Source organism: Diabrotica virgifera, chromosome 4 (assembly GCF_917563875.1).
Source record: "Diabrotica virgifera virgifera chromosome 4, PGI_DIABVI_V3a".
Classification (NCBI taxonomy): domain Eukaryota; kingdom Metazoa; phylum Arthropoda; class Insecta; order Coleoptera; family Chrysomelidae; genus Diabrotica; species Diabrotica virgifera.
In genome coordinates this window covers 50,060,191-50,114,206 of record NC_065446.1, presented here as the reverse complement: position 1 = coordinate 50,114,206, position 54,016 = coordinate 50,060,191, and the positions used below count along the sequence as shown (strand labels likewise).

The 54,016-nt window shown below is 34.3% G+C and overlaps 1 protein-coding gene across 2 annotated transcripts; it reads left to right on the top strand.

The window, feature by feature from the left end:
* The first annotated feature begins 785 nt into the window (after positions 1–785).
* LOC114327464 (tigger transposable element-derived protein 4) lies at positions 786–52,282 on the top strand. Of its 2 annotated transcripts, XM_028276095.2 has the most exons (4): positions 36,119–36,299; positions 41,589–41,720; positions 44,031–44,108; positions 50,389–52,282. In XM_028276095.2, exons 1-4 carry the CDS (start codon positions 36,268–36,270, stop codon positions 50,801–50,803), a joined length of 657 nt encoding a protein of 218 aa, XP_028131896.1. In that variant the 5' UTR covers positions 36,119–36,267; the 3' UTR covers positions 50,804–52,282. The 2 variants fall into 2 exon arrangements, with proteins under 2 accessions (XP_028131895.1, XP_028131896.1); XM_028276094.2 differs by lacking the exons at positions 44,031–44,108; positions 50,389–52,282 and adding an exon at positions 786–1,226 and having other exon boundaries at positions 34,695–36,299; positions 41,589–41,713.
* The last annotated feature ends 1,734 nt before the right edge of the window (positions 52,283–54,016 follow it).

The following is a 54,016-nucleotide window of genomic DNA, read 5'->3' as shown; positions in this document are numbered from 1 at the left end:
TTCCAGGTCGGAGAATAATCCAACAAGACATACCCGGTGTGGTAAAAACTGCATTTGAAAAGAATTTCACCTCCCAAACTCCCAAAATATTCTTTCAACTCAAAAATATTCTCTGACCTGGATTTTATCTAGGTATCTGAAGTCCACTTCATCAAAGAAGAAATTCCCTCGGAAACCACTCAGAATAAGGACACCAGTAGCAAAATTTAAGCACTAGTTGCATCCTACTGAAATCTCAGTTTCATCCACAGAAGACACAGAAGAAAATTTACCGCAGCCCTCCTGCAGTAGCGAGATGTTCTAGCAGTATCTCCAATCATGGAAAAAAATAGTCACAGACATGTTGCAGCGGGGAATTTTTTACAGTACTATCTTTTAAGGAAATCTTACCTTTTCGTAAAGCTAAAAGATCTATTTGAAGTTAAACGCCGTACCACATACCAGATGCCAAAAATCAGAAGTACTCACACACCTTTCAAAACGAAACTAAAAAACGAAGGAAATAGGAAAATATCAATATTCATGCAGTCATTCGACAGATTTTTGAGAAATATTGAACTCATATTTTTCAGTTTTTCGATCGGATGTATCGTGCGTGGATCGGATGTTCCGCTACTTTTGGGACACCCTGTAGGTATATGCTCATGCTCCCTGGCGGAAGGATTACAAATATAAACATCCATAGTATTTGCAAATATGTATTATACCCCGAAAATATCTCCCTTCAAATGTTTCTAAAATTTGTCATTTTTGCCAACCACAGGCAAAGGGTGGGAAGTGTTGATATAAACTTAAGTCGATAAACCTTTTGAGCTACAATACTAGAGTTAAAAATACAACATTATATTTACAGAAAAATAGAATTTCTATTATACACAATACACAAGCATATACATGACACACTTTCCATGTTTGGTCTTCGCGAATGCAATAATTTCTCCTCTCTAACTAGAAAATTGGCAACGTGTATGTAACAAATGAAAGTATTCAACAACCTCGCTTTTTAGTTCATTTTTAGTTCCTCTTAAACTTTGTTAAGTAAAGTTAACAATAAGTTAACTGTTATGTTACAGCTGAATTAACTAAAATATGCTTAAAAATGATAATTATGGAAATTAATGAATAGTCTACGATAAACAACGAATATTATAAAAGTGAAATACCGTAACCCATATTATTTATTTCCAGTTTACAGTGAATGGAACTTGTGATGTATTGTTAAAAAGGTAAGATCATGTTTTATTTTGATATCAATCAGTAGGTATAATAAGTACCTACAATATAAGTAAGTAGGTAGATTTAAACCTAACAAAATTTGAGATTCGATAATAACATATAAACAGTAACTCGGGTGTATTAGGTACATGTGTAAGGTGTCTTGTATTTTATAAAACATACCTAATATTTACAATTACCTCAACTTGTTCTCATTGTTCAAAATAAAAATAGTACTTGAGCTAACCTTTATTAAATCACAAGAGTAATTATTGTTTGTTATTTCAATTGCCTGATTATAATGTACCTACCTATATAAAAATGAATTAGGTACTTAAATAATGAGTTTTAAAACCCCATACAAATAAAAGAAGTTTAGGAAAAATAAGTTACAACAAGACTTCAAGATGTATTGTTCCTCTTTTTGAAAATAGAACAGTGTGTAAAGATGTAGCTACAATTCTACAATCTACAATAGTTTGTTTTCTTTTATGTGATGTTAAGTTTGGATTCCTATTAGTTGATCCATGCATTTCCCCGTAAGTTTTTATCTTGGGTCATATCAACATCAATCCTCTTTACCGATATGTCTTGCCTAAGCGTCTCCCACAGGTCTTCTTTGGTCTTCCTCTCCTACTTCTTCCATGATTCCGCAGTTCAACAATTCTTCATATTGGGGGATTAAGGTCTTGACATTGAACATAACTTAACCTATGCTCCCTGATTTTGGCATCAATTAGTGCCACTCCTAAACTTCTACTAATATTCTCATTCCTAATTTTATCCTTTTTTGTTACTCCACTCATTTATCTAAGCACTCTTATTTCTGTCACATGCATTTGTTGTTCCTCTTTCTTTTTAACTGCTAAACATTCAGTTTGGTACATCAGACAGTCTTATGGCTGTTTTATAGAATTTTCCCTTCAGCTTGATTAGAATTCTCCTGTCATACAACACATCACTCGCTTCCTTCCACTTCATCCATTCAACCCTAATTCTATTGCATACATCTCCGTTTACTACCCCATTACTCTGTAATACCTACGCTAAGTACTTAATGCCTTGTAGCACTAACAGATCTTAAGCTTAAGACGTGCTTTAAACTCAGCTTACTAAATATACATGTTGCACCATTGAGGCTTAGATCAATTTTCAGCTTGCCACAATGGAGTGCTAAGTGAAACTTCGTCTCAGTTAAGATGTGCACAGATAAAAATCAAAAATTATGGATCTATAAGCTGAGCTGGGTTAAGCAGAAGCTTAAGATTTGTTGGTGCAACCAGGCATTAAACTCTCACTTTTCACAATCATTTCACCATCCAAAGATATCATTTTATTTGTAGTAACTCCATCTTTAAACGAACATTTCAAATACTCTGTGTTTGTCCTACTAAGTTTTAAACCTTTTTACTTCACTGTTGCATCCAAAGATATCATTTTATTTGTAGCAACTCCATCTTTAAATGAACATTCCAAATACTTTGTGTTTGTCCTACTAAGTTTTAAACCTTTTACTCAAGAGTTTGTCTCCACTGTTCCAGTTTTGTTCTAAGTCGCCTTCACTATTTCCCACTAACACCACATCATCAGAATACATTAAGCACCAAGAAATGTTACCCTGTAGTTTTACGGCTATCTGATCCAAAATGAATGAGAATAAATAAGGACTAAGCACCAATCTTTTGTGCAATCCTACTTTCACATGAAATTTATTAGTCTCTCCCACACTGGTCCTAACACTAGTTGTTATTCCCTTATACATGTCTCTCACAATCTTTACATATTCACTGGGGATTCTTTTCTTATTGAGTGCCCACCACAGAATCTCTCTACGAACTCTATCATAAGATTTCTCAAGATCAATGATATGAGCATTTGCTTCTTTATTCCTGTACTTTATCATTAATGCCCTTATAATGAAAATTGCATGTGTTGTTGATCTGTCCTGCATAAAGCCAAATTGATTATCAGATATTTCGGTTTCTTTACTTATTCGTCTATCAATTACTTTCTGTCACATTTTCGTGATGTGACTAAGTAGTTTGAAGGGCCTGTAGTTTGTGCATTGTTGTATCTCTCTTGTTTTTGTAAACAGGTACTAATATTCTGCTTCTCCATTTGTTTGGCATTTAAAAATATCTGTAGTTTAAAAATTCCATTGTTCTTTTTATATGTTAACATATTCAAATCCTTTTCCTCCTACCAAAATTGGTATTTCCTCTAGAGCTGTGAGGGGCTTCTTCTGCTTGTTGTCCTTTTGTGCTGCGTTATTCTTTTACTCCACTTTTTTCTATATAATCCCTAATCAAGAGGAGTACTAAGCTGTTTGTTTGTTTATGACTTCCAGACATACACCTCCTCCTCCTCTGTCCTTATCCCTCATAAGGATGTGGGACACCATCAAATTTTTATAATTTCTTCTCAAAGTTCTCTGTTCTGTGCTAGTTGTTCATCCTCTTGAATTCCTTGGTTGATAACTGTTTTTTTGTTTGATATACCCAATGGCATGGAGATCTTCCCTCAATCTTTTTTCTTTAACTTAACCCTCGATGTCAAATTTTTTCATCGGGCCTGTTCTTCTGACAATGTGTCCAAAATACTGTATATATCTCTATTGTACGTGTTTATGCAACTTATCTTTTATATTGATTTGTTCTATTATGAATACATTTGTTCGATGTTCAACCCAGGATATTCTCAACATGCAGAGGTATACCCACATCTCAGAAGCCTCTGTTTTGTTCTTATGTGCATTCTTCAGGGTCCACTTTTCAGATGCATACGTAGCTATGGGAAAAATGAGTACTTTACCAGTTTTAATTTTGTGTGCACTGTTATGGTTGAGTTTTTCCAAATTGTTTTAAGCTTCATCATAGCTGTTCTTACGATAGTAAGCCTTCTATGTATCTCTCTATCACATCCTCCTTCGTTTGTTATAATATGAGGCCGCAGGTATATGAAACTATTTACTAAAAAACCTGCAGCTACTAATTTAGTTTGCTATCAGTCTGAGCTTAAGAAGCAAATTGACATTGAATAGGTGGATACTATATTAGGTATATACCGATTTCAGTAAAGTATTTGATTGTGTTGATCATCAAATTCTTCTTGCAAAATTGCTTACTGTGTGATTTCATGTTCAGTTAGTTGAATGGATCAAACATCCGTTGTCAGGTCATAGTCGAAGAGGTAAGGTTTTTCCATTATTATATTTCATGTGGAAATATAATAATATCTATATATCTTCTTCTTCTTCTTCTTCTTCTTCTTCTTCTTTTTTTTTTTGTATAGACATGACTGTCTGTTTTTTCAATGTGCCTCTAGTAAGTTGTCATTCCATCGTTTAAGTGGTCTTCCCACTGATCGTCTTCCTATTGGGGAACCGTCTCTCGCTGTCCTGACTACCCTATTTGTTGTCATTTAGCTTATGTGGTTCCATTCTATTCTTCTGTTTCTTACCCAGTTATTAATGTTGTCCACCTTGCATCTCCGTCGTATATCTGTACTTCTAGCTCTGTCCCATAGAATCTTATTATCAATTTTTCGAAGGGTTTTCATCTCTGCTGTTCCGAGCAATCTTTTTGTCCTCACTGTGTCAGGTCGTGTTTCTGCCGCGTATGTCATTATTGGTCTGATGACTGTTTTGTAAATTCTGCCTTTCATTTCTTTTCCGATATTTTTATTTATCCATATTGTGTCATTCAGGCAACCTGCGGCTCTGTTTGCTCTATTCACTTGATCTTCCACTTCTGTTTCGAGCCTTCCGTAGCTAGATAGTGTGATGCCTAGGTATTTAAACTTATCTGTTCTGAACATCACTTGTTCTCTTATCTGTCATTCCAGCTCCAATTTACATCTTATTGGATGTGCTGTTATAACCATCCATTTTGTCTTTTTGAGGACATTAGCACGTTAAAGTTTCTGGTGGTTATGTTAAATTGGTGCAGCATATGTTGTAAATCATCTTCAGTTTGAGAGATTAGTATTGCATCGTCTGCATAGCAGATTATTTTAAGTTGTTTTTCTCCCATTTGGTATCCTTTTTTAGTTCTTACTCTTTTTTTTTATCTATATAGGGTGAGGCAGATAACTGGCCTATTAGAAATATATCGAGAACTAAAGGCAACAGAATTATGAAAATTGGAGTGAAGGGGTTTGAAGAGTGGTCTATTTAATGAAAATATTTTCACCTATTTGCTACTTCCGGTCATACCGGAAGTTGCTTATAACTTCGTTTTTTAAATGGGACACACTATATATTTTTACATTTTTGGATTCTCCTCGTTGTCTTCTTTCTTAAAATATGAGGTTTTGTAATATTATACAGGGTAGTTTAAATGATAATTACGTTTTTTTCTAAATTTCGTAGCAACATTCACACCCTCTAGAATTGTAGCAGTTTGACAACAAAAGCTCTGTTTATATTTAAATGGTTTTAATATAGTCTACTATTGTTAAGAATTGTTAGTACATATAGCTACTGTTTTAATTTTATTATACAGGGTTGGTCGAAACTGGGAAAGAGTATTCTCTGAGTTTTCTTAAATGGAACATGTTATATTTTAGCATTCCCTATACCTAACTTCTTTTATTTGTGCTTAATTGTTAATTGAACCAACAATCTTAATTACGTAGTTATTTTGATAGCTCAACCATTATTGCTAATTTTAAGGATCAGTCTAGATTAATATGTATTCATTTCCGAAAAATTATTTGTGATTGAATATTTTCACGGGCAACCTAATAAAATTTCACGTATTTTTTTTACAATTAATATTTGGCTTGAATCACCTATAACTCGCAATTTAAAACAGTTAGGTATAGGGAATGCTTAAGAAATAAAAAAGTACCATAAAATATCAATCTCTTACAATTCTAAAATACAGGGTGTTCCATTTAAGAAAACTCAGAAAATACTCATTCCGAGTTTAGACCAACCGTGTATAATAAAATAATTAAAAAATTAGCTATACTAACAATTAATAACAATAATAGACTATATTAAAAACCATTTGAACATAAATAGAGTTTTCGATGTCAAACTAATACAATTCTACAGGGTGTGAATGTTGCTACGAAATTAAGAAAAAGACGTAATTATCTTTTAAACTACCCTGTATAATATTACAAAACCTAATATTTTAAGAAAGAAGACATGGAGGAGAATCCAAAAATGTAAAAATATACAGGGTGTCCCATTTAAAAAAACGAAGTTATAAGCAACTTTCGGTATAACCGGAAGTAGCAAATAGATGAAAATACTTTCATTGAATAGATCACTCTTCAAAACCCCTTTATTCCGAGTTTCATAATCCTGTTGCCTTTGGTTCTTCGAGATATTTCTAATAGGACTTTTATCTGCCTCACCCTGTATATCTATGTGGAAATATTTTTCAGTGCCAATAATGGTCACGTCAGGTATTCCTCAGAGTGAACACAGGACATACTTTTTTAACATATTCGTTAATGATATTGTGAGCTGTTTTTTTAATAGTCATTTAATGTTTGCTGGTGATTTGAAGTTCTGGATGGTTGTTCATGTTTTTAGAGATGTACAAGCTGATCTTGATCGTTTGTAAGTGGAATAGTAGGAATGGTCTTCATTTAAATGTTAATAAGTGTTGTTATATCAGTTTTACCCAAAAGGTGAACAGGATTCTGACCCAGGGAAGAGTTTATAATTATGACTTTGTAACCCCACATACTAGTCGAATATTAGGAATATGGTAGTATTGATAACTAACTCATCTTTGTAAACCGTTTTTCCCATCCATTTCTGAATGTAGGTATCTTCCAATTGCTTTCATCTGTCTATCTTGGGCCAATCTAACCCACTGTTTGGCTAGCACTCCTTTTAAGTCATATACCCATCTCTTTTGAGGTCTTCCCATGTTTCTTGTAGTACTCCTTGGTCTCTGTTCTAGGATTCTCCGTGTTCACCTGCTGTCATCATATCTGGTTGTGTGACTTGCCCAGCACCATTTTATTTTTGTAATATCTTCCACGATATCCCTGATCTTCGTGGTATGTCTTATTTCTGTGTTACTGAGCTTGTCTCTCAGTGGTATTCCAAGCATGATTCGTTCCATTGTTTCTAATTTCTAACAGTCTCTGGTAAGTGCTACGGTCTCCAAGATAAAGTGCAAACATTTACTAGCCCCATTGTTTTCACAAAAGGAATTAATTGATACCGTGGAATGTGAGTTTACACATTTAAAGTAAATTTAACCATAAACTTCGGAAACTTCCAATATTAGGGTAGGTGGGGGCAAAAGTATGCACGGGGCAAAGGTACGCACTTACATTTTTCAGTAACTTCTTATATGTTGGCGACAACATCTTGTGGCATATGTTTGTACTACTCAACAGCATTGGATGAGAAATTTTGGCGCAATCAGGGCGAATACAACAACATAAATGAGGTAAAAATTATTTTTGTACCTTTTGATCTAATTTTTCTTAAAAATTGATTGATTCTAATTCTTAATCTTTCAAACTCAGATTATTATTGGTTAGGCATGTTGAAAGTTTATTGTTAGAAGACTTCTTCTACATGACAGTTTGAAGTTCACATGTGCATAGTTTCATATTGAGGTTAGATATATTATTGGTTGCCGGATGGGGAAAAAGTACTCACACAAATGGGGCAAACGTTCGCAGTGCGTACCTTTGCCCCCAGTGAGGTAGACTTGGCAAATGCATGTTTCAAGTAAATCTTCAAAGTGAATATCAAGTTGATCTTGATAATCTATCAGCTAATTTTGTCTCAATTGCAAAATGTTTAAAATCCGCAAAAGTACGCACATGCGTGCTTTTTTCAAAAAGTTATAAACACTACAAAAATAATATTGAAGAATTTCCGTTTGCCTAATATGATTACAAAATATATCAATTTCACTTTCATCTATACTCTGTGCCAATTAGGAGATTCACTGAGATCACAAAATTTAGAAAATGCGTACCTTTGCCCCCACCTACCCTATGTATATCGCTAAAAAAAATCAGATAGACTATAAGACATTATAGACCTTGGGCCCACACTTAAAAAATTATTACCTCATGAGACTTTTTTTATTCAGTTATTGTTGTCGAGTCGGACTTTTTTATTTCGGAAAATTTTCAGGAGTGGGGCGTTTCGTAAATATCAAGGTTTCTAAACTTTGGTGTGTCCGACAACTGCAGTACCCTTAAGAATTTTTCGGACAATATTATCAGTAAATTGTAAGTATTTTTATCACATAATCGTGCAAAAAATCATCATTTATGACTCATTCATGACATTTATGAAATTTATACCCTTACAGCTGATTTTTGCAGCATTGTTTGATAAAAATATTTACAATTAACTGGTAATATTGTCCAACAAATTTTTAAGGGTACTCGGTGCTCCAGAGAGTACTTTAAGTTATCAGAGGCACCAAAGTTGAGAGACCTCTATATTTACGAAACGCTCAACTCCCGAATATTTTCCGAAATAGAAAAGTTGTCCGACTCGACATCAATAACTGAATAAAATAAGTCTCACGAGGGAGGTAATACATTTTTTTTAAGTATGGGCCCAAGACCTATCAATAGAACTCATCGTCATCATCATTGGCGCTACAACTCTTCGAGAGTCTTTGCTGCGTTTACTATTGCCTTCCATGTTTGTCGGTCCTGTGCCACTAAATCCCATTGTCGCACTCCCATTTTCTCTAGATCTTCTTTGACTGCATCTTTCCACCTTTTTCTAGGCCACCCTACAAACCTTCTTCCATCTGGCCTTTCCCAGAACACATTGTTTATAAGGCGATTGTCGTTACTGCGTATCACATGCCCTGCCCATCTGAGTCTATTAGCCTTTATACACTGACCGGCACAAAAAACGGCCACCCAAAAAAATGGGTCACTTTTGATGTCTTGAATTTCCTAAACATGTTGTTCGATTTAAGTGAATTTTTTAATATGTTATAGCCTTATTCTTTAACAAAATCGTTGTAATAATATTCTTGCTGGACAGGTAAACTATCATTGTATACCGGGTGTACCAATCAAACTGTGTTTTATTCTCAAAGTTCACGATACCCTATGGAATATTCTACCATTTATAAAATACTGAAATTAAAACTCAACCATAACCTCAGGTTGTCTTAACATTATATTTTTTGATTCATTCGCTTATGTTGGATAATAAAAAAGTTAGGTACTTTAACAACTAGCCATGTGCTTCATTAATACAGGGTGTTTCTAAATAAGTGCGGCAAACTTTAAGGGGTAAATCTGCATAAAAAATAATGGCCGTTTGCTTTATAAACACATGCCCGCAAATGCTTCGTTTCCGAGATACTGGATGTTGAATTTTTTTCTTACAAACTGACGATTTATTTATTTCTCTAAAACCGGTTGAGATATGAAAATGAAATTTGGTAGGTTTTAAGAGACAGTTATTGCACATTTTTTGACATGCAATTAAGAATTTTATATTCTTCATTGGCGCGCTTACGGGTAGTATGACGGGTAATATTACCCGCATGCACGCCAATGGAGAATATAAAATTCTTAATTGCATGTCAAAAAATGTGCAATAACTGTCTCTTAAAACCTACCAAAGGGCCTAGCCGGGTAAGATGGTGAAAAGTGCCCCCAACTCAATTTAAATTCCATATAGGTCACTTTTTAGCACATATAGAGGAACTCACTTTCTGAAATTTTTAGCCCCATAGGTGGTCACGTGACCCACCTAGAGCCTAATTAGCCTTTTTAAGTTTTTATTTTTTATCTCAGCCGCGTCAAGAGCTAGCCAAAAACTTTATTTAAAATAGTTGTAAGTTTCAAAAAGATCTGTATGAAAATTTTTTTTTAAATTTTTTGGCGGGAAATTCGAATTTTTAGAACAATTTTAAACTTTTAAATAACTCTGAAAAAAAAAACTAAGACACTCGTTTTTACGAAAATCAATTATAATGTGTATTTTTGCACAATCTTTCACTCTGAATTTTTTCAAATTTTTAAAATTGGTGAAACGTACCTTTAAAAATAAAAAACCGCATTTTTTCGGTTTTTTTTTTCGTTTTTTGATACAATTTTATACATATTTTTCAAAAAAGGTCACACCGTCACTAGAATAGGTAAAAAAATGAAAAATAATTGGGGTTTGCTTAATAAATTTTTTTTTGTAACGCCATCCATTTTCAAGATACAGGGCGTTGAAGAAAACAAAATTTAACACATTTTTTACGAAACTACTGGCAACATTGCAATAAAATTTGGCAGGTTTTAAGAGGTAGTTATTGTGCATTTTTTGACATACAATTAAGAATTTTATATTCATCATTGGCGCGCATACGGGTAATGGTCTGAACTTTTTAAAGAAAAAAAGATGGTACGCCACTGACATATTTCAAATTAAGAATCATTTTTGAATTCCTCGTTCCATTTGTGACAAAAAATCTCTTTTCCCATTTTTTCATACGACGCGCCGTTTTGTTGCAAAAAATAAAATATCTTAACGCTTCCAAAGTATTCGAATTAATTTTTATAATGGATGTACGAGTTTATGTATGTAGATGTAGAAACTACTAGAAGTTCGAATGCTTTGTAAGGATTAAGATCTTTTATTTTTTGAATAAAAATGGCGCGTCGTATGAAAAAATAAGAAGATAGATTTTTTGTCACAAATTGAACGAGGAATTTAAAAACGATTGTTATTTGAAATATGTCAGTGGCGTACTATCTTTATTCTTTAAAAAGTTCAGACCATTACCCCTATGCGCGCCAATGATGAATATCAAATCCTTAATTGTATGTCAAAACATGCACAATAAGTACCTCTTAAAACCCGTCAAGTTTTATTACAATGTTGCCAGTAGTTTCAGCAAAATCGTAAAAAATGTGTAAAATTTTGTTTTTTTCAACGCCCTGTATCTTGAAAATAGATGGCGTTACAAAAAAATTTTATAAAGCAAACCCCAATTATTTTTCAGTTTTTTACCTATTATAGTAACGGTGTTAACTTTTTTGAAAAACATGTTTAAAATTGTATCAAAAAACGAAAAAAAAAACGAAAAAATGCGGTTTTTTATTTTTAAAGGTACGTTTCACCAATTTTAAAAATCTAAAAAAATTCAGGGTGAAAGATTGTGCAAAAATACACGTAATTGATTTTCGTAAAAACGAGTGTCTTAGTTTTTTTTTTCAGAGTTATTTAAAAGTTTAAAATTGTTCTAAAAATTCGAATTTCCCGCCAAAAAATAAAAAAAAAATTTTTTCATATAGATCTTTTTGAAACTTACAACTTTTTTAAATAAAGTTTTTGGCTAGCTCTTGATGCGGCTGAGATAAAAAATAAAAACATAAAAAGCCTAATTAGGCTCTAGGGGGGTCACGTGACCACTTAGGGGGCTAAAACTTTCAGAAAGTGAGTTCGTCTATATGTGCTAAAAAGTGGCCTATATGGAATTTGAATTTAAATCGAGTTGGGGGCACTTTTCACCATCTTACCCGGCTAGGCCCTTTCATTCTCATATCTCAACCGGTTTTAGAGCAATAAATAAATCGTCAGTTTGTAAGAAAAAAATTCAACATCCAGTATCTCGGAAGCGAAACATTTGTGGACATATGTTTATAAAGCAAACGGTCATTATTTTTTCATGCAGATTTACCTCTTAAAGTTTGTCGCACTTATTTAGAAACACCCTGTATTAATGAAGAACATGGCTAGTTGTTAAAGTATCTAACTTTTTTATTATCCAACATAAGCGAATGAATAAAAAAACAGAATCTTAAGAAAACCTGAGGCTATAGTTGAGTTTTAATTTCAGTATTTTATAAATGCTAGAATATTCCATAGGTTGTGGTGAACTTTGAGAATAAAACACAGTTTGATTGGTACACCCGCCCCGGTATACAATGAGTCCAGCAAGAATATTATTACTGCGATTTTTGTTAAAGAATAAGGCTACAATATATTAAAAAATCACTTAAATCGGACAACAGGTTTAGGAAATTCAAGACATAAAAAATTATCCATTTTGAGGGGTGGCCGTTTTTTGTGCCGATCAGTGTATATCTGACTAGATTTTCTTTTCCGAATAGAGACTCTAGCTCTAGCTCGTTATTGTATCTGCGCCTCCATTCGTTTGTCACGCTGTCTCTGCAAGGGCCATATATCATTCGAAGGATCTAGAATTCGATCTAGATTCGAAGACCTATTAGACAGAGTATTACGAATCCATGGTTCCCCACAAACTTGAGACTAATTTTTGATGTACAATGCCTAAACTGCAATGTTGTGTACTTTTTAAACTTTGATTCTATGGTATAAATAATAATCTCACATAATCCAGTTATATTCAGACTTGATTTTCACGTTTTAAAACCAAATTAGTTATGATTCATCTTTCTTTGAATTATTGCACTTATTAAAAACCAGTTCAAAACTAAGCTGTTTACATTTAAAATTATATCTATTGGACAAGAAAGTTGCATTTTATGTTATTTTGTACCGATCGTAAGATTGTTGTCAACCTAATAATTAGACCAGTTCAGTGGCGTAGCGTGAGTGTCGGCCGCCCAGGGCGGAAGACAATTTTGCCGCCCTCTTATTTAGGTATTTTAATTTATTGTATACTATACATTATATACATTAATTATAGAGAACTTTTCGGCGAGAACAGTTATCATGATTTTGCATTATACAGGTTGGATTTTAAATAAAAAAGTTTATCTAAGTTTTACAATCACGTTTATTAATACAAAAATTCTTTTATTTTAACCAATTAGATACATTGATATAACTTAGGTACCTATCACTTAATATTAGGTACACTTTGACGATCGACAAAATTAAATAAAATCAATTTTTAATTAGAACTAGAACGATACTATAATGTTAAATTTTTATTTTTATTGAAAAGTAATTATTATGAGTATTTGTTAGAATTAAAAACAAAACTTCCATCTTTAATTAAAAATTTATACGTCTACTGTTTTTAAGAGCAAAGTCTTTTATTGCACCGTCAATGTCTATCGCATCACACACCTCTTGCGCAATAGACAAAATAGCCAAATTAGTTAGTCTGTACTCATTGTCGATCTTAAATAATTTTTAATCAATTTCAATTTTGAAAAACTCCTCTTACAGCTGACATTGCTTATAGCAACTGTGAAAAATATTCGGAACATTATTAAAATATTGGGCAGAGTATCTTCCAGCTTGGATTTAACAATAAATTTAAAGAATTCAAGCGAGTCTGCATTAATCAATTTCGTTGCCTATAGCAGCAACGAAAGTCCGCAGTCGAAGTTTTTCCAGCTTGAAACCCTGCTCGTCAATTTCGTCAGATGCGTAGTCTAGATTACATTCAGTGTTGTCTGGATCTAATAATATAGCCGGCGTTAGATAAACAAACGTATCCGTTAAATTCTATTGCTATTGAAAAGGCTCACGAATTTCTACAATAACTCTATCTAACTAAGAAAACAGCTTTCGTCTCAACTCTCAATTTTCACAAGACAAGTTAGCACCTCTAGTTCCGTCATCAAAAATATGCTTTCTTGTTATGCGCCTCCGAGGTTTTATGGGAACTCCAAGTTCTTCACACATATTTTTGCATAACCTACCTTCAGCGCCATTAGCTCATTCCTCTCTTTTCTCTGTCAATATCATCTGCAAAGCATTTACTTTCTGAGCGCAAAATCTTATGTCAAGTCCCCTTGTTTGCAAATATTTTTGTGCATTATTCACTTCAGATAGCATCGGTTGCTACAGGCCCAAAAAACAAAGAAAGGAAAAGGATGATGCCATGTCACATTTACGGCATCGCCTCTTACACTCCACCGCGTGTCTTGAATCCTTCTTTTGCCTGTAGCTGCTACCAGAACTTCCCAACGATGTGTCGATGAGGAAAAAAAATAGCAACGTTCTAAAGTGCCGAAAAAATTTGTGCTGATTGTTAGTCATAAACAGGGAATTTCCACAAGTCAGTCTAGACGTTCTTGCCAGTCGCTACAAAATATCATTCAAAGAAAAGGAATTCCTCGAATTCGTCAGAAAATAAGTAATGAAAAATTCCGTGTTCCTTTCAATCGGTCCAAATTCGTAGTTGCGATATAAATATAAAATGGTTCAAATATTTACAAAATATTTTTATTATTTATTGTTAAATTTTCCCGCCCCCTAAAAAGTGCCGCCCGGGGCGGGCCGCCCCTGCCGCCCCCACTACGCTACGCCACTGGACCAGTTGGATCTGTGAAAAAAAGTCTATTTTTGGATATGCGAGGTGGCATTCGGATTTTTGCAGATAAAGTTAGGTAACAACTTCAACAATAATAATTGACTTATGCTCCTTCTCAAATATGCCCGGAACGTTAATAAAAAAATTAAAGTATTTAAAAATTTCGAAAAACATCGATTTTTTTCTATTTTCTTTGCTTATAACTTTAAAACGATTCATTTTGGAACAAAGTCGTATGGAAATAAAATAAAGATAATTGAATTTTGTATGATAAACGACTGGTTAAAAATGTCTTAAATTATTACCCTTTCTGCAAAATAGCAATAAATACAAAATAAGTGGGCAAAATAAGCCTGTTTTTATTGAATGTTTTTCAACCAGAACTTTCGTAATTCACTTAAAAAATTCTTACAACATACTTAAATCGTTCAGCATTTCAGTAAAATCGACCTGATAGATTTTGCAGAATAATTTTGCAATCTAATTTTTTTTAAAAAGTTCAATTTTTTTAAAAACTTTCTGAAGAAAATGTAGACTATTTAGAAGTTTGCTATTTTTTTTTTACATATAAAGAGATTCTCTACCTATCTAATACAACAAAAGCAACAAGAGTAAGTGGTTGCCTCCGAGAAACCATATGGAGAAACAAATAACTGACCACGGAAAGCAAAATCAAAGTATACAAGACAACAGTAAGACCTATCCTAACATATGCAGTGGAGACAACGACCGATACAAGAAAGACGAAACAACAAATCAACAATATCGAAATGAAAGTATTAAGATCAATAGCGGGCATATCATTAAGAGACAAACAAAGCAACAGAAGTATACGAGAACGATGCAAAATTCAGAATATTAACAGGTGGATAAAAACAAGAAATAAAAACTGGAACGAACATGTAAACCGAATGGAACCAGATATATTAGCGAACATCTGTAGTAATAACAACAAGCCGTATAGCAAAAGACCCGTTGAAAGGCCGCCGAAAAGGTGGAAGGACAATGTACAGTCAACAACAACGGTAACAGACCCGTGTTGAGCTGCACCCCCCCCCCCCCACTTGCAAAAATCAAAAAACAAATAGCCCTGATTTATGAGCTATTTATGAGCTTTCATATTCCGCAAACTAAACATTTTGAGCTCGTTCCACTGAGCAGGAATTTAATACTTTACACTACTTAAAAATAGGAATATTGAATCTGTTTTTGCGGCAGAATTACGAGCTATTTATGAGCTCTTGAAATTATATAGTCTCGATTTTTGAGCTCATCCCCTTCACCCCCAAATAACCCTTTAATTGATTTAACTTAAGAGAAAAATTCTGAGAAAACTTAAAATATATCGTATTGCGGATATAATTCCTATAGCTTATATACTCTAAGAATAAACTATTAAATCACGTGCATTTCGAGTATTGAGCTACAACCCCTTCGCAAGAAAACCACCCTATCTTCCCGGCTTAAGCGGAAGTTGTACTTAAAATGCATTAAATTAAATATTTGGCGACTACATAATATCATTTAATAATTTATAAACCTCCAAATTACGCGCATTTAGATCAGTAAATTGCAATTTATTTTGTATAGTGTAGTCACTGAAGGTAAAAATCAACGATTACCTTCAATTTCGGTGAACCTTCATCGATTTTCACGAAAATTGGTCAGTGGTTAGAGGATACCTCAAGAAACAAAGGTGACATGGTACCACCTTGCGCCTTTACCCTGAGGGTGGATACCGCCCCTTCTCGGGGGTGGTATTAAACGTGGTATTAAAAGTTATTAAAATAAGTCAATACTTTTTAAGTTATTAAAGATCACAGATTTTAATTATTCGTGAAAAGAATGCATGTTTGAAGCGGTTTTTCGTAAATCACTGAAAAACTAAGTTTTTACAAAAAAGTTAATAGTAGTTTAATTCGTATAGCTTATATTCTAAGAATAAACTCTTAAATTACGCACCTTTCGATTATAGAGCTACAACCCCTTCGCAAGAAAACCATCCCATATTCCCGGCTTAAGAGAGAGTTGTACTTAAAATAATTTAAATTAATTATTTGGCGACTAGATATCGTTTAATAATTTATGAGCTCGCAAAATATACGCATCTCAATTATTAAATTGCCATTTTCTTTCTATAGTGCAGTCACTGAAGGTAAAAAATCAACTACGACTTTCGATTTCGGTAAATCTCCATTAATTTTCACGAATTGACAATAACAACTTGCGGTTTTAGCCTGGGGTATGCCACCCCTTCTCGGGGGTGAAAATTACTTTATTCAAAATAACCCCACAAATCGAGAGAGGGACAAATTCTAAGCAAAATTTGTTATATAATGTTATTAAAATAAGTCAATCATTTTTGAGTTATTAAAGATCAAATATTTTAATTTTTGTGAAAGAAAATGCATGCTTTAAAGCGATTGTTCATAAATAACTCAAAAACTGTAAGTTTTTACAAAAAAGTTTTCATCACTAAAATTGAACCTAATAAAAAATATAATAAATTGCTTACTTGAAAAACCCTTTAATGTTAATTTAAAGTAAGTTATTGGTAATTAAATGTATATTTGTTTCTGCGACTGTTCAAATCTAAGGATTCAAGCTTAAATAACGGGAAAGAGATGCATTTTATAACACTTCGGTACTAAATACTTGTCAAAGTACTTAGAAATACCTATCAAAAATGAGCTCCAGAAAAAGTTGATAGCATCAAAATTTATACTTATAAAGTATACAGCTATAAAACTGTAAAACATTAAATTGAATCTTTCAAATACTTTATTTTTTTAGATCATATTTAAAATAATAACTCCAACAATACTCGATTGACGTAAAAAATGATAGATAACAAAATTTGAGTTTTTTTTTATTAGCAAAGATTTTACTTGTTTTTTGATTTATGTAGGAATCAAAATAACGAAGATAGAAACGTTTAAGAATAAAAATTTTACTACGAGAACAATGTAACTGGAGCCCTTTAACCTATTATCCTAAAAAATAAAGTATTTGAAAGATTAAGCCGGTACTTTATGTCTCAGTTGACAGCCGGTTAGTTAACCGGAGTTTAATCGGGACCTCTTTAGGGTCTCTTGTGTTGTAATAAATGCAATTACAAGTATTATTATGATTATAAATAAGAATAATAACAATACTTAACGCAAGAGACCCTAAAGACCCTACAACTCTCTTAAGCCGGGAATATGGGATGGTTTTCTTGCGAAGGGGTTGTAGCTCAATAATCGAAAGGCGCGTGATTTAAGAGTTTATTCTTAGAATATAAGCTATACGAATTAAACTACTATTAACTTTTTTGTAAAAACTTACAGTTTTTCAGTGATTTACGAAAAACCGCTTCAAAACATGCATTTTTTCACGAATAATTAAAATTTTTGATGTTTATTAACTTAAAAAGTATTGACTTATTTTAATAACTTTATATAATAAATTTTGCTTATAATTTGTTCTTTTATAGATTTGTGCAGTTATTTTTTATAAAATAATTTTCACCCCCGAGAAGGGGCGGTATCCACCCTCAGAGTAAAGGCGCAAGGTGTTACCATTTCACCTTTGTTTCTTGAGGTATCCTCTAACCACTGACCAATTTTCGTGAAAATCGATGAAGGTTCACCGAAATTGAAGGTAATCGTTGATTTTTACCTTCAGTGACTGCGCTATACAATTTAAATTGCAAGTTACTGATCTAAATGAGCGTAATTTGGGAGCTTATAAATTATTAAATGATATGTAGTCGCCAAATAATTAATTTAATGCATTTTAAGTACAACTTTCTCTTAAGCCGGGAAGATAGGGTGGTTTTCTTGCGAAGGGGTTGTAGCTCAATAATCGAAATGCACGTGATTTAATAGTTTATTCTTAGAGTATATAAGCTATAGGAATTATATCCGCAATACGATATATTTTAAGTTTTCTCAGCATTTTTCTCTTAAGTTAAATCAATTAAAGGGTTGTTTGGGGGTGAAGGGGATGAGCTCAAAAATCGAGACTATATAATTTCAAGAGCTCATAAATAGCTCGTAATTCTTCCGCTAAAACCGATTCAATATTCCTATTTTTAAGTAGTGGGGGGGCTGACTCAGCCCCCCCCCCCACTAAAGTATTCAATTCCTGCTCAGTGGAACGAGCTCAAAATTTTTAGTTTGCGGAATATGAAAGCTCATAAATCAGGGCTGTTTGTTTTTTAATTTTTGCAAGTGGGGGGGGGGGGGGTGCCAGCTCAACACGGGTCTGAAACAGAATAAGAGGCAGACAAACAAGAGTAATCCTAGTCGCACGAAGAAGCAGAAGAAGCTTAAGAGTAAAGCACCTTTATTTTTCACAATATTGAAAATTGTTATAATGAAACGTTATTCTGGGAATATTCTTTAATTTAAGGGTAGCCAAAGTCCGAAAATTGAATTTTTAAGGTTTTTTTGGGTTTTGTATGGTTGCTCGATGCAAAAAAAAATAATTTTAGGAAAAAACAAAAAAAACGTTTAAAAAATTTGTTATCCATTTTTGGATGTGGCAACATGCAAATTTGTTAAAAGGGGTCCTGTTTGAGTAAGATTGTGCAAAAAATCCAAATCAGAATATTTTTCCTAGCGAATGCGCAGGCCCAGTGTCTTTCTGGACTAGACGATATACATATTAACCGTTGACATCAATCAACGATATAACACATTATAGTAGAATATATCCATGGTTACAAAATTATTTGTTTTTTGAACGTCTGCAGTCAACTTACCGTGTACCGGTAGCTTTCTAGCCTATTTAGAGTGTTTTATGTTTTTGCGATTTCCCGAATACTAGGTTTTTAACTTTTGATGTCAAATATCTCTGGATGCTTAGATGATAAAGGTCCAGATTTTTACAGTAGTTGTAAACGATAATATCAAGTTCCTGGTAAATTTTTATTGAAAAATGTACACTTCGCGTCATAAAAAACTGGTATAACTCTTATAACCGAAAATCGTGTTTTTCAAGTTGTGTAAGTTGGTCTTGTCAAATGTGTCATTCTAATTTCTAGGGCATCGTTGCCAGTTCAACGAAAATGTTATTGAACTCTTGAGCCAGTTGTCGGAACCATCTTCTATTTTAGAAATTATTCTCGTTTTATCACACTTACTTAATTGACGTGGCATCGTTAAAAATTTACTTTGACCAACTTGTCAAATCTGACTGATGTTATGTAATTAAATAAGTCATAGAGGACTGGACCTATTGCTTTTTATTATGTTTAATCGTTTAATTTTTCAGTTATATGTAAGTGGATTTTTAAGATTAACAACGATCTAACTGGTTATTAAAATTACATAAGGTTTTTTGATGATAAAAATAAAACCTATCTAACAACTTTATACATTTTTGAACGTTATTTTTTTATTTAGATCTAGTGAAATTCCGTTATCTGTAATGGCAACAACGAAGTGATTCACGAACCATTGTGTCAAGTCTGAACACAGGTTTACATTGAGAAAAAAAGTGTACCAGTTTTTTATGACGGGAAGTGTACAAAAACAAGTAAAATAAAAAGTATTTTAAAATTTTTCAAAATAAATGTTTTTTTCAGCATAACTCAACAAAAATCTACGCGGAGCTAAACAAAAAATCTAGTTTCAAATTAAAAAAGAATTAGGTCTCTTGAGATTAGGCTTTGCTTACAAAGATATGTGACATAATGTTAACATTGTCGTTAAATGGGACTTCGGGTGCCCTTAAGGGAACCAAAACATGACTTATTAAAAAAAAATCAGAAGAACAACTAAAATTAGCAAATTCTGAAACTGTCTTTTGTATTGGTGTACAATTTTTAAATTAGTTTGTCTTCATTACTTTTTTGTTATCTGTGTTGAACTCTACGGAACAATCATTATTGTAAACGGCAAGGTTTCCCAAGGATCATTATTCAAATATAATTGCTGATTCTTCAATTTTCCATCACTTTCTAAACCTACTTATTCTGTTTATTACAAAAAATACACTCATATAAATCTATTGTGTTTGAATGGTTTTGACTATACTAAATTTACAATCAAGATGCAGTAGAAATATACAAACCAAGACACGTTAAATGCTACTGGGAGCACTCCCGAATCAGAATTTACAATGTATAAATTCTGGAAATCATGATTTGGGATTTATAATGTATATGTTATTTGGCCTAGGCCAAACTAGTTTGTCCTAGGCCAAACTAGTTTATCCTGATATAAATACACACACTTCAGGCCAAACTAGTTTATCCTGATACTTGATAGAATAAAGACTCACACTTCAGGATAAACTAGTACGGCCTAGTCTAAACCAATTTAGCCGAGTTGAAAGTAATTTAGCGAACATGTAAGGACTTTTACATGCGGAGAATTCTCAAATCACGTCCCAACAGGGATGGCAAAAAAAATTATACATCGATATATTGGATCACATGATACATCGAATGAAGATATTGATACATGCTATAAATCAATATATTCTTGTATAATTAAATAATATAAAAAATAATAAATAAAAGGATGAAGTTTTCTTCAAATATTAAAAGAAAAGATACACTTACGAATAAAATCGAGTACGAATTAATATTGTTTTCACCAATTTTGAAAAAATGTGAAAACGTTGAATTATCCACGTCCGTCTGTCCGTCTGTCTGTCTGTCCGCCCGTGAATTCAACTCCTCCGTCATTATCAGAGACATGTAAGAGAATAGACTTGGCTAGGGATATGCCACTCAATGCATCGGGCTGTAACGTCGACGTAGGATTGAGTGGTCTAGCCATCTTTGTCAGTCACATGCGCGGGATCTTTTGGTTAAAAGAGATAGATAGACCACCGATCGACAGTTTCCATGCTGTTTCCGCGTTACGCTATTTTGGTGAGTATGCCGAGTCTACGCTTAATATGTCAATGGTCATTATACCAGGTAGAATGACAAATGAGGTGCCAAATGAAAGCTTATAATCCAAGGATAGTACTAAAGGTGAGAAATTTGACCCAGACTGTCTGTCCGTCCGACCGCGAATATAACTCAATATTATTGTTTGTTTGTTACGAGTAATTACAATTTTAATAAACATGATTTATTTTCCAAGAACAAAGTATATTTTATTCAATTTAATATTTATATTAAGCCGTACTAGGTCGCTGAATTACTTTCTTCTTTTTGGCTTTTTCCCATTATGAGTTTGCCGTTTTCATCTTCCATATAGCACTCTATTCTTCCAGTCGCCATCTCTGAGGTCTCTATCTATCATAGCATTCCCTATGTGAGTTTTCCATCTCACAGCAGGTCTTCCTCTCCGTGTTCTTCCCCGCGGGTCCCAGTCGAGTAATCTTTTCGGCCACCTGTGCTCCGGCATTCTTTGTACATGCCCGAACCATTTCAGGGCTCTACTTTTACTACCACATTTGTTTTGCAATTGAGCATTCTACTTCTATTCTCTTTCATATTTCCTCTTTGTAGACACCTTCTCATAAACTGTTCGTATTTTATTTCGTATTATTGTTGTCACTGGCCATTCTTCTGCTCTTGTAGGGTAATATTCAGCACTATGCCCTGAAACATCCTTTTTTGTTTTCTTTAGTTAGAGTGTTCTTCCATATCACTCCATGGAGTTCTTTTGTGGCTTGTTTTCCCCGTACTATTTTCATTTCTATATCTTTCATACAAGTGCCATCTCGGTTTATCATGTACCATAAATACTTGAAAGTCTTACAACTCTTAATAGTGTCTTCTAAACTTACGTTTAAATCAGCAACCACTCTGTAATTAATTATTTTCGACTAGATTAAATTGGTTTAGACTAGGCTAAACTAGTTTATCCTGATATAAAACATACACTTCAGGATAGGGAGCGTTCAAGTATTACGTAACGCAGTTTGGGGGGAGGGGGGTCTTGTAAAACGTTACGGCGCGTTACATGGGGGGAGGGGGGTTCGAACAGCGCGTTACGTAACATTATTTTTTAACTTAAATGAAAAAAAACTACGGAATTTCTTTTATGTTTTACATAGTCCCCTGAATTGTATTATGTTGCACCCTCACGCTCCGCTCATGTTCCGACAACAGGACAATTAATAGTACCTATTCAAGTGAAAAAATCTTAAAATTTGTAACACAGATGAAGCACAGTAACATCTGTTTGCAATAAATAGATGGACCTTTCTCCACAACAAAAGATAAAAAGATACAGATGGGATTTAAGAGGTTGCCGAGGGAACTACATGTTCATAAATCATGTATGTTTTCTGAAATCGTTTTCTGCAGTAGGTATTCATTAATGTTTTAAATACGCAAATTTTCAAATTATTTAAAAATGTCTTTAAATAAAAAGCATTAAATACAGAACCCACTATATTGATACCTACTTAGTTTAGAAAATTGATAGATATTTAAAAAATAATAATACCCTTATTTAAAGTGTAATTCCTGAATTATTAATTTCAAAGTTTTATGTGATTAATATCTTGACGAAAATTATACATAATTTCAAAATTTCACCTTGCATTATTCATAATAGACCCTACATAATACACATTTTTGAGATGAGGTTGTTAAGCAGCTAATTAAAGATAATGGACTATGCTAGAGTGGAGTGAATCACCCTGTATATGTAAATTTATGTTTAAATTGTACATAGTTGAATTTAAAAGTTGACGTATCCTAGCGTTTTTATAATTTTCTAAAATAATGACACATGACAAAAACAATTTTATTCCATAAGTGGTTTCCATACATTATAATTTTAAATGATCACCCTGTATTATTCATAAAGACCATGAAATCAGATTGTTAAGCAGCTTTTAAAAATATAAAAATATACAGGCTGTTAAAAAATAAAGCTTATGGACTACGGTAGGCTTGCATGAATCACCCTGTACATTTAAATTTATGTTTAAAAAGCACACATTTTATATATGAAAATCTACGGGTGTCGGCGTTTTTTAAAATTGATTAAAACAAGGACGGAAATAATTTTATTCCATAAGTGCCTTCTTATATATACAGGGTGTTTCAGAAAAACGTAACACGATCTCTAAGATAGGTGAAAAACTGAAAAATAATTGGGGTTTGCTTAGTATAAAATTTTTGTAACGGCATGCGTTTTCACTATACAGGACGTTGAAGAACAAAAAGTTGTACACATTTTTTCACTATTTTTCCGAAACTACTGGCAACATCGTATATTATTTGAAGCGTATAAAAGCAAAACCAGACATTTGACATGTAAGTTGTTTTGAGTAAAACGCAAAAAACCTACCAAAATCGTAATTTGACACCAATGAACATCGCGTTTGAACCAAAATTTTCTATCTTTGATAGAGATAATTACTACTAAACAAAACATAAATTAGACTTGCTTGTAAATAGTATATTACATACCTAGCGGGAAAGTACTCTATTTCAGCCGAGCGGCAAGGTAGTTTACCGAGGTGCGAAGCACCGAGGTAAACTACAGACGCGAGGCTAGAATGAGTTCCCGCGAGGTTTGTATACTATTTTACTCACAATCGGTTAGTAGTTTCAATAGTAATCATAATTCCAATGTAACTATTAATATTTATAATTCCAAATAGTTTTATTTTTGTTATTGTTGTTGTTTCTTAATTAAATAAATGTTGAGTGGATTCTATGCTTTCTAAACCATCTTTTAATCAAAAATGACATTGACATTTGCAGGTAGAAAAGTGACAGATGCTAGCCGGGAAAGTACTTTCCCGGCTAGCTGGGAAAGTAAAGTAAGTAATAAGTCGCTTCCTGATTACTTCAAAGGTTAGAAATCCATAAATTACTAACCGATTGTGAGTAAAAGATATTTTGCTTTAAAAGTTAGACATGTCTTGTTTTGCACCTAAGAGTTGCACATGTCTGCTTATGCATCTAAATCAGTGGTTCCCAACCGTTTATGCCTGGCGACCCACCTTCTGATATTTTTTCATATTCGCGACCCATCCCTCACCCATGATGATATATTATCTACGTTATTCAGCTACTGTAAGAGCCAAGCCGCGACCCACCTGAAACCTGTCCGCGACCCACTGGTTGGGAAACGCTGATCTAAATGAACCTCAACTGATTTTGTATTATTTCTTATAACATTGATAGCTTCGTGTCTGATACTAACAAAAAAGGGTCGTAATAAAATAAAACTAAATTTAAAAAAAAATGCTTTTAATGAATTTAAAAAAGAATTGTACAAAATTAATACAAAAACTCAATTATCAAGTTAATATCTACGGCATGTTAAACATAACGGCACGTGACTAAGAAGTCGCATCCGGATTGGTTTGAAGGCAAATGTCTGCTTTTGCACGTAAAAAGTGTACACAAATGTCTGCTTTTGCATCTAAAGCTAAATTTAAACTACGAATAATGCCATTCAAATGTGTGTTTATGAATATAAGAGTCAGAAAATCGGATTTATATCAATGTTTACATAAGGAATCCATATATACTCATTTTTTTAAAAAATGTCAAATGTCTGGTTTTGCTTTTATATCTACGCTTCATTTGTTACACAAAAATTTTTACTAAGCAAAATAAAATATTGAAATAATAAATATGTTATTTTAAGTTTTTATTAAAAAAGATAAAATAGAAGAATGCATGAGAGGACCAATAAAGGATGAAGCCAAAAATGTATGTAAGGATGGGGCCAAGTAAGTAAGTAAATGTAAAATTAGTAATAAAAGATTATTTAAGTTTTGGACATATTTCATGTCATGGGACATGAAATTACGATTGGCAGGGATAACCAGACACATAAACTAAAAAGAAGAATCTTTCTTGGGTGGGCAGCATTTGGAAAACTGATCGAAACTTTTAAAAGTGAGTTGCCCACATGCCTAAAGAGAAAGGTATTTGATCAGTGCGTCCTCCCAGTCTTGACGTACGGATCGGAAACACTTACCTTACCTAAAGCCTCGGCTACCAAACTAAGAGAAACTCAGAGAAGAATGGAGCGGTCAATGTTAGGAATAACTCTGCGAGACAAAATTAAAAACGAAGAAACCAGGAGAAGAACAAAGGTGACTGACGTCATCAAAAGGATATAGGTTGAAGTGGAGATGGGCAGGACACATAGCCATAATGACAAATGGGCGATGGACAAAAAGGTTATTGGAATGGAGGCCAAGAGAAGCGTCGGTTGACCGCCTACAAGATAGACAGACGACGTAAGAAAGCTAAATAAAAACTGGATGAGAGCGGCGCAGGATAGACGTGGTTGGAAACGAGGGGAGGAGGCCTATGTTCAGCAGTGGACTTTTGAGGCTGGATGATGATTGTAAGTTTTTATTATTACCTAAAATGCGATTAAAATAATAACAAAGTTCTTTTACCGGGCTTCCGGTACTTTTCGCAACCTAGTTTTCCATTTAGGTTCAAATGGTCACTTGGGTGTTACGTAACGTTTAGGTAGGGGGAGGGGGGTACATGAAAACGTTACGGTGCGTTACATGGGGGGAGGGGGGTCAAAAATCTTCAAAAATTGTGTGTATTTATATCAGGACAAACTAGTTTGGCTTAGGATAAACTAGTTTGGCTTACGCGCGATAGGATTTTGCCTAGGCCATACTAGTTTATCCTAACGCGCTTAGGATAAATTAGTTTTACCTAGTCTAAACCAATTTAGCCTAGTCGAAAGTAATTTAGCGAACATTTAAAATTTAAGGGCTTTTACATGCGGGGAATTCCCAAATCACGTCCCAACAGGGATGGCAAAAAAATTATACATCGATATATTGTATCATATGATACATCGAATGAAGATATTGATACATGCTATAAATCAATATATTCTTGTATAATTAAATAATATAAAAAATAATAAATATAAGGATGAGGTTAACTCCAAAAATTAAAAGAAAATATACACTTACGAATAAAATCGAGTACGAATTAATAATGTTTTCACCAATTTTGAAAAATTGTAAAAACGTTGAATTATCCGCGTCCGTCCTTCCGTCCGTCTGTCTGTCCGTCCGTCCGTCTGTCTGTCCGTGAACTCAGTTCCTCCGTCATTATATCAGGTAGAATGACAAATGAGGTGTCAAATGAAAGCTTATAATCCAAGGATGGTACTAAAAGTGAGAAATTTGACCTAGGCTGTCTGTCCGTCCGACCGCTAATACAATATTATTGTTTAACTCAATATTATTGTTTGTTTGTTACGAATAATTATAATTTTAATAAAGATGATTATTTCTCCAAGCCGTACTAGTTCGGTGAATTACTTTCTTCTTCTTGGCTTTTTCCCATTGTGAGTTTGCTGTTTTCTACTTCCATAGCATTCTATTCTCCCAGTCGCCATCTCTGAGGTCTCTATCTATCCTATGTGAGTTTTCCATCTCATAGCAGGTTTTCTTTCCCGTGGGTCCCAATCCAGTAATCTTTTCAGCCACCTGTGCTCCGGCATTCTTTGTACATGCCCGTACCATTTCAGGGCTCTACTTTTACTACCACAACTTTTTTGTAATTGAGCATTCCACTTCTATTCTGTTTCATATTTCTTCTGTTCTTATTCTATCCTACCTGGTAATTTGTAAACACCTTCTCATAAACTCCAATTCAACTGTTCGTATTTTATTTCGTATTATTGTTGTTACTGGCCATTCTTCCGCTCTTGTAGGGTAATATTCAGCACTATGCCCTGAAAAATCCTTTTTTGTTTTCTTTAGTTAGAATGTTCTTCCATATCACTCCATGGAGCGCTTTCGTGGCTTGTTTTCCCCGTACTATTTTCATTTCTATATCTTTCATACAAGTGCCATTTCGGTTTATCATTTACCCTAAATACTTAAAAGTCTTACAACTCTTAATAGTGTCTTCTAAACTTACATTTAAATCAGCAACCAATCTGTAATATAACCAATACGCTTCAGGATAAACTAGTTTGGCCTGAAAAGTGCGTCTTTATATTAGGATAAACTAGTTTGGCTTAGGCCTGGCCTGAAGTGTGTGCATTTATATCAGGATAAACTAGTTTGGCCTAGGACAAACTAGTTTGGCCTACTCGCGATAGGACAAACTAGTTTGGCCTAGGCCATACTAGTTTATCCTAACGCGCTTAGGACAAACTAAGGCCAAACTAGTTTGTCCTGAAATCGGGTTTGGCGGGTAACATATACATTGTAAATTATGATTTGGGAGTAGCATTTAACGTGCCTTGGTTTGTTTATTTCTACTGCATCTTGATTGTAAATTTAGTATAACTATTTTCGTGCCATTATTAACGTATACCCACAGTTTATATTGAATTTGGATTTTATTCCTTCTGTTGTACTTCGTCATTATTTTTAATTGAAGTGAAAGTAAACAGTGAAATTTTACAGATCATTGAGGTTGTGCTGAATTATTCAGCACGTTGTTTGTTAACGAAATGAGATGACAGGTTTTTATCGTGTGTTTTGTTTTATACAGTGCTAGTCAAAAGTCCGTCCCTCCTCGTATCTTTTGAACGGTTATACGAGTATTTATAATAGTGTAACGTAATAGTAACAGATGACTTTACAGCGCCACTGTGACAGATAATTTTAAATGGGACCTTATGGTAAGTCATACCAGTCATACTAATTTTGTTTGAGTTTAAGCTTATTTTGATGAATAAATGAAATAAATATAAAATTGTAGTTTCGCATTTAATTAATAAAAATTCAAAATTCGACTTTTTTGACAAAAAAAACACCACAGGCGGACATTTGAATTTTTATTAATTAAATGCGAAACAACAATATTATATTTATTTAATTTATTCACCAAAATCAAAATCAACTTAAACCCAAAAAAATTAGTATGACTGAATAGGTATTTTGAATACCTTTCAAACGAGGTATCGCTTGCCATAAGGTACCATTTTAAATTATCGTTCACAGTGGCTCTGTAACGTCATCTGCCACTATTACGTCACCTGTTATGACTAGTTGAGAAGCCTACGTCAGTTTATTTCCTCCCACCAAATTTCACTATTATAAAAGTATAACCGTCCAAAAGATACGAGGGTGGGAACGCACTTTTGACTAGCACTGTATAGCTACTTTCTTTCCAAGGAAATATATACAGAGAGGTTCAAAATTATGGAATAAATTCTCGAGAATAGGCCACTTTGGAGAAAAATCCCGAGTCTGGTCGATTTTTATTTTTAAATTATGATTTTTTGGTATATATATCATACTAGTGACGTCATCCATCTGGGCGTGATGACGTACTCGATGATTATTTTAAATGAGAATAGGGGTCGTGTGCTAGCTCATTTTAAAGGTTATTCAATTCTCTATTCAGTGATAAAAACATAAATAATACATTTATAACAAAAAAATATTTTTTATATAAAAATAATTGACACAAAGAAAAGATTATACAGTAGAACCCTGATTATCCGTGCTCGTCGGGACCGAAGGGTGGCACGGATAATTGAAAAGCACGGATAATCCGAACATGTATTTCTTGTGTATAATACATATCTACGTATAATACACATACATAGTACTTACCATAAAAAATAACAGAAAAAATAAATATTTTATTATGAGTCTCTCTTTCGTCATATAGAGTTTACGTCAAGTGATTTACGATAACTCTATTTTGATAAAACCTCAAAAACGCAACTTGAGTAATAGAAAATCATAGCACGGATAATCCGCAGCACGGATAATCCGCACCCGGATAATCGGGGTTCTACTGTATTTAATTTATTTAATTCAAAATACATTTTACTGTTCTCAGAAAACAGAAAAAAATTATTTGACAAAAAAACAGTGCTTTTCACTTAAATTAAACGTTTTTTTTTTATTTTGGAGGCCCTGTATAAATAATTAGGTTAATGTTTATATTACTGAATAGAGAATTGAATAACCTTTCAAATGAATGAGCACACGACTCCTATTCTTATGGATAGATGACGTCACTAGTATGATATATGCCAAAAAACCATAATTTAAAAATAAAAATCGAAATATCTCGGAATTTTTATCCAAAGTGTCCTATTCTCGAAAAAATGAATTTATTCCATAATTTTGAACCTCTATATACAGGGTGAGGCAGATAAAGGTCCAATTAGAAATATCTCGAGAACTAAAGGTAACAGAATCATGAAAATTATTATTGAGGGGTTTTGAAGAGTGAACTGTTTAATGGAAATATTTTAATCTATTTGCTACTTCCGGTTATACCGGAAGCTGCTTATAACGCCGTTTTTTTAATGGGGCGCCCTGTATATTTTTACATTTTTGGATTCTCCTCGATGTTTTCCTTCTTAAAATATGAGGTTTTGTAATATACAGGGTAGTTTAAAGGGTTTTTTTAATAATTTCGTAGCAACATTTCACAACACCCTGTAAAATTGTACTGATTTGACATAAAAAGCTCTATTTATGTTCAAATACTTTTTAATATAGTTCACTATTGTTAAAAGTTATTAATATATCTAGCGAAATGTTTAATTTTAGTATCTAGTAATAGTAGTATAGGTAGGGTGATAGAAAGCCGGAATGAGTATTTTTTGAAAAAATGAAATGATATTTTATGGTATTTTTTTATTTCTTAAACATTCTCTATATCTAACTGCTTTAATTTGTGAGTTATTCGTGATTCTTTAAGCCAAACATTAATTGCAACAAAAATTACGCGAAATTTTATTAGGTTGGCCGTGAAAATATTTAATCAAAAATAATTTTTAAAAAATCAATGCATATTAATGTAGACTGATCCTTAATTCATTAATATTGGATAAAAAATCAAAATGACTAAGTTGTTAAGATTGTTGCTGCGTAAAATATGAATAAAAACATACCATATTCTATCCAGTTGGCTATAATTTTGACACTTTAAACATTTGACACTGTACTATTTTATAGTTCCAGTTGCTTTATTACCATTACTAATATGAATTTTTCTAATGAGGAACTGATTAATATGATTTTGTGCTAGGAGAATATAACAAAAATGTGCTACTGGCAATAAGAATTTATCATCAGCAATTCCCTGATAGACGACAACCAAGAAGAGAAACTTTTCAAAGTTTACTAGAACCGTTTCAATGGAATGGACACTCAAGCCGCGTCCTCACTGCAAACTTTTCGTGCGTATTGAACTAATAATATAATTCGTCGCAAGAATTTGCGTCGCAAATTTTCACCAGTGAGGACGCGGTGCTCGACCAGCGAAAATGTCCTCGAAAACCGACAACCGATGGAGCGTGTGCGTTGTGTGCGTCGAAAATTCTTGCGTCCGATTTATGCGACGAACACGTTCACATTAGCACAATTTACCTCGAGCACGCAAATATTTGCGACAAACAGCTGGTTCGACGCAAATTTTTACCAGTGAGGACCATAGGCGTAACCAGGGGGTAGGTTTGGGGGTTATAACCCCCCCTTTTAGATGTAATTTGAGCTCTATACGCTTAACATCATTATTATTCCATACCCCAGAGACCATCAAGTAGACGTAACCCCCCCCCCCCCTTAGGATCATCCTGGTTACACCTCTGGTGAGGACGCGGCATTAGATTATGAGAAGTCTGATCGAACAAGAACTATTGTAAATGATTAAAATGAATTGAATGTAATCCTTAGTGTCACTGAGAATCTGCATATTAGTACGAACGTTCTCGTAATCTAGGGGAGAGTTGGACAAAACGGGATACCATTCTTGTTTATGTTTATTACGGAAAAAAATGTTAAAGAAAATATCATATTATTATTTTTTATAGGTATAAGATTTATTGAAGCACACAAAAAACATATTTTTAGCTATTTTTAATGACTGGAAAGTAGTAAAAAAAATATTTATTAAAGTCCTGCACATCCCGTTTTAGCATACCACGGTTGGATAAAACGGGATAGGTTCACAATATTTAAATTTTTGCATAAAATTATCTAAAAAGTATATTTAAGTAGATATAAGACTGCAAAGCAAAATTTACCTTTGAAAAAACAATATCTTCAGTAGTCAGAAACTTAAAAATAGGCATTTTTTATGTTTTATTGCAAAATGGGAAATAAGACTTTTTATTTAGGACTAGGTACGTTCCTATATCAGAACAAAAGTCACATAAAAATATGTTGTTCTTTTCTGCAGTATGAGAACACGCTTTATCGCTATTTAAAAAATTAATAGGCCAACAAATAAATAGGTGGATAAAACGGGACATAAAAAACTGTATCCCATTTTATCCAACTTATAAGTGTCCCGTTTTGTCCAACTCAGACATTTTTCAAATCAAAAATGGCTCCTGCCTAAACGTAAAAGTAAAATTAGATAGACTATACATGAGAATATTCGTTAATGAGTGCTTAATTAAATGTAATAGTCACCGGAATTATATGTTTAGATATGTAGGCAATATAATGTAGAAAACAACGCACTTAAAAGTACAAAGTACCAAAAAAATAGAGTCAAACAATTCTAAACACAACAATTTTTCATCAAATAGTGGCATCGAGGTAAAACGAACTGAGAATGTTAAAATGATGACAGAGAACAAGTTTTCGTCGTTATCCGATTGATAGCAGCACTAGTTGGGTATCTAGGCTAGGTATCCCGTTTTATTCAACTCTCCCCTAAGTGTCTAGTCCTTCGAAAACGTTCTAGTAAACTTTGAAAAGTCTCTTTCTCTTGGTTGTCGTCTATCAGGGAGTTGCTGATGAGAAATTCTTATTGCTAGTAGCACATTTTCGTTATACTCTCATAGAACAAAAACCATACTAATCAATTCTCCGCTAGAAAAATTCATGTAAGTAATGATAACAAAGCAACTGGAACTATAAAAATAATATAATGTCAAATGTTTAAGCAAGTTTAGTGTCAAAGTTATAGCCAACTAAGAAGAATATTGTATGTTTTATTAATAGTTTACGCTCCAACAATCTTAACAACGTAGGCATTTTGATTTCCTATCCAATATTAATAAACTAAGGATAAGTCTACATTAATATGTATTTATTTTCGAAAAATTATTTTTGATTGAATATTTTCACGGCCAACCTAATAAAATTTCACGTAATTTTTGTTAAAATTCACATAATTAATGTTTTGCTTAAAAATCCCGAATAATGAAAAAATTAAAGCAGTTAGGTATAGGGAATACTTAAGGCTTAGAATGCCTTAAAGGCACGTATCCACTAAGGTTCCGCTCCGCTCTCCCTGCAACTGCTCCAATCGATATGGAATGCGCTCCTCCACATACATATACACCGCCACCGATTGGAGCGCCGAGGCGGAGCGCGCACAGTTACACGATCCGGGAGCGCCAACGTATCCACTATATGGAACAGTTGCAGGAGCACGGAGCGCAATCATAGTGGATGCGTGCCTTAAGAGGCATCAAAACATTTCAGTGCTGAAGCATGTAGTCCAGGAACCGAAGCTTTTCACCTCGCAATTTTTACAGAATGGATCGATTTGCTTGAAAATTTGAGAATATGTAGTGGATAGTCCAAGGATCAAAATATATATGATGTCGAAAGGCGCTTTTCCCATGGGGTGGTTGTCACCTCATCTCGGGGGTGGACATTTTTTATTATATTTTGACTACAAGAGTTCATAAAAACATTCATTCTAAGCAAAAAATGTTATATACATTTTTTTGATAAAATTAATACTTTTCGATTTATTCGCTATCGGAAGTGTTAGTTTTATATCGAAAAAATCAATGTTTTTCGATATATACTCATTTACCATTCACTCAATTTTTGCCGTAGAAAAATTTTTTTGAAACCAAGTTCTTGGGAGTTAAATAACCTACAGTTTCATATTAAAATATTTTTTCCTCTATCTGATGCTAATCTTTTTATTCTGAAGAAAATGGCATTTTTTACCAAACTACAAAAAGTCGTTATTCGCTTTTAACTCCAATTTTTTTTAAAAACTAATCATTCTAAGCCAGTCAAACTTCTAAAATATATTAATAGTACATAAATAAAGAAGAGTGAATAAGGCCAATGACTAAAAACACCGCTAACTTACATTATTATGCTTCCAATTGGATTTCTCCTTTTTTTTTATATATTGATTTTTTAACCGTAACTTTTTTAATTTTTATCTTAGAAAGTTTGGTGAAAAAGAATTTTGTAGGTTTTTACAAGGTCTATAAGGCTATTAATATTAAATCGTTTTAAAATCCTCAGTCGTAAAAAGTGATGACTTTGAAAGGTAAAGGTGGTTTTTGCATGTTATTACCAGTTTTAATTGTCAATAGCTCACTCAATTTTTACCGTAGAAAAAATTTTTGCGTAACAGGTTCTTGGGAATTAAATAAGCTACAATTTCATATTGAAATAGTTTTTCGTATCTCTGATGCTAATCTTTCTATTCTGAAGAAAAGGGAATTTTTTACCAAACTCCAAAAAATTCGTTATTAGCTTTTGACTTCATTTTTTTTTAAATTAATTATTCTAAGCCGGTTAAACTTCTAGAACCTATTAATAATACATAAATAAAGAAGACCAAATAAGGTCAATGACTAATTTTAATTAGGGTGGTGATTCGGGGTTTGCGTCCGATCACTTTTTCGCTGAAAAAAAAAAATAGGGACTGACATTGTTTTCATTATAAGCCACTTAATTTTTGACCTAGACTCGTTTTTTATTTCTGGAGATAGATATTTTTAAATACTTCAAATTCGTTTGAACATTTTATCCTCGAAAAATGCATTGTTTTCCCGTCTTTTGACTTTTGATACTACAATATTTAGCATTTGACGAAGAAGAACTGACATATGTATAATAAAGTATAGCTCGATTACTATTGGTCTTAAAGAAAATAAAAAAAACGGTTTTGTTAATTTTTTCACAAGGTACATTTTTGTTAAGCAAAGTTCTTTTGATTAAACAAAAACTTTTTGAGTTATTTGCAGAACACTGATTAAAAACGTTGATTTTTTCGATAAAATAATAAATAATAAATAAAACTTTCGATAGCGAATAAATCGAAAACTATTAATTTTCTCAAAAAAACGTTTTTTGCTTAGAATGAATGTTTTTACCAACTTTTCCGGTCAAAATATAATAAAAAATTTCCACCCCCGACATGTAGTGGCAACCACCCCCATGGTAAAAGCGCCTTTCGGCATCATATAGATTTTGATCTTTGGACTATCCACTATTTATTCTCAAATTTTCAAGCAAATCGATGCATTCTGTAAAAATTGCGAGGTTTTGCCCTATTTTAAGCTTCATTACTTGGACTAATGTCATTTCGTAGTTGTTTTTCGTTGTTGATGTTTATCGTTTGTTTCGTGATTGTGTCTTCGCGTCATGAAAGTTTTGTTGTAGGTTACACAGATACACACTATGACTACTAAAAGAAAGGCATTTACTTTAGAAGAAAAAATTAACATCCTTAAAGATGTTGAGAACGGTAAGAAGAAAGCAGAAGTTTGCCGTGAAAAAGGAATTTCAAGTTCCACTCTATCTACCATGCTGAAAAGTAAGGATAAGATTTTCGAAGCAGGTTCGACTTTTTCCGGTAAATCGAAAAAACTACGTGCCGCAACTAATAAGGAACTCGATACCGCAATGGTGACGTGGCTTTCCTTAAACAGCGCTGCGGACGTTCCAATAACTGGACCACAGCTTCAAGAAACAGCAACACAGATTTCGCAGGCGCTGGGTGGTAATGGGAATTTTAAAGCATCGAGTGGGTGGTTGAGCCGTTTTAAGGCCAGGCATGAAATTACGTGTGGAAAAATTTGCGGTGAAGCGAAGAGTGTTTCCAAAGAAGTCAACGACAACTGGTTGAATTCATGGCCTACGATAAGACAAAATTACAGTGATGACAATATTTTCAATGCCGATGAGCTGGGACTTTTTTTTAAACTTACTCCAGATAAGACCGTCAAATTCAAAAATGAACGTTGTATAGATGGCAAGTTATCAAAAGAAAGGGTAACTGTACTCGCGTGTGCTAACATGTCCGGTTCCGAAAAAAGGAAGTTACTCGTCATCGGGAAATCTCAAAACCCACGATGTTTCAAAAGTGTGAATCAACTTCCTGTCACATATAAATTTAATAAAAAATCGTGGATGACAGCAGATATTTTTAGTGAAGAACTTTTTAAGTGGGACAGAGAGTTGGGACATCGAAAGATTCTTTTAATTGTTGACAATAGTACAGCCCATCCGAAAGTTAACGGTTTAAAAAACATTGAACTTCTTTTTTTACCTCCAAATTGCCCATCTGATCTGCAACCGATGAACCAGGGCATCATAAGGTCCCTTAAACTTCACTACAGAAAACTTTTAGTTAAGCGGATCCTGAACAATGTGGAAAACTGTAGTGAATCCCCTGTTACTTTATTGGATGCTATAAATTTCATCCACAAAGCATGGTCACTCATAGAAAAACAAACAATCAGGAAATGTTTTGGTTATGCGGGGTGGACAGAAACTAAGGTAGAACACGAAGAAGATGAATATTCTTTTGCAGAATGGTTGAGATTACAACAGCAAGGTCAAGGAGAACTAACCCAACTAAACAATGACGACGAGTTTGCTGAATTCATTGCCATTGATGATGACGTCATTGTTTGTGATCTTCCGCCGGATAGTGAAAATGTCGCGGAAGTAATAAAAGAGGAGCTCGTTACCGACAGTGACGAGAGTGATGAAGATGAAGGGGAAAATCGCGGTGAACCTACGCAAGAAGTTCCTAACAGACAAGATGTGGAAAGTGCTTTAAACGTTGTAAGAAACTTTATCCAAGCACAACACGCAAATGAAGAAGTATACGACTGTTTCACATCTTTAGAAAATATGGTAGATAGAATGATACTGAACAATTTAAAGCAGTCAAAAATGACCGACTTCTTCCAATTGCAGCAGCAATAGTTTATGTTATCTTGAAAATATGCTTTGTACATATTGTAGTTGGAAAAAAATGTGAGTACAGTTTTTTTGTTTTAATGTATTTCATTGACAATAAAAGTAACAACTCTTTTTTAACAGCGCCATTCAAACAATATTTAGCATCATTTATTGCTCGGAACGGCTTCACTATTAGTCTAAGATCCAAATATAGGTCGACCTGCATCCATCTGCTTTCCGGATGAAACATTTTTTGAAGTTATACTTCTTTAGGGACGAGGGTCAATTTTTACATTCCCTGGCGCATGCGCACACTGACATTATGGTATTAGTCGCTACATCTTTTAAGTTATGTAGCGCAAATAAGGTGTGCGTGAAAAGAATATATTATTAGTGTTTTTAGTAAATATATTTATTATAATTTTTATGTCTGTGGATTTGTCTTCCTCCTAATAAGTAATATTGAAAATGTTTATTTTCAATTAATGTATCTGTCACCGTGATTGTAATTATGTCCTAGAAATGATCGACTTAATACAAAAGCGGTGGTAGCTGATCGGTAGAGCATTCGCGTAGGGATCGAGAGGTCCTTTGTTCGAATCCGGACAAAGTAATATCCTTTTTTTTTTAATTTTTAGTATTCTTTTTGGTCTTTCTAAAATTAGTTTAATATTTTAATACAATACAAGAATACTGTTTAAAGTAGATAGGTGTATTGATTTCGTTGAAATCATAATAATATGAAGTTACATTATATTATAATAGAAGTATAACTTCTTACGTGCGTACAAAGTACACACACATTCTTTTTTTTGTTTATTAAATTTCATATATAGACAAATACGACTTGCATGGGTTGCCTCTCAATATCGTGTCATAGCTATCCTGAAGGGGGGGCCGCAGGGGTTGAAATCAATATTTCGAGCACATTTTTTTAAAAGGATTGTAGAATTATTTTATTTTTAAATTAAATAAACATATTCAGTATAATTCGTAGATTATTCAAGGAAAAATATTGAAAAATAAGCCAACGCAACGGTAGCAAATTTTTAATGACACTTCAAAAAATAATGAATTTTGCGGTGGACATCAGAACTCATCATTGGATCATGATAAACAAGAAATTCAAAAATATTTTATTAGCTTATGAGTTCTTCGAGGTAACGCTGTCGAGTTTTTTAGTTTTCTCTAATTTTGACTTTTTGATATCACTTTTAAATCAAAACAACGATTTTTTTTTGCAAAACGGGTGAAAATCAATATATTTATTATTGTTAACCAAAAAATAAGCATGAAACAAAAAATATCTCGACAGCGTTACTTCAAGAAATCTCTAAAGAAAATACATGTATACAAAATTCCAGGTGGGTCGGTCAAGTAGTTTTTCAGTTACAATTTCTACAGCCTTTGAAAGAAAGCAGTTTTGAGGAAAACGCGTTCAAAGTATTGTAAACTTTTATTTTCAATTTATTTTTGTCTGTCAATTCGTAAAGTGATGCACACCGGAATATGTTTTTGAATCGCGGAGTATTTTACAAAAGGGAATGAGAACAGGTGTTGACCGTTGTTCACTACGTTCAAGCGCGCTGGCGCGAACCTGCTGCAAAGTGAGTCGAAGGTAGGGATATTCAACAGTATCTCCCTACCTCCATACCTTCGGGTCGCTTTGCAGCAAGTTCGCGCCAGCGCGCTTGAACGTAGTGAGAAACGGTCAACAGCTGTCTTCATTCGCTTTTGTAAATTACTCCTCGATTCAAAAACATATTCCGGTGCGCAATACTTTACGATTTGACAGACAAAAAAGAAATTGAAAATAAAAGTTGACAATACTCTTAAACGCGTTTTCCTAAAAACTGTTTTTTTCAAAGGCTGTAGACATTGTAACTCAAAAACTACTTGACCGACCCACCTGTAATTTTGTGTATACACACACCGGCAAAATTAGCCGAACACCTTATAGTGGAGATAATAATTTTCACCCGCGAGGAGGGGTGGCATCCACCCCCAGGGTAAAAGCTCAAGTTGGCACCATGTCACCTTTGTTCCTTGAAATATCCTCTAAGCACTCACCAATTTTCATGCAAATCGATGAAGGTTCAACGAAATCGGAGGTAATAGCTCATATCCACCTTCAGTGACTGCACTATTAAAAATGGGACATGTTTGATGTCGCGAATTTCCTAAACCTGTTGTCCGATTTGAGTGATTCTTTTAGTATGTTATAGCCTTATTAGTTAAGAATATTGGTGAAATAATATTGTTGCTAGACAGGTAAATGTCATCTTATACCGGGTGTTACAATAATATTGTGTTTTTTTCTTAAAGTTCGGAACACCCTGTGGAATATTCTAGCATATATAAAATATTAAAATTAAAACTCGATTGTAGACTAAGGGCCGGTTGTTCGAACGCTAATCAACAATGATCACTATCAAATATTTGATTACTGTCACCAACTGTCAATGTAAACTTTGAGTGGATTGCTGAAAACATAATTGATTATAATTATGAGATTAGTTAATCAATTAACATAACAATTATTAACATAATTGATTAACTAATTTCATAATTGTAATCCATAATTATGTTTTCAGCAACCCAAACAAAGTTGACATTGACAGTTGGTGACAGTAATTAAATATTTGATAATGATCATTTTTGATTAGCGTTCGAACAACCGGCCCTTAGGCTTTCTTAACATTTTCTTTTTTGATTCATTTGCTTATGTTGGAAAATAAAAAAGTTATGTGCTTTAACAACTAGCCATGCTTTTTATCAATAAATTCTCATAGTAGGAGAGGAAATTATGCTAAATTTGTAGTTACTCGAGCATTATGGGGACATATTGGATTGTGAAAAGTGGGAGCTAAAACCAAAAAAAGTTAAGTTAACTTTTCCATAAAGTGTGGGACTCTCCATTTTTTAATTTAATTTTCCATTTCCACCAATCGTTTTTTCCGATTATAGCGCCTCTATCCATAATTGGAAAAATGTTGTGAATAAAAGTTGCATATTTTTACGCCAAGGATCCAAATCTTCAATAAAAATTGGGGGCTCCTATTTAAGATTTTAAAGTAACCCCCACCCCACCTCGGTAGGGAGTCGTGTTTAGTGCCATTCGGTAGATTTTTGAAAAATATTGAATATGTGTATTTTGCAGTTTTACGATCTGATGTTCATTTCGCGAAATATCGCAGGGTTCGTATTTAAAATTTTTAATTTACCTCCACCCCTCTCCGTGGGTGTCACGAGCCCCCACGGAGGTGGGGTGGGGGATTTAATTTAAAATCTTAAATAGGAGCCCCCAATTTTTATTGCAGATTTGTATTCTTTACGTAAAAATAAGCAACTTTTGTTCGACACATTTTTTCGAATTATGGATAGATAGCGCTATAATTGGAGAAAAATGATGGTTTCAAATGGAAAATTAAATTAAAAAATGAAAAGCCCCCACTTTATGGAAAACTTAACTTATTCTTTTTCTGATTTAAGCACACTCTTCACAATCCAATAGGTCCCCATAACGCTTGAGTAACTGCAAATTTAGTATACTATCCTTCCCTACTATGAGGATTTATTGATGAAAAACATGGATAGTTGTTAACGCATATAACTTTTTATTATCCCACATAATAAATGAATCGAAAAGGAAAATGTTAAGAAAGCCTAACTCTACAATTGAGTTTTAATTCTAATAGTTTACATATGCTAGAGTATTCCACAGGGTGTTCCAAACTTTAGAAAAAAACACAGTATGATTGGTACACCCGGTATAAAATGATATTTACCTGTTTAGCAACAATATTATTACAACGATATTTTTAAATAATAAGGCTATAACATACTAAAAGAATCACTCAAATCGGACCAGTGGTTTAGGAAATTCAAGACATCAAACATGTCCCATTTTTAAGGTGTTCGGCTAATTTTGCCGGAGTGTGTATTTTCTTTAGACATTCCTTGAGCTAACGCTGTCGAGATATTTTTTGTTTTATGCTTATTTTTTGTTTAACAATAATAAATATGTTGATTGTCACCCTTTTTTGCAAAAAATTCGTTGTTTTGACTTCTGAGCGATATCAAAAAATCAAAAGTCGATAAAGCTAAAAAGTCGACAGCGTTACCTCGAGAAACTCATAAGCTAATAAAATCTTTTTGAATTTTTTGTTTACCATGATCCAATGATGAGTTCTGATGTCCACCGCAAAATTCATTGTTTTTTGAGCTGTCTATAAAAATTTGCCACTGTTGGCTTATTTTTCAATATTTTTCCTTGAATTTTTTCTTGAATAATTTATGAATTATAGTGAATAAATATGCTTATTTAATTTAAAAATTAAATAATTCTACCATACTTTCAAAAAAATAATGTGCTTGAAATATTGATTTCAACCCCTACGCCTCCCCACTTAAGGATAGCTATAACACGATTTTGATAGGCAACCTATGCAAGTCGTATTTGTCTATGTATGAAATTTAATACAAAAAAAGCAGATGGGCGCAGATCGACCTATATTCGGATCCCGTACTATATAGGAAGTTGTTGTTTCAGAAAACTACATATTTATATGTACATATGCACAATATTATTATTGTTTGATATATCGAGGGGGGCGTGGAGGGTGAGTCTTATTTTTATCACATAGAAAGGAAAAATTAATTTGACCGATTTTGAAGTCTATAAAATGGGGAGAATCCTAAAAACTAATTTTTTAAGGTTTTGATAGTTTTTGATAAAAGACACAAAATAAAAAAAATAAACTTGCAGCTACATATCTCTAAAAAAATTATACGCTTTAAAAAATAATAAATAAAAATGCATTTTAAGGTTAGGTACACTCAACCTACTGGTCTATAAAAAATAGACAAGTTTTGTAAATGCCCCAATTATGCATGTGAATTTTTTGAAATTTTTAAATTGATTGCATCCCCCCCTAAAAAAAGTAAAAACGAAAAAAATACATGTTTGGTGTTGAGGGAAGGGGTAAGGGTTATGGAGGGTTAGCTGACTTTTTTAATCACATAGGACGTAAAAAATTTAAAAAAATTGAAGTCTGGGAGTGAGGGCAATTTGCCTATCTTAACGTGGGGCACCGTTTCGTATTATTTTTCATCTTTCAACATCCACCAGTTGATCTTTTGTGGTTATCTGGGGTATTTTAATTTCGTTTCGCATCTTATTTCAAAGTTGAGCACAACATTATCCGTCAATATTTGTGGTTTCGTTTTGTAAATCAGATTGTAATAAAGCCGGTGAAGAATTAAAAATTAATATTTAATTATTAATCGTACGTTTTATTGCCAAAATTCAAAACCAAAATAATGATTGTGACAGATATTTAATACATACTCTATTTTTTACAGATTGAATATGGATCCAGGTATAATATGTTTTCAGCACTGCGGTCCAAAAATTTTTTGTTTTACTCTGCCAGAAGCTTGCCCAGCGTGCCAAGAAGATTTGGAAACCGCGAATTTTTCACTCTTGCCATTCAGGTATGATAATTAGCATTAATACAGACATTTATTTGGAATGATGCTATTTTCTCTACGTTTCTATACATAATATTATGATAATCGGGACGAGGACGCACGAAATAAAAGCTTTTTCGATTAATTAGGAGAGTAGGCTAAGGTATGGTATGGTACATCGAGACAGGACCCACTTGTGAGCACTTCATACACTTAGACCTCCTAAGGGTCCATTGTATCACCCCCATTGTACCGACCAGGTCGGTACCATTCGGCCATTCGGCGTTTCTTCTGGGGCCCAGGTTACACCGGGCTCCCATGTCTGTCAGAATCAGAAGGGGCTACAAATCTAAGCTCCTCCTGCCGATGCTGCCCCTAACGTCTAATCGTTCAGCAACCTTATGGTCTCACAGAAAGCCATGTTTTTTCAAAGGTAACTCCCTTACCTGGCTTGGCTTCATAAAGGCCGATCTCAGGTCTGCCACCTCTGATAGGCCAATGCCGGGCACTTCCAGAGGACATGTGAGGAGGTTTTTTCCTCCTCATCACATAGAAGGCACTCTGGGCTATCTGCCAATCCAGGCAGTGACTATACTGCCACCAAGGAGCATCTTCTACGGTTTAGAAGAAGAAGTTGGTCTGTGAGATTTTTGGATGGCCCCGCTATGTGGAGACTAGCCTAGCTCAAACTTTAACATCTAGCACAGAAGTCCTGGAACCTCTGCAGAAGACGCTCTTTGAGATTACCCCGAGCAGTACTGAAGGGCACCCCAATCACAGGTTCGGGTCCCACAGACAGAGTGGATAAGCCCCGTCTTGCCAGGGCGTCAGCCCTTTCGTTTCCCTTAACACCTGTGTCCCGGTACCCATACTAAGCTAGCCCTGTTGGCCAGAGCAGCAACATCATCCAGTGCTCTCTTGCACTCAAGAATCAGCTTAGAGCTGACATTGGGCCCTTCCAAAGCCCTTAGCGCTACCTGGCTGTCAGAGCAGATAGAGATTGTCCTGCTTGAGCAAGGCCTGTATTATCTCTTGAGCACATACCAGGACGCAAAGATAATAATAATAGTCTCCCATTTTATACCGCTAACGCGGCTTTGAGATTATAGCAGGGTAGTCTGCTATCTCTAGGGCCTACGGTATACAAGTAAGGTAACGGCCTATTATTACCCCTGGTTTTACCCAAGCTACTCGTTTTATTCAGGCTGAGTCGACCTGGGGCCTATAGACATTTTTAAAAATGTCTAGATGTTCTCGCCGGAGCTGGCCGGCTGGAATCGAATCCCGGCCTCCCTGCGGCGAAGTCCGACATCTACCGCCTAAGCTATCCGGCCCAAAGGGCGCAAAGATCTCGGCCTGAAAGACTGATGCATGAGAACCGAGAGCCTGGCTAGACTCAAATCAGACTCCACCACTATACACTCTAGTACCTGCCCGCTTGTCCATTCTGGACCCATCTGTGAACCAGGTGAGCTCACTCCGACAGATTAGTGTGGGTTCTCGTTTCATCGACCCAAGAAGGAGAATGAAAACTCAAATTGAGAGGTCATGCTGTCCTGTACCATAGAAACACAGGACAACACTCAATAGTCTGTCTCCAAATGTCACAATGGGCAATCCGCCCATTTATTTTCAACCAGTATCCAGAGCAGTTGAGACGATAGGCCGCCTCAACGCGATCATGGCTTCGTGCTCTACAATAAGATGTAGAGGAGGTAAATCCAGCAGAACCTCAAGAGCTGCTTTGAGAGTGGTCCTCATGGCTCCTGAGATGCCAACACATGCCAACCGCTGTAGGTGAGCCAACTGGACCTTAACTGAAGACAGTCTAGCTCAGGGCCACCACACGATGGCCGCATACGTCAGTATAGGCTTTATCATGGATAGTTAGGAGAGTACTTAAAGATATTTCCTCAGAGGAGAGAGTCGTAATAGGAGATGATTTTAATGTACATTTGGGCCAATCCAAGAGTTAATACGCAGAATACATGGATGACTCTGATTTATCAACTAAAATGATACTGGATATATTTTAGAATTAGAAAAAAACTGTTCTCAAGCAGGGTGTTTCATAAAAGAAAAATATATGTGTAAATGTATGGACAGAAAAGTAATTGTCAGTGAGATTCTTATAGTCCAGTCGTCAGATATTTGATTTTTAAAAACGAGAGAAACAAGCTGAATTTTGCTGAGAATGTCAATTTTGGGAACCCCACAAAAGATGCCAAAATGGTTTCCAAAGATAAAGCGAACGCGCAGTAAACTACGTTGAAATATTTTTGATTTTCAGCTATTAGTTGTAGTTTAAATTAACATTTTTTTTTTCGATTATAGGGTTCCTTATCCGTTTATAAAAGCATCTCAGTACCCTTGCTCAGTAGTTATTAAACCTACAACAGGAGATTTTCTAAAGTAAGTATATAGGATATAATATATTATGACTAAGCTTACCGATTAACTCTAGAATGACGAAGGTTTAAATTTGATACCAACCTCAACTCTAAAGCGTGATACGTCCGTATCAACGTCTGAAACTGGCACCTGAGCTTAGCTTGGGACGGACGTAGTATACAGTTGAGTCCGCGAGTCTTTACCCGTACGTCATTAATACCTGGTGAGATAAAACACATACTTTTTATTTAGCATCATTCTCTTGCACGCATGAAATTAATGACAAACCAGCTGCCGCCTGTTATTTAAGTAAAAACACATGTTATTTTTATGAACAATTAAGACTCAGTGTATTGAAAAGAGATAGGTACAAAGAAAGACGATTGGGGATGTCTTCACATATTTTAAGTACAATTTCTGACGTTTTGGTTTGTTTACTTTTGTGGCTGTCAGTTTGTTGAATTTTTTGCTGTTATTCTGTCGAGTTTTTGCATTTTGAAGTTTTTTATAGTATACAAACAGTTGTTTTCACAACTAATTTTATATTGGAGTTAGAAATTTTGTGATAAGTTTATGTTATTTTAAGATAAATTTTGACGACGTACAAAGCTAACCTCATTTTTGACACAGTTGAATGCTTGTGTTTAAGGTTCCGCCAAAGTGAATAAAATATCAAAAAGAAAATATGTTATTGAATTTTTTTATAAATTGTTTATTTATTTATTAATCAATGATAATAAAATACGAAGTAGTTTTCAATCCTAATAGTAAATTATTAATATTGAAAATATTAAAAATATTACTAAAAGATTTTTAAATTGAAAACTTATTGGTACACTTTCCTGGTGACACCTCCAAGACTTCCACAATTTGCAAGTTAAATGGATGCTGCAGTGAAGACGAGAAGGGGAGGGAATTCTACACTATGCAATTCACATCACCCGTCTGCAGCTGGTAAAGTTCCAACGGAAAAATGCACCTAGTTACTCTACGGAGTAATACGACTATACAATAAAAATGTATACCATTTTTATTCAGTTGCAATGCGAAGGCAAAACAATCTTACTTTTCAATTAGAATACGGAGTGCAGTCCAGTCCCTTGAATCGCGATTTTCGGCTCTTATTGGAGCCTTCATCGGAAGGAACGTAGGCACTGTTCTCCATATTTTAACTGATTCGTATCGAGAGGTTTTCCCACCCATTGCAACTGAAGTGATGATAGTAGGTGGCTAGCGCCATCTGGCATTGAAAGACGAAGTAGTTTTCAATCCTAATAGTAAATTATTAATATTGAAAATATTAAAAATATTACTAAAAGATTTTTAAATTGAAAACTTATTGGTACACTTTCCTGGTGACACCTCCAAGACTTCCACAATTTGCAAGTCAAATGGATGCTGCAGTGAAGACGAGAGGGAAGGAATTCTACACTATGCAATTCACATCCCCCGTCTGCAGCTGGTAAAGTTCCAACGGAAAAATGCACCTAGTTACTCTACGGAGTAATACGACTATAAAATAAAAATGTATACCATTTTTATTCAGTTGCAATGCGAAGGCAAAACAATCTTACTTTTCAATTAGAATACGGAGTGCAGTCCAGTCCCTTGAATCGCGATTTTCGGCTCTTATTGGAGCCTTCATCGGAAGGAACGTAGGCACTGTTCTCCATATTTTAACTGATTCGTATCGAGAGGTTTTCCCACCCATTGCAACTGAAGTGATGATAGTAGGTGGCTAGCGCCATCTGGCATTGAAAGACGAAGTAGTTTTCAATCCTAATAGTAAATTATTAATACTGAAAATATTAAAAATATTACTAAAAGATTTTTAAATTGAAAACTTATTGGTACACTTTCCTGGTGACACCTCCAAGACTTCCACAATTTGCAAGTCAAATGGATGCTGCAGTGAAGACGAGAGGGAAGGAATTCTACACTATGCAATTCACATCCCCCGTCTGCAGCTGGTAAAGTTCCAACGGAAAAATGCACCTAGTTAGTCTACGGAGTAATACGACTATAAAATAAAAATGTATACCATTTTTATTCAGTTGCAATGCGAAGGCAAAACAATCTTACTTTTCAATTAGAATACGGAGTGCAGTCCAGTCCCTTGAATCGCGATTTTCGGCTCTTATTGGAGCCTTCATCGGAAGGAACGTAGGCACTGTTCTCCATATTTTAACTGATTCGTATCGAGAGGTTTTCCCACCCATTGCAACTGAAGTGATGATAAAATAATTTATTAAGCTACTTCAAATGTAGCTGTAATAATGCACCAAAATTTTAAAGGAAAACTTAAATTTGACATTCTATTTATTTGATAACGTCAAATTTTATAATCACCCGTGATCGGAATAATATCCATTTGCCGTTGCGTTCAGTAAATTTCCGACTTATTTCGTATGCTTTAAATAATGACGCACGGGTAGACTCCCGGACTCAACTGTAGTTTAAGAACTGCTGAGCGTGTTACAGCATAGATTAGAACTTTTGGGAGCATCAGGTTCTCTGTTGCGTTTAACTGTCTTTTTGATAGATAGATAAACGGGTGCAATACTTCCGGCGCGTTTGTTCACGTAGAGGTGAATCTCTAGGTAAACCGCTACGCTATCCTCGCTGCTTTACTATAAACTATAAACCTAGCCTTACTTAATTAACGTTGTAGTTCAGAGAGATAAGGAAAAAAATATCATGTTGGTGACACATCTCCCTCCAGGCCGAAACCAAATTTTTTGAGTAGTAGGGACATCTCTAATAATAACCTATATGTTTCCTGCAGCCGATTTTGATGATATACATAGTTATAAACAAATGAAGATCAAAAACCGTAAATTTTCGCTTTTTTCGTGTATAACCAAAAAGTTAAGTATTTTAAACAAATTTGAGAGTGAGAAACTCATATATCATATAAAAAACTTCAATATGGCGTTCGCTGAATATGTCTATCCTTATTGGTTGCTTAGAAAATTGCAAAATACATATATATCAATCGGTTTTAAAACGTTTTGCGACGTTGTCCGATGCCTAATTTCCATGACACTCTATCATCCCATTGGCCCTCTATAAGATCTCTTGCGCTCATCGCCTTCGTCACTCCCTCTCTCCAAGATTTCTTGGGTCTTCCTCTCTTTCTGCGGTTTGGTGGTACCCATTGCATAATTATTTTAGGAAGTCTTGAGTTATCCATTCTCTGGACGTGTCCGTACCATATCAGCTGTTTTCTTTCTATGTCTGTTGTTAGAGAGCCGTCAACCCCCATTCGCTGTCTTATCTCATCACTACGTATTCTCTCTCTGCGTGACACTCCTACTGATCTTCTAAAAGCGTCCATTTCTACTGCCTCCAGTTTTCTTCTGTTGTTTTCGGTTATCCGCCAAGTTTCTGCTCCGTACAATAGACTGCTTTTAATAAGAGATTCGTAGATATTGTGTTTTCTTCTTTTTCCTATTTCATGATTCCACAGTACGCTGTTTAGACAACCTATTGTTTTTCTGGATTGTGTTATTCTTCTCTTTATTTCTTCATCATCTTTCCCCGTTGTGTCAAAAACGATTCCTAGATATGTGTAATGGTCGTAGGGCATGATGATTTCATTATTTTCTAATGTGATGTTCGATAGTTCGGTACCTATTGGCAGGTATTTTGTTTTTTCTGTATTAATTTCTAGTCCCCACTTTCTATATTCTTCTTGTAATTTCCTTGCCATGTACTCTATTTCATAAATATTCATAACTTATGTAAAAATTAACTTAGAACGTTCTTATTACACGAATTGCTGAGACTTGTGGTGCTTAAATTATATTTTAAATTTCAAAGCAATTGGTCAAATAGTTTAAAAGTTATTTAATTTGTTTATCCCAAATTAATTTTTTTTTTGGACACTAGAAGTCAGAAATTTGTGAAGTTACACTAATACTTTGGATAGTTTATGAAAGAAGAAGATTTATACTATTAATTTAATTAAAAAAAAATAACAAAAAATAATTCTAAATACTGCAAAATTATTTTTCAAAAACATGTGAATTAAAAAAACGGGGGGCCAACTTCGTCCCTAATTGTACTAGGACAATTATTTTTCTTTCTAAATGTGTATAAAAATTCAGTCTTTCCAAATCTGAAAAAATAATTTTTCTACGGGTAACGGTTAAAAAGTTATTCTAATTGTTTATAAGTAAGCAAAAAATCGACGTGTTTTGGCAAAATAATTTTACACTGTTTAAAATTACTTTTTGTCATTTTTTTTTAATTAAGTCAATAGTATAAATTTTCTTCTTCCATAAACTGTCCGAAGTCTTACTGTAACCTCATAATTTTCTTAAAGTGTTGCAAAAAAAAATGAATTTGGGATAAACAAATTAAATAACTTTTAAACTATTTGACCAATTGCTTTGAAATTTAAAATATAATTTAAGCACCACAAGTCTCAGCAATTTGTGTAATAAGAAGGTTCTAAGTTAATTTGTACATAAGTTATGAATATTTATAAAAACTCAAAATTTATGATTTATTTTGCAATTTTCTAAGCAACCAATAAGGATAGACATATTCAGCGAACGCCATATTGAAATTTTTTAGACGATTTATGAGTTTCTTACTCTCAAATTTGTTTAAAATGCTTAACTTTTTGGTTATAGACGAAAAAAGCGAAAATTTACCGTTTTTTGATCTTCATTTGTTTATAACTATGTATATCATCAAAATCGGCTGCAGGAAACATAAAGGTTATTAATATAGATTTCCATACTACTCAAAAAATTTGGTTTCGGCCTGGAGGGGGATGTGTCACGAGAAAAATCTTATTTCTCTGGACTATTGACTAAAACCGGACTCGGGAATATTTGCTATAAGATTGAAAAAGGTTAATGTTAAGGTGCTGGTTTGCTAGTCTGGAAGTTCTAGTAAGAAAGTTGTTAAGACCATAGTTAGTACGGTGGATTGGATAATGGAAACTAACTGTAGGTCTAGTTGTTCTTAGTGGGACATGAATATTCATTTTTTTTAAGAAGCTCTGTAGTTCCAGTTTTTCCACGTAGGATATTATAAAAGTCATGAGATCCCTTCTCTTATGACGGCTAGTGATTGGTGCCATATTTAGATTATTAATATCTGCATAATTGTAGTTGCCCAAGATATTAATTTTATATGCAATTTGTTTTAAAAATTTATGTTCAGCTAACTGAAGAGCCTTAATATGTACTCAATAGAAAGGAGACCATACACAGGAGGCATACTCAAGATGGGGACGGACCAAGGCATTGTAGAGGGTTTTTAAAGCTGTAATATCTGAAAAGCCTTACAAATAGTATTATCTTTATGATGAGAAAGCTGTAAGTTTGTATCAAGGATCACCCCCAAGTCTTTAAAAAGAGAAGTTCTTTTAAGAGTATATTAACCAATATTATAGTCAAAAACAATAGCATTTCTGGGACCGGAAAAAGTCAATAGTTTTAGTCAAACGTTTAGTTGGGTTAAGTAGCATTTTTTTTAAGAATAAAGTAGGTAGCCCAATCTGGTCCAGGCCCTTTGTTAACATCTAAAGAAGAGTTTACTAAATATATCTAATATTTTAATATTAAGCTGTGGAATATGGTTATTGGATGTGTATAGTTCATGAGTGGGAACATTAACATTATTATGTGAGTATCCTGTAAGTTCCTAAAATGTTATGTGTATCCTGTTTTACTATATGGATGTGAAACCTGGATCATGAAGGTTAACATGATGAACAAATTAGAAGCCTTTGAGACGTGGTCGTATCGTAGAATGCTCAGAATATCTTGGGTTCAACGCATTTCAAACAGAGAAGTCTTAAACAGAGTAGGTCAAGGCGAAGGTGACTTAATGAAGATGATAAAAAAGAGAAAACTTGAATATCTGGGGCATATAATGATAGGTAGCAGATACAGGATGCTGCAGTTAATACTCAATGGAAAGATCGACGGAAAAAGAGGAATTGGTCGAAAGAAATATTCATGCCTTGAAACCTTCGTCAATGGACTGGCTTATCAGCAGATCAATTGTTACATGCCGCACAAGATCGAGAACGATATCGGCAAATTGTTATGGAAGCTACCCACGCCTAAAAATTTGGGCACGGTACTTAAAGAAGAAGAAGATGTGAGTATATTGTTGAAAAATAATCAGCAAACATGTTCGATATTTCCTCCCCAGAACATGTTTGTTCTTCAGTTCTCCTTGTTATCTCCATGATAACTGTTATCTTCTATTTATACTTAGAACATGCTATCCTGGAAAGCTTAGTTTATCAAAAATTAAAATATAACTTTATTTTTAGCGATTACCATAATTCAAAAGATCTGCACATAGGAGTTACTACGTCAGATGGCAAAATTGTAGAATTCGACAGACATGGTCTAAGATGTCACAAAAGTAATCAATGGAGCCAATGTTTACTGCTAGAACAAGTTCCTGGACCCTGGCGAGACCACTGGGATAACGTTCTAAAAAAAGTCTGTTCTCAAGGATTTTGGTCTTCGGAAATATATAAGGAAGATACTCATAACTGTTTTACGTTTGTCTTGACATTTTTAGTTAATTTAGGTTACTATTCTTTAAGTGCTGCTGCAAAAAGTAAAACGGTTTTTTGTGAAAAATTTATTATTCCTAGAACTAGCTCGGCTGGAAAATATATATCGGTGTATAGGAGGTTAAAATCCGGGATTTATATTCATAGGATCCAGAAATATTAACCATACGACGGTTATCTTTTTAGTTTTGCATATAGCCATAAAGACAAAAAATATTTAGACTTAAAGTACTTTATTGCTTTTCAAAATATGTCCCACCAAGATCGATATTCTTTTGCATACGTTCAAACCAATAATTGGTAAAACAATTTATTCCAGTCTTCAGTTGACACCTGCAAAATTGCTGTTAAGGCATCGATGGCTTCTGGCGACTGGAATCGCCAACCACGCATTGAATTCTTGATCTTTAGGAACGTGAAGAAGTCGTTGGGACTTAGATCTGGTCTGTAGGGTGGATGGTTTAACAATTCGATGTTTTGAAGCTCCAAAAACTCTATTGTCCTTTGGGCATTGTGAGCACGTGCATTGTCCTGATGTAGGATGATTCTCCGTTGTGTTTTGCTTTGTCCTAGTTTTGCGATAACTTCTGGTAAACAAATGATTATACACCAATCAGAAGCAACCGCTCTTCGATCTTCTAAAGCAGTAAGTGTTGCCACATGACCAGATTTTAACACAAAAGTTGCAACTATTTTCTTTGACACACTTCGAGAACGGATCACTTTTGATGATTTTTCCTCATCGGAAACACCCACGCCGCGGAGAGGCATTTATTTTCCGGTTCGTAGCAGTAAATCCAAGATTCATCGCCACTAACAACACTATAAACGTTTTTTGAGCTTCCTTTGTTGAACCATTTCAATGTTTTGCGACACCAATTGACGCGAACTGCTTTTTGATCTTTTATGAGCAGATGAGGGATTCAACGGGAAACTAACTTCGTGACACCCAGTTCTTCATGTAGGATCTTTTGGATCGAGGTCTTTAAAATGCCCAAAGATGCCTCTCATCTCCCGGTATCTTACACGGCGGTCATCCTTAATTAGCTGACATACCGCATCAATGTTTTGCTGTTGACTACTGTTTAGGGTGGACCTGGTCTGGATTCGCCGCTGAAACTGGAGCGACCACTTTGAAATTCGCAATACCAGCGGGAAATAGTTGACTCATGTGACGCTTTATTCCCAAATACAGAAACAATTTCATCGAGACATTGCTGTTTGGATAATCCTCTCCGAAAATTGTAAAAAATATTTATGATGCTTCATTCCCAAACACAGGAACCATTTCATCGAGATATTGCTGTTGGAATAATCCTCTCCGAAAATTGTATAAATTGTTCTCGGCTAAGATCCATTTTTCGACCGACATGCTAATTTCAAAAATTCACTTATCTACACCACTTGTATCGCAATGAAATTCTGGATTTAAGTCGACAAAAGTTTGAGGTTACGTTTGTGTCGGAAGGTTTTATTGGTGGTGCCCTCTAAGCGGCTATATGCAAAACTGAAAAGACAAACCTCGTATAAGTTAACGATCGTTCAAAATCATTCAATATCTCCAATATTAGAACGGGTATAATTTTATTATTAAGACTGTTATTTGAGTACCTATTAGTAAATCGTCTTGATATACCAAAAATTTATTTTCACTAATCAAATCAGAAAAGATACTATGAACAAATTTACTAAAACCACAGTATAAAGAGGGACAGTAGAACCACTCTCCGAAAAATTGGAAGTAAAATCTGTAGTCGCGCATGGCGACCGCGCAATGTTCTTAGTCGCTTTTGCCCCACTCTGCATTGCTAGTGGCATAGAAACGTACGGATTTTAACAGGGAAAACCCGCATCCACCACTGGTGGATTACCAATTGCGTACTGCCGGTATTACTTCTTGAGATCAAAGCGCCGACAGAGGAGTGGTTTTACTGTGGAACCTCTATATACTGTGCTAAAACCTCTGGGTGAATCAGTCAAGCCAAAGGGCATTCTCAGAAAGTCATACTCACCTAATGAGGTCACAAAAAAAGTATATTTGACACTGGAATCTGCCATTTTTACATCGAAGAATCAATTTTTTAAATATAAAGTGTACATTTTTTTGTTCTTTAATCTATCTAACTGATCATCTATCAAAGTTGTAGGATAGTTACAATTGTGTGTAATTTTTATTCAGGTCTCGATAAGCTATCGTAAAGGTCTCGCTACATAATCGTTAATCTCCACTTTTTTATATATCAGGAGCTTGGAAGAGTAAGGGCGAACTGCAACAACCATGTTTCGGGAAAACTGAGTTAAAGTTGTTAGAATAGTAAGGGCGAACAACTACAGCTACAGAAACACCGGCGGGTTACAAAGGAGAAGGGGCTAACCTTGACGGAAACGCAATGGAAGCCTGTGGGTTCGCCCTTGCTATTCTAGAGGATTATGCAGTTCAGTTTCGGACATAAATGGATTGGTATATTATTTCTTACAGAATTTTAGGAGTATGAAGGGCGAAACATGCTGTTATAATATACAGACGCATTCTTTAAAAGCATGTGAGGAAGATAATACTGTTTTTGAAACGATCATTTTGCGAGTTCGCCCTGACTCTTCCAAGCTCCTGGAATGCTAAGACTGATAATACAGGGAAAAATAAGAGGCGGAAGGAGTATAGGAAGAAGGAGAGTGTCATGGTCAGAGGCGGCTCTAGCCCATGTAGCGCCCGTATACAATCGATGCCCTGGCGTCCTTTGGTAGAAACGCAGTCAAAATGGAATAGTCGAATAGGTACCTATCTAGTACTAGTACATAGGGTATTAGGTACGCTTATAATGTAAACAAAAAACCAGATGCAAATAGTGCAATATTAAATGATGTCGGGAGTCAATAGGTATTCACGGCGTCGGAACAACCTACCCAAATCTGTTAAAAATATTTACAGTGGAACCTCGATAACTCAGATTAATCGGGACCGCGGCCGATCCGGGTTATCGAAAATCCGGGTTAGCTGGAGAATATGGTAAAAATTAATAAAATACGGTATACTTACAGATAAACTTCGTTAGAATTGAAATAACATGAAATATAATATGCACAGTACCTACACATCTAAATTACTAAAAACACGCAAACACAAACGTAAGCAAACGGAAGCGAACAATACAAGACTGTACTACACACAATACAGTCACCACAATCGGAACGATGTGATGTTGTGTGTGTGTGTGTGTGTGTGTGTGTGTGTGTGTGTGTATGTGTATGTGTGTGTGAAAAAATGGCTTGGATGCGGGTCCGTTAACCACAGATTTTTATTTTATTTTTACCTCAATTTATTAGTTTTGTTATATTCCCACCTATCTGACTCAAATGACTATATTTGTTTCTTTCA

What these genes read in the sequence shown, in the direction of transcription:
- LOC114327464 (XM_028276094.2), top strand. Translation starts at nt 34,713, where the DNA reads ATGACTACTAAAAGAAAGGCATTTACTTTAGAAGAAAAAATTAACATC.